Raw genomic sequence first — 72,089 nt, 5'->3', positions numbered from 1 at the left:
GAGCCACTTGTAAATTGCTGGACGCCACCCTGGACTTCTCCTCCGCTTACCACCCACAGTCTAATGGTCAAGTGGAGCGGATCAATCAGAACCTGACCAGTTACCTTCGGCACTTCGTTAATGCCCACCATTCTGACTGGGTGGATCTCCTGCCATGGGCCGAATTCTCGTACAACAATCACGAGAGCGAGTCTTCCTCCAAATCCCCGTTTTTTGTAGTCTACGGTCAGCATCCTCGGATCCCGTTTCCCGTCTCCACCTCGGTGGACAATCCGGCTGCGGAATCTCTTGTTAACAAATTTTCCTCCATATGGGAGAGTACCCGGTCCGCACTCCTTCTGTCATCCGAGCGTATGAAAAGACACGCTGACAAAAAACGTCTGGACCCTCCTCAATTCCGCCCTGGGGATAAAGTCTGGCTCTCGTCCAAATATGTCCGGCTCAAGATCCCTTCCTATAAGTTAGGGCCTCGGTTCATCGGCCCACTGGAGGTCATCAGTCAGATCAACCCGGTGGCCTATAAATTGAAACTCCCGGCCAACTTACGGATCCCTAACTCCTTCCATGTATCTCTCCTCAAACCTGTGGTGCTTAACTCTTTTTCCAAGTCTACAGGTACGCCTCCTGCTCCGGTTGCTGCTGAGGACGAGTTTGAGGTAGAGAACATTCTTGCCACCAAAAGGGTAAGAGGAAAGACCTTTTTCCTGGTAGATTGGAAGGGGTTTGGTCCTGAGGAGAGAACGTGGGAGCCCCGGGAGAACATCCATGCCCCTCTCATCCTGGCTAAATTTCTGTCTGGCCTAAAAAAAGGGGGGCCTAAAGGGGGGGGTACTGTAGTGCCGGCGTCCCTGCCCTCTGCTAGGCAGGGACGCTGCTCCTCTCACCGCTCTGCTCCGTGCCCAGCATCCTCCCCCCGCTCTGCTGTCAGCGCGCGCTCCGTCCCGGCGTCCTCCTCCTGCTCTGCTCTCAGCGCGCGCTCCTTCCCGGCCCCTGTGCTTAGGGCGCGCGCGCGCGCGCTCCCCTCCTCTTAAAGGGGCCGCGCGCGCCACCCTAAAGAGTCCCCGGCCAATGGCCGGAGGACTTCATCATATATAAGGCACCTCCTCCAAAATGGAGGTGCCCGAGCAATGTTGTTTGCACCTGTGTCTCACCTGTGCTTCAGCCCTCAGGTCCCGTTGCCAGTTACCTGCCAGTTACCTGCCAGTTACCTGCCTGATTCCTGCCAGTTACCTGCCTGATTCCTGCCTGAATACTTGTTACCTGTCTGCCAGTCTGAGGTCCGACGGTCTGCCTTACTACTCCTGTCAGTCTGTCTAAGGACCAGCCTGCCCGCTCACCTGGGAGCGCATATCAGCTACCTGCCTGCTTGCCTGAGGTCCGACGGTCTGCCTTACTACTCCGGTCAGTCTGTCTATGGACCAGCTTGCCCGCTCACCTGGGAGCGCTTCTCCGTTACCTGCCTGCTTGCCAGCCCGGAGGCTCCGTTGTCACGTGCTGTGACCACCAGCTATCTCAGAGACTCTTGCCCGCTCACCTGGGAGCGCATCTCCGTTACCTGCCTGCTTGCCAGCCCGGAGGTCCCGTTGTCACGTGCGGTGACCACCAGCTATTCCAGAGACTCTTGCCCGCTCACCTGGGAGCGCTTCTCCGTTACCTGCCTGCCTGCCAGCCCGGAGGCTCCGCCGTCACGTGCCGTGACCACCTGCTATCCCAGAGACTCTCGCTTGCTCACCTGGGAGCACCAATCTACCATCTGCCTGCTAGCCTACCCGGAGGCTCTGCCATCACAGGTCGTACCTACCCCTTACCCAGAGACTGCCCTGATCACTTGCCGTATCTCCCTGTCCGTTCACCCAGAGACTGCCCTGATCACTTGCCGTATCTCCCTGTCCGTTCATCCAGAGACTGCCACCCGCTCCCTTACAAGGGCCGCCCCCTTGTATAGTAGCTCAGAGGTTCCGCCTCCCGGACCCGTTACACCTACCAGTTCTCCAGCCTGAAGAGACTGCTGCCCACACAGAATCCACACAGGATGACAATGCTCCACAGAATACTTTTCTTCCCAACCTCAAGAGGCAGTCCAGATGTGCAAGGCGTAGAGGTAAACCGTCACGCCAGGTTCTGTCCTCCCAAAGACCTCCTGTTCCCCAGCCTGTAGAGGCAGCTCTCCGCACAGAATCCATGAGGGATGACTATGTTCGTCAGGCAGAGCAGAGGCCAGAACTCAGTCACAAAATCGGATTGCGGCCCCGCTGCGGTTGTTTGGGACCCCCTGACGGTCTTTGTCCAGTGAAGGTTGGAGAATCCCAAGACATTAGGCCTGTAGGAGAGGCTGCCCTTGGCGTTAGTGTTTCCTCTCCACAGATGACCATGACTGTCTCCGTGGCAAGTGAAGGCCTCGGATTAACTGGAAGTTTCGGGCTTAAAGCCTTGAAGAGTCGGTGTCTGATTCCCGTCCGACAACTCCAGAAGCCGGTTTGGGCATTGTCAGCAGAAGGACGAGCCCTACTCAGAAACAGTCAAAATATGTCTGTACAAATTAAGCTCCAGATTGGAGCATTACACATGAAGAAGTTCACATTCCAGGTGCTGTCTGGTTTACCCACAGGTCGTCCAGAGCCGAGAAATCTAGTGCCCACTCAGGTCTCGAGATCCTGTATGGTGTTTCCTGGGGGACTGCTGAGGTGCAAGAGGTGTCCAGTCCCAATATCTTCAGGACAGTCAGCAGTTTCTTCTTCTTCTTCACCAGATCTGCTAGTCGCTGACTTGCTGTGCGCTGAAGTCTCCGAAGGAAGGGAAGCGGAGGCATTGTCCCCACACAGTCTGGACGATTGTACCAATGATCTGGCTTTAGGCACCGCCCCGCCTCACAGACGTGTCGTCTCAGAAACCAGACTGAAGTCGGTCCCTAATCAAGGATCCTCCATCTCTAACAAATCTGGCAATAAGTCCATCAAGGCGGTGGCTACCTCCAAGCCTCTGCACCCCTCCAACCAAGCGGAGGACCTCCAGTTGCCTCCTGAATCCTCCGGGGTGCTATCTGATAACAAATGGAGAGAGACTTTTCTGCACCCTGTACCTGGTCCTTCGCCCACTTCATTCAGTAAGCTTGGCAAAGTGTACGACAAGGCGATGGTTACCCCCGAGTCTCTGCACCCCTCCAACCAGGCGGAGGACTTCCAGTTGTCTCCTGTATCCCCCGGGGTGCTACCTGATAACAAATGGAGAGAGACTATTCTGCACTCTGTACCTGGTACTTCGCCCACTTCATCCAGTAAGCTTGGCAAAGTGCATGTCAAGGCGGTGGTTTCCCCCGAGTCTTTGCACCCCTCCAACCCGGTGGATTTCCAGTTGTCCCGTGAATCCTTTGGGATGCTACCCGCTATTAATAAGTGGAGAGAGACTTTCCTGTGTCCTGTTCCTGGTACCTCGCCCACTTCATCTGTTGCTGAGGATGGCCCAATGGAAGGAAACATCCTAGTTACTAAGATGATGAGACCAGCTTTGTTCCCTCTAGTGAACAGAAGAGGAAATCTTCTTCAGGAGAAGGATCGGCCTCCAAATTCTCTGCAGAAAATCCTTGCTGGCTCGAGGAAGAGGGGGCGTAAAGGGGGGGTACTGTAATATTCCTGGTGGCGTGCTTGCATGGTGCACCATCTCTCACCATGCAAGACCGCAATCTTACCTGTCAGTCCATGCTGCACTCTTTGCTCCATTACCTGCTGTGTCCATGTCTCTTGTCTGATTGCTTAGGGCGTCGGCGCGGCTTTCTGCTTGTTTCTTATAGCTACTGTGTGCACAGTCCTAATGCATCCCCAGCCTATTGCTGTGAGTCACTGGATACTTAAACCTCCTCCACCCAGTAGGAGGTGCCTGAGCAACACTTTCACTCAGTTTGTCTTTTTCAACTGAGGTGCCAGGTCCTGTCCTGACTCTAGTCTGTCTGCCACCCTGGGGGCTGAGTACCCAGGGCCTTTTCCTGTACCTGTGACTTCTAGTCTGTTTCCGCCACCCTGGGGGCCGAGTACCCAGGGCCGCTACCTGTATCTCTGACTTCTAGTCTGTTTCCGCCACCCTGGGGGCTGAGTTGCCAGGCTCGTTCCTGTATCTTATTCCCGGTTCAGTTCCTGTCTGAACAGTGTCCTAGCCCGTTACTTATTTCTCTCTATGTCCGTACCTTCCCTTTGCTTGCAGTGTCTGAACTTGCACCTAACTCCAACTCGTTGTCTCTGTACTTCTGTTTGTGAGTTTTGTGTCCACTCGCTACTTCATTGTAAGTACCTTGTGTGTATCTGGTTCTGCTTGTCCCCTTTCCCTGCCTCCGTATCTACCTCCTGTGTTTTAACCATCTTCCTGTATTTTCCAGTCTGTTCCATGTGAACAGAGCCCTGTCCTGTCTGCCTTCACCTTCTGCTCTGCTTGTTCACCGCTCCGGCGGTCCTGCTCTGCTTCGCTTGTTCGCCGCACCTGCGGTTTTGCTCCGCTCTGCTTGTTCTACTACATCTGCGGGTTTTGCTCTGCTCTGCTTGTCTACTGCATCTGCGGGTTTTGCTCTGCTCAGCTTGTCTACCGCATCTGCGGGTTTTGCTCTTCTCAGCTTGTCTACTGCATCTGCGGGTTTTGCTCTGCTCAGCTTGTCTACCGCATCTGCGGGTTTTGCTCTGCTCAGCTTGTCTACCGCATCTGCGGGTTTTGCTCTGCTCAGCTTGTCTACCGCATCTGCGTGTTTTGCTCTGCTCAGCTTGTCTACCGCATCTGCGGGTTTTGCTCTGCTTAGCTTGTCTACCGCATCTGCGGGTTTTGCTCTGCTCAGCTTGTCTACCGCATCTGCAGGTTTTGCTCTGCTTAGCTTGTCTACCGCATCTGCAGGTTTTGCTCTGCTCTGCTCGTCTACCGCACCTGCAGCTTCGTTCCTGTGTCCCAGTCTGTACAGGTCCCTATCCTGCCTGCGTTTCTACCTGCCAGTACCCGCCTCTCTGCATGTCAGCCGTGCCTGCCTGTGCCCACCTGTCTCCACACCAGTCGTGCTTGCCAGTGCCCACCTGTCTGCATACCAGCTGTGCCTGTCAATATCCACCTGTCTGCATACCAGCCGTGTTTGCCAGTACCCACCTGTCTACATGCCAGTCTAACCTGCCTGTTCCTGCATTCCCCGGTGTGGGTCAACAGCTGTGACCGGGGTCTGACGTGGAGTAGCACCTGGTCCCTCTGCTCGGTTCCTCCTTGGTTTACGGAGTCGACTGAGCCGCCGTGCGACCTTGGTCGGATTAGGTTGATACTTAGTTACGCCCCTCCAGGCACTCCTCGCTTCATGGTACAGTGGGATCACTAATCACGCTCACGCCAGTCAGTCCGGGCGCGAGCGTAACAGTAACATCCTCACCTGTGACTTGCTTGCTTTTAATCAGTGTGTGAGCGTAAAAGCTGAGTGAGTTTCTGGGATCCAGACAGACTCTTGCATCGTTCATCCAGCCACTAGTGTTTCTGGATTGTGACTCATGGGGAAAGCAAAAGAATTGTCAACGGATCTACGGGAAAATGTAGTAGAACTGTATAAGGGTATGTGCACACGATGCAGAAATGCTCAGGATTTTTTCCTGAGCGTTTCTGCATCTCTCTGGCAGGAAAAAACGCATGCGGATTGTACATGCGGTTTCCTGCCAGGGACATGCGGAAATGAAGCGGTCTTCACTTTCATTTCCGCATGCGGGTTGACAAGCGCTTCCCAAGCGATTTTAGCATCACTTGGAAAGTGCTTGTCAACTTCACACTATATAAATCCATGCAACCGGCATGGATTTATATAGTGTGTGATGTCAAAAAATAAAAAATAAATCTATACGTTACCATCTGATGGCCCCCGGTGTCCTGCTTCATCGGTCCCGGCTGCCGGCAGTGAAGACTGTAGGACCTTCCGACGTCAGCGTCACGTGACCCGTCACATGACTCTGACGTCAGCGAAGGTCCTTCATTCAACCGCGAAGTGCCCGGGAAGCCGGCAGGATGCAGCGCGGGCCGTCAGAAGGTGAGAATATATATATTTTTTATTTTATTCTTTTTTTTTTAATGGTACCTGGGTCTGGATGAGAGTCCTCTCCTCCACACCCGGGTACCATCCGCACATTAGACCGCATGAAAAGCGCATCAACATATACAGTGATGCGGTTCCATGCGGTCTAATGCAAGTCAATGGCGGCAAAAGAGCAGCGTTTCCGCAAAATTAATTGACATGCTGCGGATTTTTGACCGCAGCGTTTACGCTGCGGAAAAATCCGCATCATGGGCACAGCACATGCGGATTTCCATTGGGGAACATTGCTGCCCTTCTACCATGCGTTTTTCATGCGTTTCCGCGGCGTTTACGCAACTGCAAAAACGCCGCGGAAACGCATGAAAAACGCATCGTGTGAACTCAGCCTAACACAGGAAAGGGATACAAAAAAATATCCAAGGAATTGATAATGACAGTCAGCAGCGTTCAAACTGTGATTGACAAATGGAAAATCAGGGGCTCTGAAAAAAACAAACCACGGTCAGGTAGACCAACAAGAATTTCAGCCACAACTGCCAGGAAAATTGTTCGGGATGCAAAGAAAAACCCACAAATAACATCAGCTGAAATTCAGGACTCTCTGAAAACTATCGGTGTGGCAGTTTCAAGATGCACAATGGTCGAGTCGCCAGAAGAAAGCCATTACTGCGCAAATGCCACAAAGTATCTTGCCTACAATATGCCAAACAGCACAAAGACAAGCCTCAAAACTTCTGGAACAAGGTAATTTGGAGTGATGAGACCAAAATTTAACTTTTTGGCCACAACCATAAAAGTTACATTTGGAGAGAGGTCAACAAGACCTTTGATGAAAGGAACACCATTCCTACAGTAAAACACGGAGGTGGATCACTGATGTTTTGGGGATATGTGAGCTACAAAGGCACAGGAAACTTGGTGAAAGTTGAAGGAAAGATGAATGCAGCACATTATCAGCAAATACTGGAGGCAAATTTGCACACATCAGCCCGGAAGCTGGGCATGCATAGGCGGATTATAATGAGGGCAATCTGGGCTACAGTCCAGGGCCTGAGGCTCCGGGGGGGGCCCTTGGCAAGATTGCCCTCACTATGTTTTGTGTGCCGCCATCCATGGCACAAGTGGTGTCGATGTAATCAAAAATCCGGGGCCTTCTTGGCCTGAGCCACGGATCTCATGTGACCATTGTACTTAACTGTGTCGACCAGAGGACAGCTGTGCTGGTCCCCAACCAACTGTTGAGGGGCCTGCTGTCTTAGCAGCCGGCCGACACTGTACTTATGTCCCCGACCGGCGGCATCATGTCATAGCAGCCGCTTGACGCACTATGCTGTGCGCGGTCGCGTCTGCCAGCCTCCATGTGACGGAGCGCGGGAGACTTGAAGAACTGGATCCAGGAGTGTGGACCGGAGCCAAGCCGCACAGCAGGTGAGAGCTATGTGTCTGGATGCTCCAATCAAGGGATGTAAAAGCAGGCACAATGTATTTGTATGTATCTGAGGTTGTATATATCTGCAGATGTATGCTTGTGTGTATATATGTGAATATATCTATGTATGTTGAATTGTGTGTATGTATTTGTAAATGTGTGTGTGTGTGTGTATATATATATATATATATATATATATATATATATATATATATATAAATGCACTGTATATGTGTGTGTAAAATATATATATGCAGATTATAATGAGTGCAATCTGGGCTACAGCCCGAGGCTCCAGGGAGGCCCATGGCCAGATTGCCCCTCATTATGTTTTGTACGCCGCCTGTGCAGCGCACATATTCCGGCAGGAAAGGGCGGGATCGGCCGGGGAAGGGGGCCCCGTGCCGCTTCCAAAGTGGCTGTACAGGGCCACATGCTTCTTCTTTGGCCGGGTCGGCACTGCACCTTTAAACTTGTTAGTGTGCTGTCCCGGCCGCATCACAGCTAGCAGACACGGTCCTATGCCCGGCCGTATCTGCTGAAGTGACGTCACGCAGTGTGCCCGGCCTGCACTGCTACTTACCACCGGAGAGGAGCTGGACAACGTGAGCCGAGCAGGAGGATGGTGAGTGACGTGTGCATGTGTGGCAGTGTGTCTATGTGTGCATACATGTTTGTGTATATCTATGTATGTGTGATATGTCTGTTTATGTGTATTTTTGTGTATGTCTTCAAATGTGTTTATGCTTGTATGTGTCTTTGTAGATGTCTGTATATGTTTGTGTATGTGCACATTTCTGCGACCCGTATGTGTGCAAGTCTGCAGGTGTATACATGACTGTGTGTGCGACTGCATGTGCATGACCGTGAGTGTGCGTGCCTGCTGGTGTCTGAGTGCGTGTGTGTGACTGCATGTGTGTGCACAAGAATGCGTGTGCATGCCTACTGGTGTCTGACTGCATGTGTGTGTGTATGTGCGTAACTGCATTTGTGTGTGACTGCATGTGTGTGTACAAGACTACGTGTGTGACTGTGTGTGCGTGCCTGCTGGTGTCTGACTGCATGTGTGTAATGTATCTAGGGAGCTAAGTGCGGCCTCATACTGTATCTAGGGAGCTAAGTGCGGCCTCATACTGTATCTAGTGAGCTAAGTGCAGCCTCATACTGTATCTAGGGAGCTTTGTGCGGCCTCATATTGTATCTAGTGAGCTAAGTGCAGCCTCATACTGTATCTAGGGAGCTTCGTGCGGCCTCATACTGTATCTAGGGAGCTAAGTGCGGCCTCATACTGTATCTAGGGAACTTCGTGCGGCCTCATACTGTATCTAGAGAGCTAAGTGCGGCCTCATATTGTATCTAGTGAGCTAAGTGCAGCCTCATACTGTATCTAGGGAGCTTCGTGCGGCCTCATATTGTATCTAGTGAGCTAAGTGCAGCCTCATACTGTATCTAGGGAGCTTCGTGCGGCCTCATACTGTATCTAGGGAGCTAAGTGCGGCCTCATACTGTATCTAGGGAACTTCGTGCGGCCTCATACTGTATCTAGAGAGCTAAGTGCGGCCTCATATTGTATCTAGTGAGCTAAGTGCAGCCTCATACTGTATCTAGGGAGCTTTGTGTGGCCTTATACTGTATCTAGGGAGCTACGTGCAGCCTCATACTGTATCTAGGGAGCTATATGGGGGCTCATACTGGATATATGAGGCTATATGGAGGCTCAGACTGGATATAGGGAGCTATGTGGGGGCTTATGCTGTATATAGGGGGATTATGTGGGGGCTCATAGAGTATATAGGGGGATGTCAGCATACTTAATTGTGCTCAATATTAAGTCATACAATTAATGTAAAAAAATCAGTACAATTAATATGTTAATATTAATATTGAGCAGAATTAATTTCAGCCTATTGGTTCGGCCTCCACTACAGTCACGGTCTCTCATGTAGCCCCTTGGGAAAATTAATCCCTCACTATTTTATATAGCGCTATGATATGAACAATTTGCGTGGAGTGTTATGCGCGCCACTGTCTCTGTCTTTTTCCATCTACAGATGTGCACCGGAGCACCTGTATGTTACTCACATGACCTATCACACGATCTATCAAAAAGGGATCATGTGACATGTCACGTGATCCATTGTGTAACGTAACTGGGGGGGGGCACGCCTTCTAAACTGCCCGGGGCCCTGGCTACTCTTAATCCACTCCTGTGCGCATGGGACGTACTTGGACATTCCAACATGACAACGATCCAAAACACAAGGCCAAGTCCACCTGTCATTGGCTACAGCAGAACAAAGTGAAGGTTCTGGAGTGGCCATCTCAGTCTCCTGACCTCAATATCATTGAGCCGCTCTGGGGAGATCTCAAACACGCAGTTCATGCTAGACAGCCCAGGAATTTACAGGAACTGGAGGCTTTTTGCCAAGAAGAATGGGCAGCTTTACCATCTGAGAAATTAAAGAACCTCATCCACAACTACCACAAAAGACTTCAAGCTGTCATTGATGTTAGAGGGGGCAATACAAGGTATTAAGAAATGGGGTATGTGAACTTTTGATCAGGGTCATTTGGATGTTTTTGGTTGTCATTAAGATTTAGAAAGAGAAAACACAGTAGTTTGACAATAAATGGCTTCACCCAACCAATAAGCATGAGTGGAGAAAAAGTTTTTTGTTATCATTCATATTCTCTGAAACAAGGCCAAGAAAGGAAAAATTCTGCCGGGGTATGTAAACTTTTGAGCACAACTGTACATGGCTCCCCATCACTGCACACATGAAAAAAATAAACAATTCTACTCACCTTCCTTCCTCCCCTCTGCTCCAGCGCTGCATCCTGTCTGCCAGCAGTTCATGTCAGCATCTGAGCAGCGCATGACATCACTGCCATGTGCCCTCAGATGCCAAGGTGAGCTGCGGGGATATTCACTCCTCTCCACGCCGGGACTATGGGCGTGGGGAGGAGTGAATAGTTCTCCTTAATAGCGCACACAGCAGCGGCCACGCTCCTGCTGCGGCTCCACGATCCTCTGTGCCTGCTGCTAAAGAGAATGTTTATTCACTCTTCTCCACGCCCATGGGAGTGGAGAAGAGTGAATATTCATTCTCTCTAATAGCGGGCACACAGGATGCCGAGCCGCAGCAGGAAGCTGGCGGCTGCGATTGACAGTGTGCGCTATTAAGGAAAATTAATATTCACTCCTCTCCACTCCCATGGGCGTGGAGAGGAGTGAATATTCATTCTCTTTAGCAGCGGGCACACATGGTAGCTGTAGCTGCCGGCTACTACCTGTGGCCACTGCTCCACCGCCGCAACCTTCCCCACCACCCTCCACAACCAAGAGAACAGCTGAGCCGTGATGGGACACGGGACTGAGCCCTCAAAGAGGGACAGTCCCCTGGAAACCGGGACGGTTGGGAGCTATGGATTTCCCACATAATTATTTGCCACATTGCCAACTGGTGTGAGCCCAGACTGGCTAATAAATGGGTTATTTTGGATTTAACATGGCAGTATCCATCCATAAACAGTGCACCCTGTCCTCATGTAGTGTATGTGGTGCTGCACCTCAGCCTGGTCTGCATATATAAACACCCTGCTAACAGTCCCTGTATTAGATTGCTCCCTGTATTACATTACATACATAAACAGATCTTTAGAAATAGTATTTATGATATGTAAATTAGGCATTTGACTAGTCGAGGAGGCGTTAGTGTCCCCAGAAGGGTCAGTCCACTTAGCATGTTATCCCGCCCCTGTGGGCATAACATAACTTACAAGTGCTGGGGTCATCGATGGCGCTATACTTACCTCGGCTTCAGAGAGGTGCACTGTGCTTGACCAGAAGGCTTCTTCACCTCTGATCATGCAGTGTGCCTCTCTGAAGCCGGCACGGTTACACCCGACTTCAGACGATCAATGATGCGAGGGGAAGAAGTTATATCTTATGCAGGGCCGCCATCACTGTCCTTACTGGCATATGGGGTCCGGTGAGCAGAGGGGGCCCGGTCGGGCCCGTTCTTCTACTCACTGGGCCTCAGTAGCAGGATTCTGCCGTTTCGGTGAACGTGAGTTCACCTTAAATCTATTGCCGTGCGGGAAGTTTCCCCCACACGGCAATAGTTAACAGCCGCCAGCCAGTCACAGGCTGGTAGCTGACGTCAGCGACCATGCTTCAGGTGAGGGAGAGCCCAGCGCGGCAAGGTAAGGAGAAACTTTTTTTTTCTTTTTAACTTTTTTTTTTTGTAAAGCCCAGTATGGGGGCAGAATGGAAAAATGGGGCAGAATGTAGAGATATGGTTGGCAAAATGGAGAAAAATGGAGAAATTGGGGGCAGGATGGAGACATGGGGGCAGAATGGAAACTTGGGGCAGAACGGACAGGTATGGGAGCAGAATGGAAACGTGGGGGAAGAATGGAGACAAATTGAGAAATTAAGGGCAGGATGGAGACATAATAGATACATTGGGGGCAGAATGGAGACATTGGGGGCAGGATGGAGACAAATTGAGACATAGGGGCAGGATGGCGACATAGGGGCAGGATGGAGACATGGGGGCAGAATGGAAGCATTGGGGGCAGGATGGAGACATATGGGGACAGAATGGAGACATGGGGCCAGGATGTGGGACATTATTACTGAAGGGGCTAATTATGGAGACAATGGGGGCAGGATGGACACAATGGGGGCAGGATGAGGAAATTGGGGGCAGGATGGAGACATGGGGCCAGGATGGAGACATGGGGCCAGGATGTGTGACATTATTACTGTAGGGGCTTATTATAGAGACAATGGGGGCAGGATGGAGAGATTGGGGGCAGGATGTAGAACATTATTACTGTAAGGGCTAATTAAAGGATATTATTACTGCTGTGATGTATTTTATTTTTGAGGAAACTGTTTTCAGTTGGGGGGGGTGTATGGGGGAGTCCTGTTACTGTGCAGGATGGCACTATGTCGCTTTTTTTTCTTTATGTGGCGTAGTGTAGAATTTGAGGATAAATTGGGGATTGTGCTCTGGAAGCAGTGCTGTCATGGGGTTACCGCAAGGGGGTGGAGCCAGAAGACCGCAGCGTCTGCGGGCTCCTACTCCAGCTCCGAGAAGAAGCACTTCTCCTTCATTTTAAGACGTTTTATTTCTTCTGGCAGAACAGGGATTTAACGGCCATGTTGGAAATCTTGGTGCTCACAGCTGAGCTCGGTTAGCCACTCGTTTTCCCTTTATAATCTGGACTCAGATATTAATCCTTGTCAGAGCTAGCTTTTGCAGCATGGCTAAAGGAGGGAGAGGAGTTATTATGAGAAGGAAAGTTGGAGGGTTTATCAGAGACTGTTGTTTGGTTTGTACGCATGATAATTCCTTATCCTTCTCCATTTTGGTTTATTCCCCTACCTTCATACCCTGGTGCTTCCCTCTGATATATGTGAGTGAATATTTTGTGTGCCTGGAGTTTTCTGTTTATCCCTGTCTGTATAGCCTTGTTTGTCGGGTGGGTGTTCTACGGTGCACAGTAGTGCCCCGGCATCCTCACCTTCAGAGGTATCCCGGGGAATAGGGCGAGCTAGGGCTCCCCCTAGTGTTAGGGACAGGGTAGGAGCCCCTGTTCCCTGGTCACCCCAACCATGTGGTGACAGGTGCTCTAGGGAACTGTTATTTTATGCAGAGACGAGTCATTGCTGGAAGAAGTGATGGCGGTCTGTGCTGGATGAACAAGGAAAGCGAAGATGAAGGACTTCAACTAGAGACGTCACCAGTGAGTCAGTGTGTTATCTGTACACTGACACTATACAGTGTATACTATGTACAGAGCTCCTGTGCATAACAGCACTTATGGTAATATTATTGTTTTTTTATATTATTGATCAGTATTGTAGTATTCGGTCACTATGTGGTGATAATATGTGGTCTGGTCATGGTATGATGGTATTTGTCCCTTGTATGTGGTATTATTTGGTTACTATGTGGTGGTAATATGTGGTCTGGTCACGGTGTGGCGGCATTTGTCCCTTGCATGTGGTATTATTCGGTCACTAAGTGGTGGTAATACGTATTTGTCCCTTGTATGTGGTATTACTTGGTCACTATGTGGTGGTAATATGTGGTCTGGAATGTGATATTAATGGTCATTTTAAAAAATGTATGGGACATATTCCCATAAATAAAAATATACTTAAAAAGAGCATTGGGTATCATAAAAAATGTTGAATAGGTTAGAGTAGAGTAGGGCCCGGCCAGAAAAGTCTACCTTGTCCTGGTGGCAAACTTAAAAAATCTTTTGGCCAAAACAAAATCTAATGGCTATGCATTTGATATGGTGTTCCAATGGAACTGTTAATGTGTGATTGGTGAGGACATGGTTCAGAAAGTTGAGTTTTTCCAAAAGTGGGCGGTGAGACTGTGGAAGGTTCAAGGGGTGGCATCTCAAGGGGGACCCAAAATTCCTGGTGACAGCCCTGATCTTATAAGTTCAGATGTGACAGTTTTGATGTGGAGCCTACTTGTTTGTGTTGGGAACTTGAATTAAAAAAAAAAAAATCGATGGGTAGGGGAACCAAAGGCCAGTGTTGCCCAGGGCACCTGTGAGGCCACCCTATTACTGCACATGTGAATTCACAGTAGAAACAAAATAAAAACAGTTGCAAAACTGATAGAAAATGTGCCCGTGACAATACGAATATATTAATAGACGGACTCCTTGGTTTCCTTTTTCCATCCTTCTTTCTCCTGTTTGTTTGGATCCAGTTTTTCTGCTTCAGGATGTGTGCCCACGATGCGGATTTCATGCGTTTCCGCGGCTGCATTTCCACTGTGGAAACGCATTAAAATCGCTTGTTAAGAGGTCTGGGATATATCCCAATGATAATCCGCATGTGCTGTGCACATGCTGCAGAAATTTCTGCTGCGGATTATCATTGTGGAAAAATTAGCAGCACAACCAGTTTAGGCGCAATTTTGAGGCGAAATCGTACCCATAGACTTGCATTGAACTGCAGCAAACCCGCATGTATACATGTGGATATTAAGCGATTCAATGCGCGGATGGTACCCGTGGTCTGGAGAAGAGGAGACTCTCATCCGACCCAGGTACCATCGTACCAGCAAGTTAAAAAAGAATTATAAAGTAAAAAATAAAAAAAAATATTCATACTCACCTCTCCGGCGGCCCCCGGTCTCCTCCCGGCGGCGTCCTCTCTCCTCGGCGTCCCGTGGTGTACTGCCAGGGCCTGCGGTGACGTCATTTACAGCGGGACGCCGAGGAGAGAGGACGCCAGCGGGAGCCGCCGAAGAAGTGAATATAAGGGTTTTTTTTATTCCTTTTTACTTTTTAATTATTTTTTTCACTTTAGATGCAGCATTTGATAGTAGAAATTCCCTCTAAGTTGGTTGCACACTATAAATCCATGCCGGTTGCATGGATTTATATAGTGTGACCAACTAGTCTAGCACTTTCCAAGTGATGCTAAAATCGCTTGGAAAAGCGCCTGGAAAAAACGCATGCATAATCAACGCTGAAAAAAAACACATGTAAAATCTGCAAGCGTTTTTTTCTGCCAAGGAGATGCATAAACGCTCAGAAAATATCTGCTTCAAATCTGCATTGTGGGCACATAGCCACATGATGGCGCACATCTGGCGCAGCACAGCAGGAGCACGTGTCAGTCTGGCCGCACACTGACTTCAAGGACTGAGCGGACACCACTGATTGGTCAGGGAGCAGTGCGCGCTCTCCTATCAGCAGTCACACACTGAAAACAACAAACCGACGGGGTATCCAATCAGAAGGAGCGGAGGAGGGGCGCGCTCTGGCGATCATTGCTCGTGTCCGCGCCCCTGTCTTGCAGGCTTCCCGGGCCGCTGTGTGAGGAGCGGGCGGACACCTGACAGCCGGTGCTCACATTACTCCGGAGAGCGGCGGGAGTTACTGCCGGCAGTGTGCGGCCCCCGGAGACAGCGCTTTCTCTCGGCTTCAGCCCCCTCGATTTTCCCTCAAAATGTCGGCGCAGGCCCAGATGCGCGCCATGCTCGACCAGCTGATGGGCACCTCTAGGGACGGTAAGTGCCGCTCTGCCTCAGACGTTACTCTCACGCTTTCTGTTGCTGGTAAGTCCTCCGTCTGTCCGTGCAGTAGAATGTGCCTGGCGGGTGTGATTGGCGGTGTACGGGCCGGTGTGCAGCCTCCAGCCGGGCGGACGGTGCTCCTGTCATCACTTGTCACCAGGAAGGCTGGAAACCAGTCATTCCGCCACCTACAGAGGGGACTGCGCCTGCCAGGGCCGGCTGTGGAGGAGGGGGGGGGACTGCGCCTGCCAGGGCCGGCTGTGGAGGAGGGGGGGGGGGGGGGGGACTGCTTCTGCCAGGGCCGGCTGTGGAGGAGGGGGGGGGGGGGGGGGACTGCTTCTGCCAGGGCCGGCTGTGGAGGAGGGGGGGGGGGGGGGGGACTGCTTCTGCCAGGGCCGGCTGTGGAGGAGGGGGGGGGGGGGGGGGACTGCTTCTGCCAGGGCCGGCTGTGGAGGAGGGGGGGGGGGGGGGGACTGCTTCTGCCAGGGCCGGCTGTGGAGGAGGGGGGGGGGGGGGGGGACTGCTTCTGCCAGGGCCGGCTGTGGAGGAGGGGGGGGGGGGGGGGGACTGCTTCTGCCAGGGCCGGCTGTGGAGGAGGGGGGGGGGGGGGGGACGGGGACTGCTTCTGCCAGGGCCGGCTGTGGAGGAGGGGGGGGGGGGGGGACGGGGACTGCTTCTGCCAGGGCCGGCTGTGGAGGAGGGGGGGGGGGGGGGACGGGGACTGCTTCTGCCAGGGCCGGCTGTGGAGGAGGGGGGGGGGGGACTGCTTCTGCCAGGGCCGGCTGTGGAGGAGGGGGGGGGGGGGACTGCTTCTGCCAGGGCCGGCTGTGGAGGAGGGGGGGGGGGGGGGGGGACTGCTTCTGCCAGGGCCGGCTGTGGAGGAGGGGGGGGGGGGGGGGGGACTGCTTCTGCCAGGGCCGGCTGTGGAGGAGGGGGGGGGGGGGGGGGGACTGCTTCTGCCAGGGCCGGCTGTGGAGGAGGGGGGGGGGGGGGGGGACTGCTTCTGCCAGGGCCGGCTGTGGAGGAGGGGGGGGGGGGGGGGGACTGCTTCTGCCAGGGCCGGCTGTGGAGGAGGGGGGGGGGGGGGGGGACTGCTTCTGCCAGGGCCGGCTGGGGGGGGGGGGGGGGGGACTGCTTCTGCCAGGGCCGGCTGTGGAGGAGGGGGGGGGGGGGGGGGGACTGCTTCTGCCAGGGCCGGCTGTGGAGGAGGGGGGGGGGGGGGGGGGACTGCTTCTGCCAGGGCCGGCTGTGGAGGAGGGGGGGGGGGGGGGGGGGACTGCTTCTGCCAGGGCCGGCTGTGGAGGAGGGGGGGGGGGGGGGGGGACTGCTTCTGCCAGGGCCGGCTGTGGAGGAGGGGGGGGGGGGGGGGGGACTGCTTCTGCCAGGGCCGGCTGTGGAGGAGGGGGGGGGGGGGGGGGACTGCTTCTGCCAGGGCCGGCTGTGGAGGAGGGGGGGGGGGGGGGGGGACTGCTTCTGCCAGGGCCGGCTGTGGAGGAGGGGGGGGGGGGGGGGGGGACTGCTTCTGCCAGGGCCGGCTGTGGAGGAGGGGGGGGGGGGGGGGGGGACTGCTTCTGCCAGGGCCGGCTGTGGAGGAGGGGGGGGGGGGGGGGGGGGACTGCTTCTGCCAGGGCCGGCTGTGGAGGAGGGGGGGGGGGGGGGGGGGGACTGCTTCTGCCAGGGCCGGCTGTGGAGGAGGGGGGGGGGGGGGGGGGACTGCTTCTGCCAGGGCCGGCTGTGGAGGAGGGGGGGGGGGGGGGGGGACTGCTTCTGCCAGGGCCGGCTGTGGAGGAGGGGGGGGGGGGACGGGGACTGCTTCTGCCAGGGCCGGCTGTGGAGGAGGGGGGGGGGGGGGGACTGCTTCTGCCAGGGCCGGCTGTGGAGGAGGGGGGGGGGGGGGGGGACTGCGCCTGCCAGGGCCGGCTGTGGAGGAGGGGGGGGGGGGGGGGGGACTGCGCCTGCCAGGGCCGGCTGTGGAGGAGGGGGGGGGGGGGGGGGGACTGCTTCTGCCAGGGCCGGCTGTGGAGGAGGGGGGGGGGGGGGGGGACTGCTTCTGCCAGGGCCGGCTGTGGAGGAGGGGGGGGGGGGGGGGGGACTGCTTCTGCCAGGGCCGGCTGTGGAGGAGGGGGGGGGGGGGGGGGACTGCTTCTGCCAGGGCCGGCTGTGGAGGAGGGGGACTGCTTCTGCCAGGGCCGGCTGTGGAGGAGGGGGGGGGGGGGGGGGGACTGCTTCTGCCAGGGCCGGCTGTGGAGGAGGGGGGGGGGGGGGGGGGACTGCTTCTGCCAGGGCCGGCTGTGGAGGAGGGGGGGGGGGGGGGGGACTGCTTCTGCCAGGGCCGGCTGTGGAGGAGGGGGGGGGGGGGGGGGGGACTGCTTCTGCCAGGGCCGGCTGTGGAGGAGGGGGGGGGGGGGACGGGACTGCTTCTGCCAGGGCCGGCTGTGGAGGAGGGGGGGGGGGGACGGGACTGCTTCTGCCAGGGCCGGCTGTGGAGGAGGGGGGGGGGGGGGACGGGACTGCTTCTGCCAGGGCCGGCTGTGGAGGAGGGGGGGGGGGGGACTGCTTCTGCCAGGGCCGGCTGTGGAGGGGGGGGGGGGGGGGACTGCTTCTGCCAGGGCCGGCTGTGGAGGAGGGGGGGGGGGGGGGGGGACTGCTTCTGCCAGGGCCGGCTGTGGAGGAGGGGGGGGGGGGGGGACTGCTTCTGCCAGGGCCGGCTGTGGAGGAGGGGGACTGCTTCTGCCAGGGCCGGCTGTGGAGGAGGGGGGGGGGGGGGGGGGACTGCTTCTGCCAGGGCCGGCTGTGGAGGAGGGGGGGGGGGGGGGGGGGACTGCTTCTGCCAGGGCCGGCTGTGGAGGAGGGGGGGGGGGGGACGGGACTGCTTCTGCCAGGGCCGGCTGTGGAGGAGGGGGGGGGGGGGACGGGACTGCTTCTGCCAGGGCCGGCTGTGGAGGAGGGGGGGGGGGGACGGGACTGCTTCTGCCAGGGCCGGCTGTGGAGGAGGGGGGGGGGGGACTGCTTCTGCCAGGGCCGGCTGTGGAGGGGGGGGGGGGGGGACTGCTTCTGCCAGGGCCGGCTGTGGAGGAGGGGGGGGGGGGACTGCTTCTGCCAGGGCCGGCTGTGGAGGAGGGGGGGGGGACTGCTTCTGCCAGGGCCGGCTGTGGAGGGGGGGCGGAACTACGCCTGACAGGGCCGGCTGTGGAGGGGGGGAGGAACTGCGCCTGACAGGGCCGGCTGTGGAGGGGGGGGCGGAACTGCGCCTGACAGGGCCGGCTGTGGAGAGGGCGGAACTCCGGCTGACAGAAAAATAAAAAAGTTATGGCTCTGTGAAGTAGGGGAGTAAAAATGAAAACTTAAAACCCAAGGTGGTGAAAGGGTTAAGTCACATTTTTGACCCAAAAATTATTTGAATGAGAATTTTTTTTAGAGCCATTGAAAGCAGATGTATGATAAAACCCAAAAATGTGTCTGGTTAGGAAGGGAGTGAAATGGCACGCTCCTGAACTTGTTAATGACTTGCAGCAAATCCTAAGGCTAGGTTATCACTATCACAGTAGTGGACCGCTCTTCTATTTCATTGATGATTCCCACACTGCTTTTCACAGTGATCATCATGGGCCGTTCTGTGCTTTTTGGTTGCATATTTACAGCGCTCTAGGATGACTGATTTAGTGAGCAGTATCCAGCTGTAGGTAGCCTGCATGCGTGTTTCTGATCATGGAGAAACATTATCTGCTAATTATTTTAGGCCGAGCGCAGAGTTTCAGCATCAGTGCCGCTTCATCAGTTGGTCCTGGTGATCTGTAGGAGACTGGTCTCGTAACTAGACCTAGTGTAGCCCTGACTAATACGGCTACGTTTCCCAGAAGTGGGACTTTTTTAATGAATAATAGCAGACGACAAAGACACTAACGTAAATAAAAATAAGGTAATTTATGGCAAATTTTTAGTGTACTCCTTTCACACTCCTGAAATCTACATCAAGCAAACGTCACATCTTAATAACTTGGCACAAATGCTGCCAGTACAACTTTTTAAGCATTGAAGTCAACTTACAAATGTTAGGTAAGCGTGGCAGAACAGTGTGTTAGTGGTCACACATTAAAGAAGTATTCTCTTCAAATTGCAACTTTTTTTCATGTTAAAATTGTTACATCATAAACTTTTGTTCCATTCTCTTTTTAAAACCGTGATAACCGGCAATCATCAATAATTCATACGTCACGACAAAAGGTTTACCTTGCCACCTTTTTGAACATTTTTAGATTTTGGCATGGCTCCAACAAAAAGGTTATTAAATGGCGTAAATCGTTCATACATTTTGTGCAGCCATTTACAGCACGATAGTGTTAAAAATATCTCATCTTTTTGGGTGAAACTGTTGAAACTGTGAATGTAAATGTCCCCTGCTTTTTCTGTCAGCATTACTAAATGCTGCAGTACAGTGCCCATGATATGATACTTGAGGGCCACTTGCTTTATGGCATAAATATTTGCAATGCTTGAGCTTCTGGATTAGGCCTGGTTGCTGGATTCTGTGGTCCTGCTTGGAAACTTGCTGTGATCCTGCCTTCCTTTGTCTTGTGATGGAACAGAATGTCTTGAACCTTTTGGAGGCTGTACACTGTCAACCAATGTATGACTTGTGGAAATAACCAGGTATGTGGTTTCATGCGTTATTCTGCCTGTCTCCTTTTCTGATTCTTATATTGTATTTACTAAAAAGTATTTAGCAATTTAATTCTATTAAAGGGGCTGTCCACTAGTGGGTAACCTTTTCTTTACCGCTAAAGTGGTTGTAATAAAAAATAAATAAATAAAAAAACAACAAAAACCATATACTTACCTCCCAGACTGCTGCTCTTTTATGACCACTTTAGCTGTTAAGAATTTTATTGTAAATGCCTATTTTTTAACACTTTGAATGGTTCGTCTATGAACTGTTCAATGCTTCTCACACTGAATATGTGTATTGGTTTTGGTAAAAAAAAAGCAAATATGGAGTCGATATCATCATTACTCCAAATATTTTGTATTTTAGTTATGGGAAATACCATTCAACGTATACCTGCGTATGTGAAACGACATGCCTGGAAATTGTATTGAAATTGGCTTGGGAGGGAGTAACAATAGATTGTGGGTTTGTTTCTTTGTTTTTTTTTCATAAAGTCTGAATCAACATGTGCTTTGATACTGTGTTAAAATGCTGGCAGAGTCAATGTATTTTATACAAACTGAACAATCTGGCCCCCTTGTTTTATTTATAAAGGTTCAATGTATCTATGCCTGCCTACTTCAATCTGCAAGGGAGTATCAGAAAGGCCCCGCATTCGCCGAGCCGTGAGTTATAACCAACTTTTCAGATGTGTTAATGAATGTGGAGAAAAACACAGTTGTGTAACCAAAAAGTTAACTCTAACTTTTTACAGCTGCTGGCCCCAACAGAGTGAAACAATCTATATAAACTGAATATAACAAAGGACACGTGTCTACTAATGTAGACAGACCTGAGCTAGCATGCTTACTAAAGAAAAAACTATATTGCATTTCAGTATACTAAAAATATTTTTTTAAAACCATTGTGTTAAACTTATAGTATCTTACGGTTGTATATGTTTAGATCAAGGAGAATGACTTAAATCAGTGTGTGTCCATAGCTTTTGACAATGTGTTTTGTACCCATGGTAATTTATACCATGATGTTAGCATAGGATTTATCTAGAGTAGCCTAGCATGTTCTTGGCTGTGAAAAACATATTTTCCACCAATGTCGTAAAATATGTGACCAGCTTATCTCTTTTAAGGCTTTCTCTACTTTAGAAGAACTTACACGAGCTGTGCGTAGATCGCTAGCTGTGGCCCTCAAAGTAGATTCACGTTCTCGTAGCGATAGAATAAACAGTATCTCACGAAAGTGAGTACACCCCTTACATTTTTGTAAATATTTTATTATATCTCTTCATGGAACAACACGGAAGATATGACACTTTGATACAATGTAAAATAGTTAATGCACAGGTTACCGTATTTTTCGGATTATAAGACGCACCCGGACCATAAGACGCACCTAGGTTTTAAAGGAGGAAAATAGGAGAAAAAAAATTTAAGCAAAAAATGTGGTCATGATGCCCTGTTATGGGGGAGGGGGTCTGCTGCTGACACTGGTATTGGGGTAATGTCCCCCAATTCTGTTAATATCCTCCATCCTGGTATGTATGGCCCCTCCTTCCTGGTATAAGTGGCTCCCATCCCATCCTGGTGTGCATGGCGCCCCTCTGAGCCGCCATCCTGGTGTGCATGGTGCCCCTCTGAGCCCCCATCACGTGGCCTACAAAAAAAATAAACACTCATACTCCCCTCCAGCGCTGTCCCGCTCTGCTGCCGACACTCTCACTGTGTGAGCCGTGCATGGCAGGGCGCGCATGGCGTCCCTGCCATGCTCCCTCACACAGTGTGAGACGCTGTGCTGGAATAGTCACTGCTCCCCACACTGGGACTCTGTTCTTGGGGAGCAGTGACCATTCAGTCTGTTCAATAGCCGGCACACTGTACCGCAGCGCGGCTCCTGCTGCCCGGTCTGTGGTCAGTGTGCCTGCTATTAAAGACCATGGATATTCACTACAACCCATGGGAGTGGGTTGTAGCGAATATTCATGAGCTTTAATAGCGGGCACACTGACCGCAGAGCGGCAGCAGGAGCCGCGCCGCGGCGACAGTGTGCCGACTATTAAGAGAAATGAATATTCATTGCTCTCCACGCTCATGGGCGTGGGGAGCAGGGAATATTAATTTTCTTTAGTAGCGGGCACAGCGTAGGCTGCAGCAGGCTGCTGCTGCCGCTCCCCCACACCCACCACCATGCGGCCATACAGTAATATAGTATTCGGACTATAAGACGCACCCCCCACTTTCCTCCAAAATTTTGGAGGAAAAAAGTGCGTCTTATAGTCCGAAAAATACGGTACATAGTAGTGCAAACTTGGTGTGCCCTCTGAATAACTTTACACACAGCCATTAATGTCTAAACTGCTGGCAACAAAAGTGAGTACACCGCTAAGTGAAAATGGTCAAATTGTGCCCTAACTGTCAATATTTTGTGTGGTCACCATTATTTTCAAGCACTGCCTTAACTCTCTTGGGCATGGAGTTCACTAGAGCTTCACAGGTGGCCGCTGGAATCCTCTTCCCTCCTCCGTGATGACTTCACGGATCTGGTGCATGATATAAACCTTGTGCTCCTCCACTTTCCGTTTGAGAATGCCCCACAAATGCTCAAGAGTTAGGTCTGGAGACATGCTTGGCCAGTCCAGCACCTTACCCTCAGTTTCTTTAGCAAGGCAGTTGTCGTCTTGGAGGTGTTTGGGGTCGTTATCGTGTTGGAATACTGCCCTACGGCCCAGCTTCTGATGGGAGGGGGATCATGCTCTGCTTCAGTATGTCACAGTATATGTTAGCATTCATGGTTCCTTCAATAAACTGTAGCCCCCCACAGCCGCAGCACTTATGCAGCCCCAAACCATGACCCTCCCACCACCAGTAATCTATGTCCTCAGTCTGCTTGTATTCAGCAAAGTTTTTCTGGGCTTTCTAGTGCATCATCTTTAGAGGCTTCTTCGAGGACGACAGCCATGCAGACCAATTTTATGCAGTATGCAGAGGCGTATGGTCTGAGCACTGACAGGCTGACCCATCCACCCCTGTAACCTCTGCAGCAATGCTGGCAGCACTCGTACATCTATTTTGAAAAGACGACCTCTGAATAAGACGCTGCGCACGTGCACTCAACTCCTTTGGTCAACCAGTTCTGAGTGGAACCTGTCTTGTTAAACCGCTATATGGTCTTGGCCACCATGCTGAAGCTCAGTTTCAGGGTGTTGGCAATCTTCTTATAGCTTAGGCCTTTATTTGTAGAGCAACAATTCTTTTTTTCAGATCCTCAGAGTTCTTTGCCATGAGGTGCCATGTGGAACTTCCAGTGACCAGTAGGAGAGTGTGAGCGAGAACCAAATTTACCACACCTGCTCCCAATTCACACCTTTTACCTTGTAACACTAATGAGTCCCATGACAACGGGGAGGGTAAATTGCTAACTGGGCACAATTTTACCATTTTTACTTAGGGGGGTGTACTTACTTTTGTTGCCAGCAGTTTATATATTAATGGCTGTGTTGAGTTATTTAGAGGGCACACCCAATTTACAGTTATACAAGCTGTACACGGACTGTTTAAGATTGTATCAGTGTCATATCTTCAATGTTGTCCTATGAAAAGATATAATAAAATATTTACAAAAACGTGACGGGTGTACTTTTGTGACATGCTGTATATATTTTATAGCTGTTTTTAGAGCATTATATCTACACAACTCCATTAAAAAAATAGTGTGGAAGAACATTTAACTGTGGGGCTTCTGTATCTTGTGTAGAAGGCTGGAGTCGTTGCTTAAGGGTGAAAGATGTTTGCTATTAACGTAGGCTGAGCTGTGGCCCTTAGCCAAGTTCATACACTAACAGCATCTCACTGTGAAAAGCAGCGCCAGGAGAGCTGAGCTAAAGCTTTTGCTGTATTTTAGAGTTACTGTACCTTCCTACATGTATGCCCTGCCTCTGCATTCGTCTCCTGGCAAGGGCTCCAGATGCAGGATTAGAGCCAATCTCTAAGTTTTCACCTGTCAGCTAGATAAGTAGTAACTAGTGTTGAGCGATACCTTCCGATATCGGGAAATATTGGATCGGACCGATACCCAAAAAATATCGGATATCGCCGATTCAGATACCGGAAACCAATGGGACAGAAATATCGGAATGAAAATAAACGCTTTCTTTCCTTGTAGGTTAGTTCTACATGAAGGAAAACAACTAAGAATAATGGCAATTCAGCATCGGTACCCGACAATTTAGAACAGAAAGAATTGAGCATCACACATAGATTAGATAGATAGAAACATGTCAGTCACATATATATGAAGTACAGTGATAGTGTTGGTTACTGTACTTGTCATTTAGTGTTAAAATAAAGGATTTATTAAAAAAAAATTGGCGTGGGGTTCCCCGTAATTTTAGTCTCTAGCGGAGGTTAAGCAGACGGCTGGGGCAGATGTTTGAAGCCTGGGAAGGGGGTAATACCCACGGAGCTTCCCAGGCTACTAATATCAGCCCCAAGCTGAATACCTAGCCTTTACTAGCTATTAAAATGGGAGATCCCCCCCCCAAAAAAAAATGACGTGGGGTCCCCCCTATTTTAATAGCTAGCAAAGGCTAGGCAGACAGCTGGGGGCTGATATTAATAGCCCAGGAAGGGTGCCATGAATATTGGCCCCCTCCCAGGCTAAAAACGCCAGCCGTCAGCCGCCACCATTCTGGCACTTAGCCTCGCTCTTCCCACTGCCCTTTAGCGGTGGCAGTGGGGTAATAGGGCTGGGGTTGAAGTCAGCTTATAATGCCAGCTGACATCAAGCCGAGGTTAGTAATGGAGAGGCGTCTATAAGACACCCCCATTACTAACCCCATAGTCAAAGTTAAAAAAAAACACAACACCCAGAATAAAGTCCTTTAATTGAAATAAACGCACAATTCTTTATTGTTCTAAATTAATGATTGGGTTGTGAGGACTTGTTTACAATACACAGCCTGTGTCCAAGAACAATTGCTGATAAGCTACATATTTTCCTTTTGGGGGTTGTTAAATAACAGGTTTAAAAAGACTGACCACGCTTCCGATACCCACAGAATGATCAGTATTAATGCATTCTGTGCCCATAAGTTATCATTGTTCTCGATCATTTTTAAACTAATTGAAAACCATTTAACCCAGCGCATAGCAGTTTTTTCCTTGTTTGTATGGTGAGGAGCAGCTTTTTTTCACTGTAAGGTTATTGAGAAATGAGTGACCGTAAGAGCACTCTCCTAAAAATCGTTCTGTGTAAATGCTCCTTAAAGGGAATCTATCACCAGTTTTTGCTATATAATCCGAAAGCAGCATGATGTAGAGACAGAGATCCTGATTACAGCGATATCACTTCTGGTCTGCTTGCTGTAGTTTTGATAAAATCACTGTTTTTCCTAATGCAGATCTATAATTCTCTGAATGCTGAGCTCTGTATAACCACGCTCCCACCACTGATTGGCATCTTTCTGCCTACCCACAGTCCACACAGAAATCAGTCAATTAGGAGTGAGGTTATGCAGAGCTCATAAATATGGCAGCAGGTTTACTAGTCCTCTGATGACAATTTCCTGCTGATGAAACGGTGGTGTCACTTGCTGAGGTTCTTTCTTCAGTCTATATGACATCGCTGGAATCGGGGTCTTGGGTTGCTTTTTGCTCCTGTCAAAATGTTATTTCCTGGCTAAAATAGAAACCTACAAACAGGTTTTAAAAAAGGCTATTTTCACACGTTGCTTTTTTGCAGATTTTTCTGTAGCTAAAACCTGATTTCTTGGCAGTAAATAAGCTGCAGACAAAAAGCAGGTTTTGTTAGCTTTTTTGCTGCTTTTCTTGCTACCTTTTTCAGGATTCAGAAGTTGAACAGTTTACCTGAGACATTGGCAGTGCATTTTGTAGGTTGGGCACTGTTTACTTTCACACATTGGTAGCAGGGCTGTGGAGTCGGAATCGGAGTCGGTATAAAATGGACCAACTCCAACTCCTAAAATATATACAGTATAATAAATTGGGTACAGTAGTTCAATGCAGTTTGTGGAGAATATTTATTTCGGAAGAATTTGGGAAAGTTATGAAATGTCCTATAAATGTCTGTCCTATTCCTGATCTAAGGATCTAGACTTTTAGCTGAGATGAATCTGGACTACAGTAAATTATCCCTTAAACATGAGCCATGTATGAGGGAGTCGGAGTTGGAGTTTGAGTCGGAGGTTTGGCTTACCGACTCCACAGCCCTGATTGGTAGGGCCTTTGAGTGGTCAGGTATTGTTCACACATTGGTGGGACATTCTTTACTTTCTTTGAGATGCTCAGGCTTTGCTTACTTTAACACATATCACTAAATTAAACTGTACTAATCCTAACAGCTATGCTCGAGTGAGGAGACCAAGACATTTTGGTTTAAACTTGAGAAAGTCACAAAAATAAATGGCTTTCACTTCCTGCTGTACATGCTTTTTTTTCCACTAAAAACGCAGCAAAAACTGATGGCAACCTTTTTTGCTGCTTTTTTGCACTTATTGTTTTCTATGGGTGAAAAAATGCTGCAAAAAACACTGAAAGAATTGACTTGCAGCAATTTTCCAATTGGGTCACGGAAAAAAAACCAAAGCGTGTGCATGAGATTTCTCAGATCTCATAACTTGTGCTGGTACTGTACAAAGCAGCTTTTAAACGGGTTGTCCACTAGTAAGACAACCCCTTCTTGATCCAAATGTTTGGCCCAGATAAAATAAAAAAGCTTATACTCGCCTCCTGTGTCGGCACTCGCGGTCCTGGGGCTCTCGTGCGATTGTTGTGACACGTGGTCCTGGCGCCCAATCAGCGCTGACGTCACTATCCCCACCTTCTGTTGAATTGAACATGAAGATGAAGTCTGGGCTGCAGTTGATCTGACTTCTCTTCATGTTCAATTTCTCCGAAAGCGGAAACAGCGACGCCAGCTCTGATTTGGAGCCCCCGGTCCTTAAGTGCTGACACCGCTAGAACGGCACTGGTACAGAAGCCAAGTATAGGCTTTCTTTGATCAGGGCCAAGCTATGAAAAGGAATTGTCCAAGTAGTGGACAATCTCTTTAATTTGCATAAAAAACACAGCAAAAACACAATGTGTAAACATAGCCTTAGACCAGTTTAGGCAATAAAAGGTTTCAAGGGAGCGCTTCTTTAAATGGGAATAGTATTTACATAAATGCAAACCATGCCATCTGAAAGTAAAACAGCAGTTAAAACAATCTAATTACCATAGTCATTGGCATCATTTTTTACAAGTTTATGTTAAATACTCACTGGGTGTTGTACTGTTGGTTCACCAATTGTCAGGCATAAGTGTCTGCACAAAAACACTTTTAACATTTCTAAATTGACACTAGGTTTATTTTCTGAACTCAAACTTTTTTTTTTTGGCTATTTAGTAATTTTCCTTCACCATAGCTTTTATTGGAGCTGCATATTTTAATGTAACACATTTACCTTCACAATTAGAGTGGTGGAAAAAATTGCCAGTGTCCTAATCAGTAAATAGTTCATTCCATTTGGATGTTGCCCTTTGCTTTTTTTAATTATCTGCATCAAAGGAAAAGCAAAAAGCAAAAACATAGGAAAATCTGTGTGGGTCTCCAGCTGGTCACTTCATGAAAAGTTCTGACAGTCCACAGAGCAAGAGAAGGGTAATGTTGGTAAAATGTTGCACACTAACAGTATTCCTGGGTCTTGACTAGTGTAAGTACTTCTCAGGTTTGTATTACTCCTGCATTTTCATGTAACTATTACCTGCTAGTCTTAAGTAGGGGTTTGTTTTAATATGTATTTTGCAAATATTAATTTGCTTATAGGCTAGAGTAGACTAGCTAAACCTTCTGTAACTGACAGTATGCTTTAGGAGTAGGAAAGTTTTTAGTTCAGGATGCAGTGTTTTCTAGTGCTTTGTAATTTGCTAAATCTGTCCCATAGTTCTAGAGCGGAATGATAGCTTTCTTCTTACTGGATTGTTTATATCCGTTCTATACAACTGATGACAAATGCTGAAGGCCCTCAGCCTTTAATTTCAAATGAAGTTTAAAGCGGTTCTCTGGTGAGAGGATAGGTGATAACTTATTGATCAGTGTTGGTCCGACCACTGGGACACGCTCTGATCAGCCAATATGAGGAACTTTTATTCTCGTTATATTAGGGCAGCAAGTTGGGTGTCCGACCACCATTTTATTCATTCCCCATGGGGCTGCCAGCAAAACTCTGCAGCTCCATAGAGAGAGAGAGCAGTGGTTAAGCATGCACACTGTCACTCCATTCTAACTGGGATAAAAGCTCCCCCTTTCTGCCGCTCGGTGCAGGTCCCCAGCACTTGTCCTCCCATCGATCAATAAAATCGTCTATCCTGTGGATAGTTGATAACTTGTTTTCATCAGACCACCCTTTAATGCTTATCCAGCATTTAATAAAACCATATACGTTGTGTTTCAGAACCTGAAAACGGATTGAAAGAACAAAATTATTACATCGTGATAATGTATTTTCTTCCGAATTGTTGAATTTAGGTTTGATTCCCTCCAAGAAACATTGTCATGTCATTTCAGACCTTTTAGCTCCTAGGTAGCATTGTCAGGTTAGGCTGATGGTTTTTGTCCACAACACAAATGTTTTAATGTCTAACACAAGAAATTATGGGTCGTCTTTTTCAGGTGATACAACAAGACAGCGGATCAAGTTTAGTGATGAAAGAGTATGCAAAAGCCACCTGCTCAATTGCTGTCCCCATGATATACTTTCTGGAACGGTATGTTAATTTTTCTCATTTTTATTATGTAAGTCTTTCTAAAAGTTCCTTTGCACTTCTTGACTTTTTCAAGTCACCAGCGAATATGTGATTTGAAAAGTCATGCAAAAAGTATGTAAGTTATTTTTACCAGATCCTCGCTTCCATCAGAGTAATCATCGAACGAGCATTTGAAGGAACCATCATTTTCGGTCTGTCTATATAGGCTGATAATCACCCGATGCACTAACAAAACAACGCAGGCTTGTCGCTGTGATGATTATATATGTATAAAAGTGATCTGTCACGGATGTGTCAGGTATAATACAGTTGATCTGGCTGTAGAAGGTCACTGTGCTTGGCATTGCCGACACTTGCTTAATCCTTCTTTAAGACCCAGCGGCGACCTCCCTCCTGCTGCTGATTGACACACCCTTGTATGGGAGTTAAAAACGCTCAGAAGTATCACCGGCGATTTCCTGGAACAAACTATGTACCTTAGTGCATGCTTGGAGCACTAGCTTTTTCCTGGCTACTTCTCTGGTGCCCTTGGAGGACAGTTGGTGTCACTCCTCTGGTGTCTGCTCAAGCTTTGTTTATCCCCTTTTATTGTCTACCTTGTTGTCTTTAGTTTGCAGTGGGGCCTGACCAGTGCTCACCCCTCCCCCTCTCTATTTAGGGCCAAGCTCTAGGGACATACAGGGTTTAGGGTCCTGCTCAGCGATAGGTGTGGAGCCTATATAGGGACGGTAGGGTAGGCAGGGTGTTATTAGATCTGCCTAGGGGTCTCTACTCCCCCTTTCCCTAGTGTTTGGGCTTCCTCCCCCTCTTCCCTTCGTGTTGTACTTGGTCTTTCCCACACCTTGTGTGACTCGATCATTACCAGCAGCACATCACCCAATGTAAGCATGAGTTGTGCTGAATCTCCTGAGGAAATCATTGTATCCCCCATCACTGCTTCACTGCAGTTGTTTTGCAGATTTTTATTTTTTTGCCTTCTACAAGAGCTTTCCATAAGATGACTGATCTCTAGCTACTGAAAGTCACTGCATGGCTAATTCTAAGTTCAAGCGCATAGTCCGTTTTATTCACTGCTTCAAGCCACACATTTCTCGACAAATCGGTTGGTAGCGAATAGTCAAGGAGGCAAAAATAAGATTGCATAGACCTACAAAAATAAACACATACTTTTTTCACTGATTGTTAAATGTATCAACTGTATTATTTTTTAATTATCACCAGGTTTACCGCAGCCTCATAGACTATAGACAACAATTTGTCTAGAGATGTTTATTTTACTTCTGTGATAATTTTCTTGTTATGCTCTGTCTGAGCAGCTGTGCTGATATGTGCAGCAAAGGGTAGGAAGTGAATTGTTATATTCAGCTGTTGTGGCTGAGGTCTTTAGGCAATAGCAGAACTGCGTTGTTTTTTTTTACCATTTCACCCCATTTTTTGGTACATTTTATGGTAAAATGAAAATTACCATTAGTGATGAGCGCAAGTGCTCTTTACTAGAGTTTGCCGAGGGTGCTGGAGTGACATTTGAGTCCCCGCAGCTGCATGTTTTGTGGCTGTTTAACAGCTGTGAAACATGCAGCCACGGGGACTCAAACATGTCACTTGAGCACCTGCGATACTTGGTGCATGCCCGAGCAAACTTGAGTAATGAGCACTTTGTCTAGGGTGCCCATTTCAAAATTAAATCTTGTCCTGCAAAAAACAGCTGTGTCGACGGAAAAATAAAGATATTTCTTAGAAAATTGGCGGTCGTGATTGGTGTTGACCATCCTCTATGCTTCTGTTAACAGCTTTCAGAGATTGGATTTACAGCAGCTACATGGACCAGTGAAGAGCTGACTATCTGACATCCATGTCAGAGCTTTCTCGGCATGTCCTGTAAGCTGTGCTGGCGTCATTGTGTAGGGAAGGCAAGGAGGTGAACTTTGTCCATCTGTCAATGTGAATAGTGGGTTCCATATTCTCTTGAAAGTAGTTGGTCACCTTTGGGAGCAATTATTTTTTTTCTTAAATACATGAAATTGAAGCTAAAAGTCATTCTTGTGCCACAAAATCATACTGTCTACACATCTGATAAAATAAAGATGATGTGGCCAGCCCCATTATCTCACTCTGCAGCCAGCAATAGACAGTGTAAGGGCTCACTCACACTGCCGTATATATTCTCTCCTGCGAGAGAATCTGGCCGATTATGCTAATGACACTCTGCTCAAACTCTGTCAGAGTTTGAGCCGAGTGTCCTCTGGCTGTGATCCAAGTCTCTCGTATGAAAGAATTGCAGCACAGGTGCCGAGAAAACGGAGAACTTAATTTCTCCATTTACTCCATTGTATGAGTGCGCTTGATCCAAATATCGGAGACACACGTAGAATGCTGCAATTGTTTTCTCATACTTAATCAGCATGAGAAAATAATCGTTGACTTGCACTACCCCATAGTATAATATTGGTCCAAGTGCTCTCCGATAAAACATCTGATAGCACTCAGCCGTGTTATACGCCAATATGAATGAACCCTAATACAGAGGCCATAGTAGGCAAATAGTGCAACATTTTTAATGATACCAAATTGTAAAAATGATCTGTAGTTCTAATTGCATGAAAATAAATGTCTCCAAAGGTGTTTAAGCATAGCTACCCTACCAGCCTGGAGTCTTAACAGATATCTCCCTGTTACTGTTCATTGGGAGAAAGCTGTCAATTCAACAGACTACTGCCTCACAGCGGAGTTGTTGCCGGCCACTCCCTGCAATAATTAAAAGGAATCAGTCACCAGGTTTTTGCTATATAATCTGCGGACAGCATGAGGTACGGGTTAAAACACAGATTTCAAAGCTGTATCACATGTCAGGCTGTGGGCTGTTTTCTTACAATGAAGGTTTTATCACCTGGTGATTATCATTGCCAGAACTACAGCAGGACATGCATGCTAGTCTGACTCCGCCCCTTCTGTGATAAGCAGCTCACTGTTAATATGACAATGTACATACAGAGCCTGGTGTGGGCGGGGGCAGCTTCCTCAGCTGCCATTGTTTTTGTATGAAAATATGCCGCAGAACTTAGCCTAAATGAGTGTGTCTCAAACTCGGATGCAGTAGCTGGTTGTAGGTGAGGTGAGGATAGGGAGGCGGTTATCATAGAAGGGATCATATACTGCACAGTCTTTCCTGGGGAGGGCGAGGAAAGTACAGTATAGCAACTGGGGGGCATGAGTTTTTGAAACCGGAAAACTCCTTTAACGCTTGCAACCACTGCTGCTTCACCTCAACTCAAACTGTGAAATCAGTCAGTAAGGATTTAGGGCACTTTTACATGGTGATATTCTGCATCAGTATTTGTTAACAGACGCCAGGAGTGGATCAAAAACACAGAAGAGGTGAAAGTGTTTCAGTTATTATTTTTCTCTGTGTTTGTACCTCTCTGATTGTTATCTTACAAACATGGATGTAAATTACTGCCCAAAATACTCACTGTGTGAATGAGGTGAAGCAGCTGCATGTAATACTGTAATTTAAGTCCTTATTCCGAGGATGAGTGCACACTTGCAGGTGCCGTGCTGTAATGCTTGTCTTCTCTGCTCCATCATACTCCCCAGAGCAGGAGCAACCCTGGGGCAAAACTGCTGGCGGCAGATGTCCAGACGTATCACTCAGTGACAGTGATGGACCCCGACTCCCAAACAAAATTAATCAAACAGAAGCATACAAAATAAATACACGAAGCATTGCAATTGGGAGTCAAACGTTCTCAACTTTATTTAAATTCACATAACACTGAAAATAGCACAACCCCCAACTCACAAAGAGTCACCCTCCAGCACTCAGGAGATGAAAACCCCCTCGCTGGCTACGGCCATGATTCACACAGCGTTTTTGCTGATCTGTTTTTTGCAGTAAAATGCAGTGTCTCTGGGCATCCCAGCAAAGTCAATGGGTTTCAAGGTATGACATTCAGACACATCTTTTTGTGAGGATCTGTGTTTGGGCTCAAAAACGGATCCTCACAAAGAATGAGCATGTCAGGTTGTTCGGCGTTTTTCTAATCTGCTTTTGCTATTGAAAACATTATCTATGAGCTCAAAAACCTTTTAGGTGATGCGGTTTTTTAAAAAGCTGATCTGCTTTTGCAGCTGAAAAACGTATCCTCAAAAAACGCAGCAAAAACGCTGTGTGTGAATGTAGCCTTAGATCAGGAATAGAACAGCCATTTATAGGACATTTCATAACTTTCCCAAATTCCTATGAAAAAATATTCCCCACAAACTGCATTGATCTACTGCACCCAATTTATTATATATTTTCAGAGTCTGTCCATTTTATACCGACTCCACCAAAATGAGCACTGACTCCGACTCCACATCCCTGGTCGGCACATTACCTGGTGTGGTCAAGGTCCTCAGGCGCATCAGTAATGGCACTGATCATGGCAGCGCGCCCTTCTTTTATGGAATCTTCTTTATGACACTTGTTTATGATTTCATAACAGTTGTCATGGTTACTACAGGGGCTATTCCTGATCCAGGGCTCAAGTATTAACCCTTTCATCATTGGTAAATTGCTTTCATTATAGAGGCAAATAACTGCACTTGTTACCAAGCGGGCTCCTTATCATTATGGCTTACTTTAAGGCACTATAAGAAATACAGATGACATTAAACGTGCAAGTTTTTCAGGAGTGTTTTGCACTTTTTATATCCAGAGATTGGGCTTATAACTAGCACTTTACAAAGGAAAAAATTAAGAGGAAATTACTTGTAAAATAATATTATAGGGAATTGCATTTGAAGCATTTTCCTAATGTACATTCTACATAGTTACATAGTTATATAGGTTGAAAAAAGACCTAGGACCATAAAGTTCAAACTATCTTCAAAGTTATACATTTTCTATAGCTAGATTATTTATAGCTCACAATGTTCTGTTTTGTTAAAGTATCCAGACCTTTTTTAAATTCTGCTATAGTGTCTCCATCACTACCTCTTGTGGTCGTCATTCTACAATTTGACTGCTCTAACTGTAAAGAACCCTTTCTTATTTAGCTGTCAGAATTAGTCATCAGAAGCACATAACCTTGAAATATGCAGTGATTATACACTACCCATTATAAAAGTGTCTAATGTGCTACTTACTACCATGTTTTAGCTAAGATACAAAACATAGTTGTAAGGAGAGATGAAAAAGATAATGGGGGATGACATGAATATATTGAGGAACTCTTTATAACATAAAATATAAGCAAAAAAGAAAGGGAAGAATGGCCGGCACATCTATTCTTAGCCGTATTGTAACCACTCTTTTAAAAATGGTTACAGCCGTTAAAGGGGTGTTTCACCCTAAAGGAAACTTTCAGCAAGCAGTATAGCTTACGGAATAACTGAGTGTGCCGTATCTACAATGTTAGGATTCAGCTCTGCTTGTTGGTTGGAGTGGTTGTCACTGCGTTATATTGTGGTCATGTTCTGGCTAGATTTTCATCTGCTTTATGCAACAGAATATTGAGAGAAGATTATGAGAATCTATTCCGCACGTTACTGCAACTGTGGAAATCCCCATACAGTTACAGGACAAGGAGGTGGAAAGGCGCTTTAACGGCTGCAGTCGGCCGGTGTAAGGCTGTGTGCCCACGATGCCTTTTTGGTTCGGATTTGCAGCTCGGAAACGCTCCAGAAACGCATTGCATACCTTATCCCATGACTTCCTATGACATTCTGCAAGTTCTGTGCACATGGTCAGGATTTTTTCTACGCGGATTTTACTCGCAGAAAAAATACGACATGACCAATTCTTGTGCGTTTCTGCATGCGTATTTGCCTATACAATGCATTGGAAAAACTCATGGCAAATACGCATCATAACACGTAAAAAACGCATGTAAAAACTGCATGCGTTTTTCTGCCACGGAGATGCAGAAATGCTCAGGAAAATTTCTGCATCGTGGGCACTAAGCCTAAATGCACCTTTCTCCTGTTCAAGATAATTGTTGAAGTCAGTATCTAGAAAAGATAGAAGCCCATAGTCTGCAAGGTTTACTTATGATATGGCATGCACATGTGCACACTAAGTATTTGCTGCAGACATTTCTGCACCAAGAACGTGTTTCTTGGCAGGAAAATCGCCTTGATATTGCTGTGTTTTAAGAGATTTTTCCTGTTCTTTAGAAAGGGTGAAAAACGCAGTAAAAATGCTGAAAGATTAGACGCTGCAGACATGAAACTGCTGCAAATCTGCAAGGAAAAAATAAGCTGCTTTTTCCATGAGATTTCAGAAATCTCATTCACGTTTCTGGTACTATCAAACAGCGTTTTTGGGATATGTCCTTCCCTCCAGTTGAAAGAAATTAACCTTTTCATGGAGTGATGTTTATATTTTACATTATGTCAATTTAGTTTTGTCTGTCGATGGTGAGGTGAAGTTTGCAGCAATTTTTATTTAACAAATGTGCCGAAAATATTTCGCATTCATCACGCACTGGGTGGGCCTGTGTGCTCCCAAATGCCAGGGCTGAGCTTCTGTTCCAGTCTGGCCCTGGCTGTGGTATTAGTTGTAGTATTTTGTTTTTTTCCTATGTAATTGTGTGCACCTATCCTTTTACTTGTCTGCTGTGTTTTATGCAGAATATGGATAGTAATCATGTATCCTCACCAATATATGGCGTTGGGCACTTTTATAACAGAAACTTTCTTTAAATAATGATCAAGTAACTCACAAGTTATAATTGCTTGTTTGTATTCTCTTCCCATAATGTATTTTCTCTCTGCAGAGAATGGATCTGGGAGAATGTCTTAAAGTACATGACCTGGCTTTGAGAGCAGATTATGAGATTGCATCTAAACAGCAAGTTTTTTTCTTTGAGCTTGATGTAAGTTTGTTTATTTAGCAAAAATTCTGAATGTGTTCATTTTGATATTATACAGCTGTTTGGATTCCAGTGATCCTAGCCAAATGTAGTAAGTGACTAGGTTACCTCTGGCACCAGTGCCTACACTGAATGCAATAACTAGATGTCACAAGTCACTTGTTTTTAAGTATTCTTTAAAGGGAATCTGTCATTAAATTCATGCTGTCCGAAGCACGGTGATTGCAGCCAGGTTTGTTTTCCTCTGATACACAATGGGGTTTTTAGAGAAAACATAGTTTGAAGAGCTAGCAGGGGCTATAGAGAGAGACCTAGTTAACACTCTCCCTATTGTCCCTGTGAAACGCTGCAACATTTACTGTAAGTAAAACATACCTGACAGAAAAAGAAACGACAAGTCAGATTACCAATGCACTAGCAGGATGCAGCAGACCCCAATAATAAAGGCGGGGATAGCACAGGTGCAAAATACTGATGGAGCAGTCACTCACAAACCTACCAATTCATGGAAGGGTGGCCGCCAAGTATTAAAAGAATTGAGACTTGCCGAAGGCGCCAGTCACACAGGTACGTGTAATGCACACTGTCTGGCTTACACTGATGACTCCCATACTATTAGATCAGGTGCACTGTCCAGCACTATTTATGTGCACCCCAATTCACCAAACAATAAATTACTTGCCTGCATCCTGCATAAAAATGGAAAAATTTGCAATGAAAAATGATGTATAAAATATTGGTCGATATTTTGTCCAAAATACGCAAGTTCTCAACCCACATCAAGGGTCCTCATACTTGTGAGTCCCTACACTGAATTCAAATACTGCTCACAGAAGGACAAAAAAAAAAAATCACAGAAAAAAAAACATCCTTACCAACACAAGGTCAGATTACCAATGCACTAGCAGAATGCAGCCGACCCCATGATAAAGGGCAGCACAGGTGCAAAATACTAATAGAGCAACCACTCACAAACCTAAGAATTCAATGTGTGCATTTTTAATACTAGGAAACCAAACCCTCCATGAATTGGTAGGTTTGTGAGTGGTTGTGTCATCAGTATTTTGCACCTGTCCTGCCCCACCTTTATCATGGGGATCTGCTGCATCCTGCCAGTACATTGAATCTGACTTTTTGTTGGTAAGACTGGTAATTTTTTTTTTTCTGTTTTTTTTTTTTTTTCCTTCTGTGAGCCATTTTAAAACCATATTTAACTTTAATCACAGTCAGACTGTAATTAATGCTACTCATGGTTTGGGCAGCATGAAATTATTATGCAGATTGGATTTTAGAGTCCTAAAGATATATTTTTTTTTTGTTTGCAAATAAACTTGTGGATGGCATTGTTTTTCAAGGCTCTATGAATTACTGATATCAATCCCAAACACCTGTGATAATTAGTTTGCCAAGTGAGCTCAAATAAAGGAAACCTACTTAAGAAGGACATTCCACATTATTAAGCAGACCACAGGTTTCAAGCAATATGGGAAAGAAAAAGGATCTTTCTGCTGCCAAAAAGCATCATATAGTGCAATGCCTTGGACAAGATATGAAACATTAGATATTACATGAAAACTTAAGCGTGATCATAGTACTGTGAAGAGGTTTGTGGCTGATACAGATCCGATATGTTCGTGCAGATAAAGGCATAATGAGGAATGGTTCTCCCAGACAAATTCATCGGATTAAGAAAGCGCTGCTAATATACCTTACAAAGCAGCAAACAAGTATTTGAAGCTGCTGGTGAAGTAAGCCCAGATATACATGAAGACTATTTTTTTTTAACAATCTTGTTTAATGATGAGTGACATGCAACCTTGGGTGGTCCGAAAGGATGAAGTAGTGGATGGTTTAATGTCCCAATAAGGCTGCAACATTAGCAAGGAAATGGCGGAGTCATGTTTTGGGCAGGAGTCATGGGGAGAGAACTGATAGGTCCCTTTAATCCCTGAATATTTGAAAATGACCTCAGCAATGTATATAGAGTTTCTGACTAACCACTTTATATAAAAAGAAGAACCGTGCCATCTGTAGCAAAATCATCTTAATGCATGAGATTGCACCATCTCATGTTGTGAAGAATATCTGAGTTATTGGACGTTAAGGGAATGAGGGAAAGAAACTCATGGCGTGGCCACCATCCTCACCTGAACTCTGTTGAGAGCCTTTGGAGTATCCTCAAGCAAAAGATCTATGAGGGAGACTATTCTGACATCCGGTAAAAAATTCAAGCAGAAACTATCAAAAAACTCACAAGTTCAACGGATGCAAGAATTGTGAAGGTGGTATCAAAAACGGGGTCGTATGTTAACATGTTACTTGGCCTGTTGAGATGTTTTTGATTGAAAAGGTTCTTGATTTTAGTAAATGTGACCTCTTAATACTGCAAATTCATCAAATGACAATTTTCAGTTCTTTATAACCTATAAAATGTGTGGAAACTCTGTTGTGCATAATAATTTGGAACAGTGCATTTTGAGTTTTGAAAAAAATAAATACTACTATCATTGGGAGGTTTGGCCAATAAAATGTGATTTATAAACTTAACTGTTGATGGTTTGTACATCATACTGACTCATTTGCATCGATCATTTAGGAAAATCAAAGAAAAATAGCATTTGCATAATTTGTAACTCGTTGTAGCATCCTTTTAGCTTCATTTATACAAAACAGAATTATTTCAGTGTATTGTACCAGCAATCAAGTGATATGGAGGGTCGTGTCTTCTAAGGGAGTAAAAAAAATAATGTAAAGATATCTTTATTCATGGATCTTCAACAGATTAGTCAGATACATATTACTCTACCATCTCTCCATAGTGGTAAATTGTCGTTATAAATGATAGCCTGTAAATTATTAGAGGACCAGAGAAAAGCACCAGAAGCAACATATTATTTATAATTCATACAATGTAATCCCCATCTTTTTAAAATATAACATTATTCATCCCATTAAAAAAAAATAACTTTTTTTTTGGCCACTTTGTCTGAACCCACAATTCAGAATATAATGCAGTCCACCTTTTAAAATAAATTAAAAATGGTGTGCTTCAGAATATAGTTACACATTTTATTTTAGTATAAGATTTTTTTTTTTTTTTTTTTTGCCACACAGTGAACGCTGTTATCCATGCAACAATGGCAGGTTTATTTTTATTTTTTAGTTTTATTTTCATTCCACCCCACAAATAATATTTTTTTTTCTGATTTTTCTATGAAATGTATTGTGTATATAAATAGTGGCGTTCAAAACTAGTACTCCTCCTGCAATAAATAAGACCTCAAAAATGTTATGGCTGTTGAAAACAGGGATGAAAAAAATGAAATAAATCCATTCTTACTGTGGCCATTTATTTTTCTTTCAATATACTAAAATAAAATTTTCATAGATCCTGAAATCATCATCTTTTATAGGCAATGGACCACTTGCAGTCATTCATTGCTGACTGTAACAGACGGACTGACATTGCAAAAAGAAGACTGGCTGATACTCAGGAAGAAATTAGTTCAGAAGTAGCTGCCAAAGTAAGACTTGTACATTTACATATCGTTACAATATTGTAAGACACATCATTATGAACTATTGTATGTGAATTGGACTAAAAAGTAACCGCTCAGTGTAACCCCTACACATCCTCCACTGGCAGCCACTCAATGGCCCCTCTTTTAAAGGAAGACTATCATCTTAACCCCTTAAAGACAGAGCTAATTATGTCCTTAATGACCAAGCCAATTTTTACAATTCTGACCACTGTCACTTTGAGGTAATTACTCTGGAACGCTTCAACGGATTCCACTGATTCTGACATTGTTTTTTCGTGACACATTGTACTTCATGATGGTGGTAAATTTCTTCGATATCACACTACTTGCATTTACTTGTGAAGAAAATGGAAATTTGGTGAAAATTTTGAAAATTTTGAAAATTTAGCAATTTTCAAACAATTCTTATGCCCTTAAATCAGAGAGAAATGTCACACAAAATAGATAATAAATAAGATTTCCCACATGTCTTTGTATCGGCACAATTTTTGAAACAAATTTTTTTTCTTTAGGAAGTTATAAGGGTTAAAAGTTGACCAGCGATTTCTCATTTTTCCAACAAAATTTACAAAACCATTTTTTTACGGACCACATCGTATTTGAAGTGACTTTGAGGGGTCTATATGATGGAAAATACCCAAAAGTGACACCATTCTGCACCCCTCAAAGTGCTCAAAACCACATTCAAGAAGTTTATTATTCCATCATTCGCTTCACAGGAACTGAAGCAACGTGGAAGGAAAAATTAACATTTTTAACTTTTTTTTCACAAAATGTTTTCTTTAGACCCAATCTTTTTATTTTCACAAGGGTAACAGGAGAAAATGGACCCCAAACTTTGTTGTGCAATTTCTCCTGAGTATGCTGATACACCATATGTGGGGTAAAACTACTGTTTGGGCACATGGCAGGGTTCGTAAGGGAAGGAGCACCGTTTGACTTTTTGAATGCAAAAAATGGCTGGAATAGAGAGCGGACGCCATGTTGCATTTGGAGTGCCCCTGATGTGCCTAAACAGTGGAAACCCCCCACAAGTGACCCCATTTTGGAAACTAGACTCCTCAGGGAAGGAGATGTATGGTGAGCACCTTGAACTGCCTGCTGCTTCACAGAAATTTAAATGTAGAGCCTTGAAATTTCAGACACAGGATGAGCAAAAACCAGCAATTCCGTTGTTTTTTTTGTTTTTTTGCACCGTGCAGTAAAAATAAGACTTATTTATCCGTCGGGTTGGTACTATTACAGCGATACCAGATTTATATTTATTTTTATGATTTGCTATTTTTACACACTAAAAACAGTATTTTACAGAAAAGAATTTGATTTTACACTGCTCAAAAAAATAAAGGGAACTCTTAAACAACAGAATATAACTCCAAGTAAACCAAACTTCTGTGAAATCAAACTGTCCACTTAGGAAGCAACACTGATTGACAATCAATTTCACATGCTGTTGTGCAAATGGAATAGACAATAGATGGAAATTGTTGGCAATTATCAAGACACACTCGATAAAGGAGTGGTTCTGCAGGTGGGGACCACAGACCACATCTCGGTACCAATGCTTTCTGGCTGATGTTTTGGTCACTTTTGAATGTTGGTTGTGCTTTCACACTCGTGGTAGCATGAGACGGACTCTACAACCCACAGAAGTTGCTCAGGTATTGCTGCTCATCCACAATGGCACATCAATGCGAGCTGTGGCAAGAAGGTTTGCTGTGTCTGTCAACGTAGTGTCCAGAGGCTGGAGGCGCTACCAGGAGACAGGCCAGTACACCAGGAGAATTGGAGAGGGCCGTAGGAGGGCAACAACCCAGCAGCGGGACTGCTACCTCTGCCTTTGTGTAAGGAGGAACAGGAGGAGCACTGCCAGAGCCCTGCAAAATGACCTCCAGCAGGCCATAAATGTGCATGTGTCTGCACAAACGGTTAGAAACTGACTCCATGAGGGTGGTATGAGGGCCCGAGGTCCACAGATGAGGGTTTTGCTCACAGCCCAACACCGTGGAGGACGCTTGGGATTTGCCACAGAACACCAGAATTGGCAAAGTCGCCACTGACGCCCTGTGCTCTTCACAGATGAAAGCAGGTTCACACTGAGCACATGTGACAGACATGATAGTCTGGAGACTCCGTGGAGAGCGATCTGCTGCCTGCAGCATCCTTCAGCATGACTGGTTTGGCAGTGGGTCAGTAATGGTGTGGGGTGGCATTTCTTTGGAGGGCCGCACAGCCCTCCATGTGCTCGCCAGAGGTAGCCTGACTGCCATTTGGTACCGAGATGAGATCCTCAGACCCCTTATGTTACCATATGCTGGTGTGGTTGGCCCTGGGTTCGTCCTAATGCAGGACAATGCCAGACCTCATGTGGCTGGAGTGTGTCAGCAGTTCCTGCAAGATGAAGGCATTGAATCTATGGACTGGCCCGCCCGTTCCCCAGACCTGAATCAGATTGAGCACATCTGGGACATCATGTCTCGCTCCATCCACCAACGTCACGTTGCACCACAGACTGTCCAGGAGTTGGCGGATGCTTTAGTCCAAGTCTGGGAGGAGATCCCACAGGAGATCATCTGCAACCTCATCAGGAGCATGCCCAGGCATTGTAGGGAGGTCATACAGGCACGTGGAGGCCACACACAATACTGAGCCTCATTGTGACTTGTTTTAAGGACATTACATCAAAGTTGGATCAGCCTGTAGTGTGAAAAAAGTATTCAATGAGAATATTTCATTCATTCAGATCTAGGATGTGTTATTTGAGTGTTCCCTTTATTTTTTGAGCAGTGTATTTTTTTCACATACGACTTCTTGATCGCTTTTTATTCACTTTTTTTTGTGAGTATGAGGAAAAAGCGTCATTTTTGGTGTTTATTATTTATTTTTTTCAGATTTTCGTCAAACGAAATAAATACCATGACTGTTTGTTTTTATAGAGCAATACCAATTGTGTACTTTTTTTTTCTGTTTTATCACAAACGCTGCATTTTGAACGGCGAGACGGATTTTAGTGATTTGTGTGCACTTCTTCGTGCTCACGCCTCTTAATGAATCAGGAAGTTTGGCAGGAGGCATTCACCTCGCCACAAATCTTACTTTTGTAGTTGACTAGAATAAGATTTCTGCCTTAAGGAATGCCACAACTTGTCATGAATTAGACAAGCTGTGGCGTCACATCCTCATCCCACCCCAACTCCTCACAGTTTGATAACTCAGGCCAAACTGGCCTGAAACTGCAACACAAAGACTTAATTCAAACAATAAATAATTTCTGATGATAGGTTCCATTTAAAGTGAAACTAACTAAAAACATATTTGTAAATGGCGTTTTAATGCTTATTAAATGCATACATTTCTTGTAGTATTTAGTCTGGAAATTTTAGAGCTATCAGGAGCCTACTGCGCCTGTACCGCCCCTCTTAGACGGCCCTGGGCAGTGATTCTGTACAGAATCTCGTGCAGGGGAAGAGAAAAGGATGAGCTGATAGTCAAAGACTGAAGGCCATCGACTGGAAAATTAGGAGATTAACCTGAGAATTTAAAGTGGAGTGACTGCGATTTAAACTGCTGAGGATTACTATACATTTTCCAAGATAAATACTACAAGAAAGGTATGCAAGGGCCTTTACAAACATGCTTGTAGTGAGGGGTCCCTTTAAGCATTGGCTGATGAACTTTATTACTTTATTCTTTAACAAATCCTATAATTCAGAACCAAGGAAAAAAATACCATTCAGAGTCGGTAGGAAGTAGTGAATCTAAAAAAAAAAAAAAATTTTGTTCACATCAGCTTACTTGATTGGGATCCTGTTACAACAAAAAAGCTACTTTGTGTTCTGACATTACGTAGTTTTGATACAAATGTTTAGGACCAATTGACATGGTAAATAAGGTTAGAGATATTGGCAATGTTGCATGATAGTGATATGTTTTATTTGTTCAGGCAGAGAAAGTGCATGAGCTAAATGAAGAGATTGGAAAACTCCTAGCAAAAGCTGAGCAGTTGGGGGCAGAAGGAAATGTTGAAGAGTCGCAGAAGATTATGAATGAAGTTGAAAAGACCAGGATTCAGAAAAGAGAAGCTGAGGTTTGCTATACTTCTATAAAAGTCATCAGTTATAAAGGTTTGCCATAATTAATATAGATATTGGCTGTGTTGTAAAGATTGCATCTGCCTCACAGCGACCTAGTCAGCTACTGGGCTTCATTGAAGAGCGACCGTTTCATTATATATTGCAATAATGTAGTTTTGCAGTGTATAATACGGGAAATTAAATGTTCTTAGGTTCAAATCCTGTAGTGGAACTAAAAAATAAAGTAAAAAATAATAATTCAAATTGTTTTAAAATAAGAAAATAGAACCTTTTTTCCCCAATTTAAAAATAAACACATTTATTATGTCCAGAAATCTGACCTATCAAGATATATACCTCATTTTTTGGACCATAAGACGCACCTAGGTTTTAGAGGGATAAAATAGAAAATAAAATTAAGCAAAAAAATGTGGTCATGATGTCCTGTTAAGGGGGAGTGGGTCTGCTGCTGACACTGTTATAGGGGTAATGTCCCCCAATTCTGTTAATATCCACCATCCTGGTATACATGCCCCCCTTCCTATTATACGTGGCCCTCATCCCTCATTCTGGTATGCGTGGCACCCCTCATCCCTCATCCTGGTATGCATGGCACGTCAAACCCCCCCCCCCCCCATCCTGGTATGCATGGCACGTCAAACCCCCCCCCCCCAAAAAATCCTGGTATGCATGGCCCCCCTCATTCCCATCCTGGTATTCATGGCACCCCTGATCCCCAATCCTGGTATGCATGGATGCGCTTTGGACGCATATTTTTTGCTGCGTCCAAAAACGTTGCATTCTATTGAACGCAGGTAAATCCACAATGTGTTCATTGAACCATGCATATTGACCACATTCAATACATTGTAGTGGTCAAATTTCTGTTGCAGACACTAGCGACTCCGCAAGAGAATTTGACATGCTGCGGTCCTGAAAGACACGCCGCATGTCCGTGTCCACGGGTGATTCGCAGCCTCTGATGCATGTATAGTGGACATGGGATTTCTAGAGATCCCATCCACTATGCTGTAACATCTGGATACTGCGGGTTTGACGCTGTATAAACACACAGCGTCAAACCTGCGGCGGCTCCTGACCGTGGCCACGTGCCCAAACTCGCCCACAGCATGTCAATTTCTGTAGCGGACACGCTAGTCTCCGCTGCAGATTTTGTCTGATTGAAGTGTATTCACATGTACCGACAACAAAAGTGCGACATTAGAACACAGCATTTTGGACGCAGCAAAAATATGCTGTGTCCAAAGTGCTGCTGAGTGCTGTTCGTGGGGACGTAGCAGCTAACGAAACAGCTGTGAGTGAGCTGGTAATAATGGCCAGGGACCATGTTTACCCTTCCTAGACTAAAAATAGCCACTCTCATCTGCCCCAGAAATTACATGAATGGAAATACTAATGACATTGGGTGAATGGGATTAGCTGACACCTAGCTCTTTTGTTTGGTGATGAAAAGGTGTCAATGTTTTCCAGTGCATTTTATGAAAAAATCAATGGTGTCGTTCAAAAGTACAACTCCTCCCTCAAAAAATAAATCCTCACATGGCCATATTGATTAAAAAATAAAAAAGTTGTGGCTCTGGGAAGAAGGGGAGCAAAAATTGGAAAATGGCCCGGGGTTAAAAGGGCATTCCCATCCTATATAGTGAAGGGAATATTCCTGCCCAGTGCTGCCTCCTCCTACTTGACGGACGGAGGCAGCACTGGGCAGGAATAGACCTGGAGTTAGAGGCTTCAGATCTACTTTTTCAGCCCATTTGCTTATCAATTCAAACACGGGTTTCTCAGTAATGGAGGAACAGACTGGCCATGTAAAGGTATTGCTTAACTAGTTCTTCAAAGAGCTACATGCACAAATAGTTTGGGGGGTGAAATTCTGATGACAGATTACCTGCATGTAGATTTCATGTAATGATGAGGCCACATTTTTGACATCTGACCAGTGTCACTTTGTGGTAATAACTCTGTAACGCTTCAACGGATCCCAGTGATTTTAAGATTTTCTTTTTTTGTGGTACATTTAGGTTGATATATTTTGTGTTTCTTTGTAAAAATATCAGAAATTTGACAAATTTAAAAAAAATTGCTATTTTCAAACTTTGAATGATTATCCCTTTAATCCAGATAGTCACACCACACACAAACATTAATAAATCACATTTCCCTCATATCTGCTTTACATCAGCAACATTTTTAAAATGTTCTTCCATTATTATTTTTTTTTTTTTTTAGTATTTTAGAAGGTTTAAAAATGTAGCAGTATTTTTTCAAGGAAATTTACAAAATGTATTCTTTTAGGGACTTATTCAGTTTTGAAGTGACTTTGGGTGTCCTATATATTGGAACACCCACCCCCCTTCCCCCCAGATGTGATACTATTTTAAAAACTGCACCAGTCAAAATATTCAAAGTTGCTGTCAGGTAGTTTATTAACCCTTCAGGTGCATTTCAGAAATGAATGCAAAGTGGCAGGAGAGGAACAAAAAAATGTATTTTTACCACCTAAATGTTGCTAACTTCTGAACAGGTCACTATATCTGAAAGACTCTAAGGCCGTTATTTGACCGTGAATTGTCATGGCAAACGTTGGGATCCCACAATCATAATCTCAGGGAACCGATGGGGTTAAAGAGGGAGCCCCCACACTTTCACCATTTAGATGCTATTCTTACTTCGTTTTACTGACCTGAGATGGTATATTTGATCGTTAAGGGGTTAAATACAATAGATCAATAATTGAAATACTAAATTCCAGTTAGCTCTACTACAGTAAAGTTTGTAGATGCAACCTGAAATAACAATCTATTTCAATTTTATTTGACTACACTTAAAATTATTTTTTTTATATTAAATGGTGAAGAATACCCTAAAGTGTATAATTTTACAAACAGGAAATCTACCGCAATTCTATGCCAGCCTCAAGCTTCCAGCAGCAAAAGCTGAGAGTATGTGAAGTATGTTCTGCTTATCTGGGACTCCATGATAATGACAGAAGATTGGCTGACCACTTTGGTGGCAAGTTGCACTTGGGCTTCATTGAAATACGTGAAAAATTAGATGAGCTAAAGGTATTCTTTTTTCTAAGTACACACTTACCTAAGGCAATATTCACAATCAGGATTTGCATACTCCACTGTGCACTTTCATGATATTCCATGGCTGAAACTTGGATTTCTGCTATGGATTTGCATGCATGTTGGATACTAATTTTTCTCGATAAAAGTTCAGTGGTGCTAATGTGTGACTATTGAAAATGCATTGCGTTATGTAATCTTTATTTCTCTGTCGCTTCGTTGGGGGACACAGGAAACCATGGGTGTATGATTGCTCCTACTAGGAAGCTGACACTAGGCAAAAAAGTTAACTCCTCCTCAGCAGTATATACCCACCAACTGGCACAAAGTTAAAGAAGTTGTCCACTCAGACAACTCCTTGTCATACCCCATGCATGGCCCCGATAAAATAAAAAAGCCAATACTCTTCTCCCTTGCCAGCGCCGTTCCAGCAGTGTCGGCACTTGCGGTCCTGGGACTCCCGTGCGTTTTTTGTGACATGTGAGCCCGGTGCCCAATCAGCGCTGGCGTCACTGTCTCCGCCTTCGGACAAATTGAACATTAAGAGGAAGTCTGAGATCAGCTGCACCCCGGACTTCCTCTTCATGTTCAATTCAACTGAAAGTGGGGACTGATGCCGGCGCTGATTGGGCGTCTGGCTCACATGTCACAACAACTGCACAGGAGCACTGGGACCACAAGTGTCAACACTGCTGGAACGGCACCGGCACGGGAGGTGAGTATAGGTTTTTTTTATTTAATCTGGCCCAAACATTTAGATCAAGGGGGTTGCCCAAGTAGTGGACAACCCCTTTAATCAGTTTTAGCTTGGTGCCCATAGAAAGCAGACAAGGGTCTTATCCCAGTCCCATTTCTACCTTACATTTTATGTTTGTTTTTTTTTTGTTTTTGTTTTTTTAATTATTATTTCCTTTTACTATTTGTGAGGGCAACAGAGATGAGTTGGGTTTCTGATTTCCCACCTAGAGACCGAGAGCACAGTGTGGAGATGTCACTACTGTACATGACAGTACCCCACCATGCTATCCTCGCAGGAGCCCCCACTGTATGCATCGCGAGCGAGCCCCTCTCCCCCCTGAGTGGGCCGCAGCTCTCTCCCAATCAATTGCCGACCTAACCAAGGTGTCCCAGACCTTGGTCTCTGTCACAGAACTACTGCCCAATCCTGCTTCCATCATGATGGATCCTGTCCGCTTCCCTGGGCATCCCGGATCCTCCGGTTTCTCAAACCCACCATGGTGGTTGATGCAGAAATTCCAAACACTATAGTTGATCGCCAAGTTTTCCATCACCTTCAACATCCTCCAGGATAGCATCCCTCACCCACTCGCTCTCCTCCGACGCTCAGGAGTCAGACTCCCATTCCAAGTCAGATTCCAATCTGGACTCTGAACAAATCTCAAAACTATGGGACATGGTGGATAGTCTGATTCTGGCTGTTAATCAGACCCTTAACGTAAAGGATGTGGAGAACTTACCCTCTGAGCAGACCTTATTCTTCAGGAAGACAAAGCGCCTCCCCCGGGCTTTCACCAACCACAAATAATTTGACTGAATCTTTACCAATGAATGGGAGCACCCAAAAAAGTGTTTTTAAGAGAAGAAAAATTCATGGAGGTCTTGTGTCCATTTGCGCCCGACTTGCTACAGAAATTGGTAGTATCTCCCTCTTTGGATCCCCTGTCTCCCAGCTCTCCACTAACACCATTATTTTCCCCCTTTCTGATGGAACCTCGCTGAAGGATCCCTCTGACAGGTACACCGAGGCTCTCGCAAAGTTTGCATTCAATGCCGCGGTTCGGACCTTTGCGTTTTTATTTGCCACAACCTGGGTGTCCAAGTTGGTTTTGGCCTGGGCAAAACTACTCCGCCAAGGTATTCTGTTGGGCTCTCCCGCTACTGAATTAGTGGATCTAGTGGACCAGATTTGAACTCGCAAGGAAGTACCTCCTTTCGGCTTCTCTTGACACAGCTGCATGTTCAGCCCTCACGGCTGGCAACATCATCACTATCTGCAGGGTTTTATGACATGGAACGCGGACTCTGCATCCAAGAAGTCTCTCACCAGTCTCCCTTTTCAGGGGTCCCGGCTTTTCGATGAACAGCTAGACAAAATAATTTCGTATTCCACGGGGTGAAAAAGTACTTCTCTTATGCAACAGAAGAACAAACGCCTGCCTCCCAAGAGACGTACGATCCAGTTTCACTCCTTTGGGAAATTTTGAGTCCGGAACAGCAACCGCCAGGAAAAAAAACAAGACCCTCTTTCAGGCCAGCCCCCTTTTGACATCCACGAACCCACCAGTGCCAGTCCTCCAGGCCCAAGTCCAACAGCTTCTCTTTAGCATGATGGGGCCCCCCATCTGGGAAGCCTCTCATGGTGGGCGACCGTCGTCTTCTGTTACGGCACAAATGGCGCTCAGTAGTCGACGACACTTGGGTGTCCTACAGCTACAAAATAGAATTTTCCACCCTCACACAATTTCTTTTTTTTTGAGTCCCACCCTCCAAAAAAAAAAACACCCTCTCTTTTTCGGCTTCTTCAAGGCTAACTATTTACTCTACAAGGCAGACATCATCATTCCTGTACATCCATAGGAACACTTTTCGGGTTTTTATTCAAACCTTTTGCGGTCCCGAAGAATGATGACTCAGTTTGCCCCATCCTGCACCTAAAATTATTAACCAGATACGTCTGTCTCCTTCACTTCAGGATGGAGTCCCTTCGGTCGGAAATAGCGTCCATGAAGCCCAGGAGTTCTTATGCTCAGTGGACATTCAGGGTGCCTATCTGCAAATACCTGTTTTCCCAGGTTCCTCAGCTTCGTAGTCCACGATGCTCACTTTCAGTTCACAGCGCTGCCTTTTGCCCCACCTACAGCACCCAGGGTTTTTACGAAGATCATGGCGACTGTCATGGCCATTCTTCGAAGCAGAGGCATACTTTTCATCCCTTATTTGGACGACATTCTGATCAAGGCTCCATACCCCTCAGCATGTCACGAGAGTCTGCAGATCGCTCTGGACACCCTTTCTTGCTCGGCTTGATCATCAACAGCTGAAAGCCGTTTCTGATCCCGGCCTAACGCATAGTTTTCCTGGGAATGCTGTTAGACACCTCACAGGCAGGTGTTTTTCTGCCTGAAGAAAAGTACTCTGCCCTATTATGAATGATTCTTTCTTTGAGGTCCCTCCCCATGCTCTCTGGCTCTGCATGAGCGTACTGGGCAAGATGGTATCCTCAATGGATTCCGTTCTCTCAGTTCCACACGCGCACTTTTACAGCTCTTTCTTCTATCAAGATGGGACAAGTCCACTTGCTCCCTGGACCGACTTGTCACACTTCCTTCTGGAATTGTGGAGACGCTCTCCCCTCACCCGTTGCGGAAGATAGTTTCTGCCAATGTGTTGGAAGGTTGTAACAACGGATGCCAGTCTGCAAGGTCTTGAAAAACTGCTGCCCAGCCGAACAGTCCAGGGCCAATGGAACGCTCGGGAATCGTCCCTTCCCATCAACATTCTGGAACTCCTTGCTCTTCAATGGCAGAATTTTATCGCCGGCCGATAAGACTCAAATCCAACAATGACACGGCGGTGGCATATGTCAAACACCAAGAAGGAACTCTTAAGTCGAGCAGTGATGTCAAAAGTGGCTCAGATCCTGTCATGGACCGAACGGAATGTCCTGGCAATTGCAGCAGTAGACAACTGGGCCGCTGACTTTCCCAGCCGAGAGGGCCTCGCCACAGGCGACTGGCCCTGAACTTGTAAGTTTTCAACAAGATCTGCATCAGGTGGGGAGCTCTTAATGTTGATCTGATGGCTTCCAGACTGAACCACAAGGTTCCTCTGTTTGTATCCAGATCTCGCAATCCCCTAGAGGTCGCCACCAACGTGCTGGCGAACTCCTGGTTCCAGTTCTCCCTCCCGTACCTGTTTCCTCCTCTGCTGCTGATACCAAGGTGGCCAAGAACATCAACGTGGATGGAGTGCCCGTCATACACGTGGCCCAGAAGATCTTGGTACGCAGAAGTAATTAATCTCCTAGCCGACACTCAGATTTTCTAGATCTCTTGCAAGACCCTCTCTTTAACCAGAATTCTGTCACTCAATTTAATGACATGGCTGTTGAGACCGCGGTATGGAAGTCTGCTGGTTTCTCTGATCCGGTTTTTCAGGCCATGATCAGGGCGAGGAAGCCACCTTCATCTCGCATTTACAACAGTACATGGAAGACCTTCTTTCACTGGTGCAAAGCCAACCAAGCCGCCCTCGTGGTTTTTGCTCTCCCATTTCTGTTGGCATTTTTAGTCAGGCCTTCAATTTGACCTGTCCCTCAGTTCCCTTAAGGGTCATGTTTCGGCGCTTTCCATTCTGTTTCAGAGGAATCTGGCGTCTTCCGCAGATCAGGACCTTCCTTCAGGGGGTTGCATACTCTGTTTCCCCTTACCGACACCTGGTGGAGCCTTGGGACCTCAACTTAGTTCTGGACGTCCTTCAGGAGTCACCATTCGAACCGCTACGAGAAATTTCTCTCTCCTTCCTCTATTTGTCTTCCTGGTAGTCCTCACTTCAATCAGACAAAATGTTCGAACTCACGGCTCTTTCTTGCCGTTCCCCTTACCTGGTGTTCCTCCAGGACAAGGTGGTCCTGCGTCCGATCCCATTCTATCTTCCTAAGGTAGATTACTCGTTTCAACTCAATGAAGACAACGTACTTCCTTTGTTTTGTCAGTTTCCCTCTCATCCTATTGAGTTGTCACTAAACAAACTGGGCCTGGTCAAAGCTCTACGTCTTTACCCCTCCAGGACGGCACCCTTTAGACGGGCGGACTTTCTGTTTATAATTCCCGAGGGTCCTCACAGAGGCCTCCCTGCTTCCAGATCCACCATTTCCTGCTGGATCCATTCTTACATTCTAGAAGCCTATTGGATAGGGGACAGTGCATGTCCGCTCAGGGTCACGGCTCGCTCCTCTTACGCAGTGGCGACCTCCTAGGCCTTCCACTGCCAGTCATCAGCTTTGCGAAGCTTTGTACATGGTCTTCCATTCATTCCTTTGCAAAAATTGACAGGGTTCACACCTTTACATCGTCGAATGTGAACCTCCGTAGAAAGGTTCTGCAGGCCGCAGTGGCACGAGCTCAGACTTGAGGGTACTATCTTTTTGCTCCACACTTGGGACTACTTTTGGACGTCCCATGGTTTGCTAGGTCCCCAAGGAAGCGATTATAGAAATGAAGATTTTGGGTACGCATCATAATTTTTTTTCTGAGCCTTCACTGGGGGACACCATTGCATAAAGTTTTCAGCTATGTTTACCTTTCTGTTGCTTCTGCTGCTGCTTTCTCAATAACTGATTTAACTTCTTGCCAGTTGGTGGGTGTATACTGCTGGGGAGGAGCTAACTTTTTCTACATAGTGTCAGCCTCCTTGTGGCAGCAGCATACACCCATGGTTTCCTGTGTCCCCAATGAAAGCTCCGAAAAAGATGTTACGGTGAATACCCAAAATCTTCATATTTTTTTTTCCTCCTCTTGCATGCATTGCCAAACTTGCTGTAGATTCTGATGGAACTTTGTGCAAAATGTGGACTGAAGGTGTCACGTGCACCTTCCTTAATAATGGGACAGTGCATACCATTTTTGTCAAATTATTTCACTTCTTTTTATTTTTCTTAAAGTGCAGTGATTATACTACGTTTTGAGCATTCCATTTATTTGAAAAATAATTTCCTAACTAGGAAGGCATTTTGTTAATGTATTTTCAATTCTTTAAAATAGAGGATTGTGGCAGAAATGCAGGAGAAGCGAAATCAAGATCGATTGAAACGCAGAGAAGAGAGGGATAAAGAAGAGCGCGACAAATTAAAAAGAAGGTAATGACTAAACAAGTAATTCTTAACAATGCTAGTAACACAAACAAATGTATCTTAAAAGGGATATTCCAAAAATATAAAGGTATCCCCTATCAATTGGATAACTCGCTCATCACTTGAGGTTTGACCACTGGGATTCTGAGAACACCCTTTAACCCCTTTACCCCTGAAGGTGGTTTGCACGTTAATGACCAGGCCAATTTTTACATTTCTGGCCACTGTCGCTTTATCAGGTGATAACTCTGGAATGCTTCAACGGATCCGACTGATGGCGATTGTTTTTCGTGACATATTGTACTTCATGATGGTGGTAAAATTTATTCGATATGATTATCTTTAATTTGTGAAAAAATCAGAAATTTGGCAAAAATGTCTCAATTTTTAAAATTTTAATTTTTATGCTCTTAACCCCTTCATGACTGGAACGTTTTGCGTTTTTGTTTTTAGCTCCCCTTCTTCCCAGAGCCATAACTTTTTTTGGTCAGTATGGCCGTGTGAGGGCTTATTTTTTGCGGGACAAGTTGTACTTTTTAACGACATCACTGGTTTTACCATATTGTGTACTGGAAAACGGGGAAAAAAATTCCAAGTGCGATGAAATTGCAAAAAAAAAGTGCAATTCCACAGTTTTTTTTTTTTTTATTTTATTTTTTTTACCACGTTCACTGAATGCTAAAACTGACCTGCCATTATTATTCTCCAGGTCATTATGAGTTCGTAGACGCCAAACATGTATAGGTTCTTTTTTATTTAAGTAGTGGAAAAAAAGTCCAAAGTTTGCTTAAAAAGCTGCACTTTACGAGACCCGTAGCTCCTCCATTTTTCAGGATCTGGGGCTGGGTGAGGGCGTATTTTTTGTGCGCAGAGCGGACATTTTTCTTGATGTTTTGATCGCTCGTTATTGCATTTTATTGCAATGTTGTGGCGACCAAATAAACGTAATTCTGGCTTTTAGAATTTTTTTCTCATTACGCCGTTTACCGATCAAATTAATTCTTTTTATATTGATCGGGCGATTCTGAACGCGGCGATACCAAATGTGTATGTATGGGTTTGTTTTTTTTATTTTGAATGGGGAAAAAGGGGGTTGATTTAAAACTTTTTTTTTTAATATTTTTAAAAACCTATATTTTTTTTTTACACTTTTTGCATGCTTCAATAGTCTCAATGGGAGACTAGAAGCATCACTTGTCTGATCTCCTGTGCTACACACAGGCGATGATCAGATCGCCTGTGTGTAGCAGATTTGCTCACTTGCTACGAGCGCCAACCGCTGGGCGGCGCTCATAGCAATCTGGCAGTGACAACCACAGGGGTCTCCTGCAGACCCCAGGTTGCCATGCCCACCTATCGGTGACCCGCGATCATGTGACGGGGTTGCCTTTGGGCCGGGCCAATGACGCGCATCCAGTTTGTGTGAGTTAAATTCCGCTGCCAGAGATTGACCGCGGCATTTAACTAGTTAACAAGCGCGGGTGGATCGGGATTTCACCCACCGCTGTTGCGGGCAAATGTCAGCTGTATAGATCAGCTGACATGTACCTGGAAAGATGAGGGCTCAGCGCCAGAGCCTGCACCAAACTGGTATCAGACTTGGGGCGTACTATTACGCTCCATGTCAGAAATGGGTTAAATCAGAGAGATATGTCACACACAATAGTTAATAAAGAACATTTCCCACATGTCTACCTTACATCGGCACAATTTTTGAAATAAAAAAATTTTGGTTAGGAAGTTATAAGGGTTAAAAGTTGACCAGTGATTTTCTCATTTTCCAACAAAAATTTACAAAACCATTTTTTTTTTAGGAACCACATCACATTTGAAGTGACTTTCAGGGGCCTTTATGACGGAAAATACCTTGAAAATGACACCATTCTAAAATCTGCACCCCTCAAAGTGCTCGAAACCACATTCGAGAAGTTTATTAACCCTTCAGGTGCTTCACAGGAATTTTTGGAATGTGGAAGAAAACAATGAACATATTACTTTAGACCCACTTTTTTTTTTTTTATTTTCGCAAGGGTAACAGGAAAAATTGGACCCAAAAATTTGTTGTGCAATTTCTCCTGAGCACGTCAATACCCCATACGTGGAGGAAAACCACTGTTTAAACACACGGCAGGGTACGGAATGAGCGCCATTTGACTTTTTGAATGTAAAATTTACTTGAATAATTAGCGGACGCCATTTTGCGTTTGGAGAGCCCCTGATGTGCCTAAACAGTAGAAACCCCCCACAAGTGATGCCATTTTGGAAACTACACCCCTCAAGGATTTTATCAAGGGGTATAGTGAACATTTTGAACCCAGAGGTACAACAGAATTTGATAACATTAGGTCATCATATTAAATAAGTTGTCATTAGTCTTGAGCGCAAGTGCTTGTTACTTGAGTTTGCATCGGGTACTCTGGTATGCACCATGTATCACGGGTGCTCGAGTTACATATTCGAGGCCCCGCCCCGCATGTTTCACGGTTATTAGACACCCATAAAAAAAAACATGCGGGGATCGCTCCTGCATGGCAGGCAATCCCCGCGGGGTTTTTTTAGCTGTATAAGAGCTGCGTAAGATATGGAGCGGAGACTCGAGCATGGCACTCAAGCACCCGCGATACTCAGTGCATACCTGAGCACCCTATGCAAACTCAAGTAGCGAGCACTTGCGCTCAACGCTAGTCGCCATATTGTCATTTTTTTTTTTCTTTACTTTTGAAAAAAATCCCAACCCTAACACAATCTTAACCCTAGAGTTTATTTTTTACGCCATTCCTCATGCGGTATAAGTGATTAGACGACTTTATTCTTCGGGTCGGCGCGATTACAGTGATACCAGACTCATAATGGATTTTTATGTTTGGCAGCTGTCACACACTAAAAGACTTTTCAGCAGCAGAATGGAAGGAAGGGAGACACAGACATTACTAGTGGGTAGGCGGAGCCCACACAGGATAGAACACCTCAGATTACAAAAAAGTGTTGACCGGCCCCTCCAGCTTGGGCTCCTCCTACTCCAGCTCTCCAGTCTAAAATTTGAGGTCGCAGAGGATAGTCGCTGCTGGAGCAGCTCCTCAGAATTTTTTTTTATTTTTATCGGACAGAGACTTGGACCCCTCGTGGTCTAGAGGTCTCAGGGGTCTCAGCGCTGCTGGACCCCCACCCCTCCCCTGGCGGATCTGCATACCCTTTATGGTGGTCCCTGCAGAACCCTGCCGGCCCCGGGGGATGAGGGACGCTTCCCGGAGGAGACGCAAACCGCGCCATTGGGGTCCCTGCGCGTTCCGTCCTGGGGGGAAGCTAAGGGCCACAGCGCCACAAATCCCTGGGGGTCCCTGTGGCGCTCAGCTGGGTGAGTACTCAGCATTTGTAAATGTGTTTGAGTGCTTCAGCGGCTGCTGCAGCGGCCGCTGTTACATGTACCGTTGGTGACTGTGTGTTTTTCGTCCGCAGGTGGATCCCTGCAGGACATGTGAAGCGGGGCAGGAGCGGAGAGCGGAGGAGTCGCGCGCCTTTTTGAATGCCGGCGGGGGGCGTGGCTTCGCGCCTTCCCTGTCTTTTCGCGGGCAGGTAGCGCTCTGAGCGCGCGCTTTCTCCTGTCCCTCCCCTTCCGGCTTCTCTCTTCACTGCGCGGCGGCCATTTCTGACTGCCTCCTCCGGCTCCTCACTCTCCTCTCCTCCCGTCAGAACCGAAGGAACGCTGCACCGCAGCAAGCTGGGTGAGTCGTTTCTGCCTGTCAGGGCAGAAGCTTAACCTCCTCACCCCCACAGCGCAGGGCACCTTTCTGCGGCACAATTAGGTGGCAGACTGCGCTGCCCTGCAGCTGCTACCTCATATAGAGGTTTTTTTGTCTGGGACTCGCACACCTATTTCATTTAGCAGAGGTTGTGGGGAGTCTGCTGCATTAACCCCCTGGTAGGCGGTTAACCCTTAATTGGGGGACAGCTGGGGTAGCTCTCCCTGTAAGAGCCTTAACCCTTCAGCGTTCGTTTCTTTCCTTTTAGAAGCCACACTGTCCTAGTTACTGACAGGCTTAAGCCTGCTATATACTGTGTGAGGGCATGTCAGATCAGGGTCCAGGAGGCGCGGTCCGTCTCCCAGGTCCGCTACAGGATCAGTCTCGCGTATCTGACTCGCAGGAGTCCTCGACGGCGTCAAGTGCAGCGCAGGTCGGGGGACTCAGTGATGTTAAAATGGAGGCTCTCACTCGTTCTATTGATAGCCTGTCTGACCTTCTAGGTCATTGGGGGTCAGCTAGATCCCAACTGTCTTCTCATGGCAGGAAGCGCCACAGGCCGGTACTGTCCTCCCCGCGCAGCGACTCTGAGATCTCTGATATGGAGGGTTCCCCTTCAAGCTCTGCTGGGGAGATGTCCGATTCGGATAAAGAGGATCGGCAGGGGCGCTCTGCCTCTCTTTTGGGCCGTGTGGATGCTTTTATTGGAGCTATGAGGGAGGCGTTACAGTTACCGGAGGAGGTAGCTAGACGCCCTGGTAAGTCGGCCCGGCTTTTTCAGGAGTCGCATAGGTCGCGGTCAATGTTACCATCTCTGGATGAACTTGATGGGGCGGTGGAGAAGGAACGCCTGTGTCCAGATAAGCTTTTTCAGGGGACACGGTTTTTTGAGGCACTGTATCCGTGTTCTACGGAGTCGATTGCTAATTGGATTCTTTCTCCTGAAGTGGATGTCCCTTTATCCCAGCTTAGCAAATCTTCATTACTTCCTGTTAAAGGGAAGGCGAGTCTGCAGGATCCGCTGGACAGAAAAACGGAGATGGCGGCTAAATCCATCTACGAGGCCGCGGGTCATGGATTCAGAGCGGCTTTAGGAGCCATGTGTGCTGGTGAAGCTTCCCTGAGGTGGTTGGACCGCCTACGGACGGCGTGGCAAGATGGATTCCCGCTATCCGAGGTAGAAGGGCTTTTCAAGTTGTTGGAAGAGGCAGCGCGATATGGCAGAGATGCAGTTCTGGATACTACGTCACTGCTGTCCAGGGCGCAATCCTCGGCTGTCAGTCAGAAGAGCACTGTGGCTTAAGCAGTGGACCGGAGACACGTTTTCCAAGCAAGGTTTGCTGTGTTTAGCTTACAAGGGTGGTCAGCTGTTTGGGTCTGACCTCACGGAACTGATTGCGAAGGCCAAGGCAAAAGAAACGGCTTTACCGCAGCGTAGAGCTGTGGCTTCTGCGTCTGGCAAGTCTAGTGCCGGTAGTAGTCGGCGGCCCTTTCGGCCCAGGGGACGGTTCGGTCAGCCCTCTTGGGGATCGGGTCGTCCCTCGTTTTCGGGAAAAAAGATCTCTCAGAAATCCCGCACTCCCTGGAAACAGAACTTCCGTCAAGACAAACGGGAAGCTGACAAAAAGCCCGCTAAGGCGGACTGACGCCAGGGTTTCACTCGAGGGTCCTCGAGTCGGGGGTCGCCTGCTCCAGTTCGAGTCGACTTGGGCGTCCCACGTTTCAGACGCCTGGGTGATGCGGGTTGTGTCGGCAGGCTATTTCATAGAGTTTCTTTCTCGACCCCCGGACAGATTTTGTCAATCTCGCATTCCGTCAGAGCCCGAGCTAGCTACCGCTCTACGGCGGGAGGTCGATTCCCTTCTGCAGAATGGTGTGGTGGTGCCGGTTCCGCCGGAGGATTGGGGAAGGGGGTTTTACTCCAACCTCTTTGTGGTCCCCAAAAAGGAGGACAAATTTCGCCCCATTCTGGATCTCAAAAAATTGAATCTGCATGTCCGGACCCGGAAATTCCGCATGGAGTCGCTTTGCTCAGTTGTGGCGGCTCTGTCGCAGAACAATTTTTTAGTGTCAATCGACATTCGCAACGCTTATTTGCATATTCCCATCGGAAGGGCTCACCAGCGCTTCCTACGTTTTGCCATAGGTCAGGACCATTACCAGTTTGTGGCCCTGCCATTCGGGTTGGCATCAGCGCCCAGAGTTTTTACAAAAATTCTGGCGCCTCTCATGGCGATCCTTCGAAGGCAGGGGGTGACAATTCTTCCCTACCTAGACGACCTTTTGATTGTGGCGTCCACAGAGGAGGAGGCGGTGAGGGCTCGCAATCTATCCCTTCAGCTCCTGGAGGACTTCGGATGGCTAGTCAATTGGAAGAAGTCATCTCTGGAACCGTCGCAGTCAATCCTGTTTTTGGGGATGCACTTCGACACGGTACGGGCAGTGGTGTCCTTGCCTCCGGACAAGCAAGCAAGTCTTCGTCAACATGTACAGGTTATGAAGTCTTCGACAGCAATGTCCCTTCGAAGGTGTATGCGCCTTCTGGGTTTGATGGTGGCGTCAATGGAAGCGGTCCCGTTTGCTCAATTTCATTCCAGGGGTCTCCAAATGCTCATTCTAACCCGTTGGGATCGATCGCAGGCTTCGCTGGATCGCAGTGTCATCATCTCCCACAGGGTGCGAGAGTCTCTAGGATGGTGGTTACATCCAGAAGCGTTATCCCAGGGGAAGTCCTTCCTCCTTCCGCGGTGGTCGGTCATAACCACCGATGCCAGTCTGACGGGCTGGGGGGGGAGTCTGGAACGATATCTGGGTTCAGGGAGTATGGTAGTCAGAAGAGTCTGTCCTGCTGATCAACCTCCTGGAGTTGAGTGCGATTTTCCTTTGCCTCCAACACTGGACGGTCCCTTTAAGCGGTCTGCCAGTCCGAGTGCAGACAGACAACGCGACGGCAGCCGCGTATATCAACCATCAAGGTGGGACGAGGAGCTCCAGGCTCATGATGGAGGTCTCTCGGATCATGGTATGGGCCGAAGCCAGGGTTCCAGCCATCTCCGCGATTCACATCCCAGGAGTCCAGAATATCACGGCGGACTTCCTCAGTCGCGAGAAGGTGGATCCCGGAGAATGGAGTCTTCATCCGGAAGTTTTTGCACTACTGTGCTCCCGTTGGGGAACTCCCCAAGTGGATTTGATGGCATCCAGGTTCAACGCCAGGTTACTGACGTTCATGTCCAGGTACAAGGACCCGGAGGCTGTGGCGGTGGATGCTCTAGTGGCTCCGTGGGACCAATTCGAGCTGATCTATGTGTTTCCGCCGATATCCTTACTTCCTCTGGTGTTACGTCGGATCAAACTGGAGAGAGTCTCGGCTATGTTGGTGGCCCCAGATTGGCCAAGGAGGACGTGGTTCTCAACGCTGGTGTCGCTTCTGGCAGTGCCTCCGCTTCCACTTCCACTTCGCCCGGACCTGTTAACCCAGGGGCCCATTCGTCATCCGGACCTGAAGTCTCTGCGTTTGACGGCGTGGCTCTTGAGACCGAAATCTTGACCCGTCAAGGATTTTCAGCCGAAGTCATTGCCACTCTGCGAGCGGCCAGAGGTCCTGCTACCACTAGGATTTATCACAAGACTTGGGAAGCCTTCTTCTCGTGGTGTTCCGGTTCTTCAAGGAACCCGAGGATTTTTTCCATTCCCAATTTGTTGGCCTTTTTGCAGTATGGGCTGGACAAGGGTTTGGCAGTTAGCACCCTGAAGGGTCAGGTTTCCGCTCTATCCTTGCTGTTTCGGAAGGCTATCGCCTCGCGTAGGGACGTACGTTCCTTTTTTCGCGGGGTAATCCGTCAATTTCCGCCGCGGAAGGCACTTGTGACTCCTTGGCGGCTCAATCTTGTCTTGGAGGCTCTTCAACATGGGCCTTTTGAGCCTATGGACTCTGTTAGCCTTTCATTGCTTTCCTGGAAAGTTGCCTTCCTGGTGGCGGTCACCTCTTTGAGAAGGGTTTCTGAGTTGGCGGCTCTTTCTTGCTCGCCTCCTTTTCTGGAGTTTCACCCGGATCGTGTAGTGCTTCGCACACGGGGCGACTTTCTACCTAAGGTGGTGTTACAATTTCATGTTAACCAGGATATTGTGTTGCCCTCGCTCTGTCCAGATCCGAGGAATGCGAAGGAACGGGCCTTGCACACTTTGGATTTGGTGCGGGCGTTAAAGTTCTATTTGTCTATTACTCAAGGTTTTCGGAAGTCGGACTCACTTTTTGTGATTCCAGCAGGTCGTCGTCGTGGTCAACGAGCTTCCAACACTATAGCTAGATGGATTCGGTCGGCCATTTTAGAAGCTTACCGATTTAAGGGCGAGCCTTGCCCAATTAAGATTCTAGCTCACTCCACGAGAGCTGTGGGTTCATCGTGGGCTTTTCATCAAGGGGCCTCGGCAGCTCAACTCTGCCGGGCGGCTACCTGGCGCTCCGTCCACACTTTTACAAAGTTTTATAAGGTGGACGTCGGTGCTTCCGCTGATGCGGCCTTAGGACGTAGGGTCCTGCAGGCGGCTGTAGTTTAGGTTATCTCTTTAACTTGTGTTAAGCGCTGGTTGCGCATTTATCTAAGTTGTTGGGAATCTGCCTTTGTTGTTTTTTCCCATCCTTAATTTCTGGACTGCTTTGGGACGTCCCACTAGTAATGTCTGTGTCTCCCTTCCTTCCATTCTGCTGCTGAAAGACGGATTTTGGTAAGAACTTACCTGTAAAATCCTTTTCAGCGAAGGAAGGAAGGGAGACACAGCTCCCTCCCATGGCAGAAGTGTGTTGTTTTTTCAGATGCGGCGTGACCCTTCTCTGATGGCGGTTATCTGGGCTGGGGTCGGCGCGCTAAGGCTCTGTTCCAGCATAGCCAGCTCATCGCAGTGGTCAGGTCCAGTGAGTAGTACCTGGGACTGTGTGGTTTTTTCTGTTATATGCATAACCTGTCTTCTTGCTTTTTTCTGAGTCTTTCAGAAGGGGTTGTGTTGCTCCGCTGGTGTTAATTGCTCTTCCTTAGCTTGTGTACGGACTGGGGAGCTGGAGTAAGAGGAGCCCAAGCTGGAGGGGCCGGTCAACACTTTTTTGTAATCTGAGGTGTTCTATCCTGTGTGGGCTCCGCCTACCCACTAGTAATGTCTGTGTCTCCCTTCCTTTCTTCGCTGAAAAGGATTTTACAGGTAAGTTCTTACCAAAATCCGTCTTTTTTTTTTCTGTAATGGCAAGTCATTCACCATATCTCCACCTCGGGGTGTGGCTGAGCAATGTTAAATGCCCAGTCACTGATTTATTTTTTATTTTTTAGCTTTGTTGTGATTTTGGAGAGGCAAGTCTCCAGGTGGTGGAACTATAGCTCAGGAGGAGCTGAAGTGGGCTGCAACTTGTGTGGGGGAGTGTGTGGGCATATGGACTGTTATCATTTGTGTTTTGTTTTGCCGTTATGCCAGCAAGGCTGAGTTTATTTTGCTGAATCTGCAGTGCTTTATGCCATTTATAATAAACCTGCAGACGAAACCATTCCGGAGTCTACTTCCGAAAGCAGCCAAGTGAGTCGTCTTGCCACAAGGGGTGTGTTGAGCATTTTGAGCCCATAGATGCTTCACAGAACTTTTTAAAATGTATGTAAAAGCGAAAATTTATGTTTTTTTCTGCTAAAACGTTGTTTTAGCTTTAAATTTGTAATTTTCACAATAATAGGAAAAAAGTTTACCCTGTAGTTTAAGTAGTTTCTCCTAAATGTGATGATACCCCATATGTGGTCAAAAACTGCTGTTTAGGCACATGGCAGTGCTCGGAAAGGAAAGAGTGCAATTTCATTTTTGGAGTGTAACGCTGTCTGGAATAGATATTGAATGCCATATATGTTTGTCTCTAAAAAGCTGTGGCATAAATGTAAAGGCGGGTCCCCGGCGGCTTCTTTCCGCCTGCTGACAGTGACTGATAACCCTCTGCTGGTACGCACGTAGGCGTTTCAGAGACAAACCTACATGGCTGTGATCAAATAGCCAGTGGCTGATACATGCTGACCACTGTTTGGGCAGCATGTATCAGCTGACAGATTCCCTTTTAATTTTTGGAATGCAAATTTGGACACCATATTGTATTTGCAGAGCCCCTGAGGTGCCAAAAAACGCAGAAACGCTCACAAGTGACCCCATTTGGTAAACTAAATCCCAGAAGGCATTCATATGTTGGTGTGGTGAGCATTTTCCTACTAAAATGTTATTTTACCCTCAAAGTTTTAATTAGAGTAGGAGAAAATGGACAGGACAATTTATTATGGGTTTGTACACTATTGTTTGAGCACACGGATGGAAAGGAGCGCTACTTGGCTTTTAGAACGCAGATTATGTTTGAATGGATTTTGGGATCCATTAGCCGAGCCCCAGAGGTGCCAGATCAGCCGAAACTCCCCCAGGTGATCCCCTATTGGAAACCTCCCTGCTTAAGGATTTCATCTAGGGGTGTAGTGAGTATTTTGAACCCACAGGTGCCTCACAGAATATTATAACATTGGGATTTGGAAATAGAACATTTTAGTGGTAAAAAATAAAATTTAAAAAAAATAACAAACTTTCATCTTCTGAAATGGCCACCTAGCATTATTCAATCTCCAAGCTTTATCCGTCCACCCCAGTGGCTGCGTATGCGCAGCTCCTGTCGTCATGAAAAAAAAAGTTCCTACGGCGTATGCAATGTATATGAGAATCTCCCTGCACTCACAGAATGCGGAGAAGAGTGTGCAGTGATGACAAACACTTCCCACACTCACAGGTCTGACCGCGCTCGCAGGTGGAGCAGACTGATCTCACCCAGCTGACAGTTGTTTGAGTGCAGGGAGTGCCTGACTACAATCATTGCACACACTTCCCAGCATCCTGCGTGCATGGGACTAAGGAGGCTCACTTGGTTTTTATACATGAGGGTTTAAATGACAATTGTACCTAAACATTTGTGGAGATCAGGGGTCTCAAACTCTGTACTTAAAATTTCTTTTCTGCTCTTTGTAGAAACAGGAAGTCTCTTTTCAACTCCTGACTCAGCTGCTCCCTCCTCCCTCTGCCAAGGAATTTTGCAGTGACTTATGAGTCATACAGGGAAAATTTACCTCCTGTTTCTACATAGACTAGCTGAATCCTTCTAAGCTCTATTGTTAATCATGTTCAGGCATTGTGGCAGCTTAGGTATCCATGGTTACGACCACTCATATAGTTAATTGCTAGTGGTGGTAACCATGGATACCTAAGCTGTTGCAATGCCTGCACGTGGGGTAAATGACTTAGGTTATTAGAAGAACTATAATACATTTCTAATTGGAGGTATTTGCTAAAATTATTACTATTATTACACCTACTACATATTGGGATAGGATTTTTGAGATGGGAATATCTCTTTAAGTTCTTAGCCCCTTATGAAAAATTTAGCAAAGGCCAGGATAACCCCTTTAAGAAGCTGTCAAATCAATGTCCAAAAGGATAAAAATAAAAATTCTATTACTTTTAGATCATATTCCCTGAACTAACTGCGCTGTGTTGTCTATTAGATTGTTTCCGACCTCACTCAATACACTTGCATCGAGCGAGGCTGCACCCATCTAGTCGGAATGTGGCGAGAAGCATGCATACCGCATACCTGCGGTCACATGACCACCGTTCCGCACAGCACGCAGTGTACACGATGTGAGCAGTCACAAGTAGTTTAAGACCAGATAACCCCTTTTTAAGTATCTTATTGTTTTTACGTATTTGTGTGTATAATATAAATAATACAGGTGCATCTCACTAAATTAGAATATCATCAAAAAGTTAATTTATTTCTGTTCTTCAATACAGAAAGTGAAACTCATATTATATAGCGTCATTACAAACCGAGTGATCTATTTCAAGTGTTTATTTCTGTTAATGTTGATGATTATGTCTTACAGCCAATGAAAACACAAAAGTCATTATCTCAGTAAATTAGAATACTTATATATTTTAAAATCTGAAATGTTGGTCTCCTGAAATGTATGTTCAGTAATTGCACTCAATACTTGGTCGGGGCTCCTTTTGAATCAATTACTGCATCAATGCGGCGTGGCATGGAGGCGATCAGCCTGTGGCACTGCTGAGGTGTTATGGAAGCCCAGGTTGCTTTGATAGCAGCCTTCAACTCGTCTGCATTGTTGGGTCTGGTGTGTCTCATCTTCCTCTTGACAATACTCCATAGATTCTCTATGGGGTTAAGGTCAGGTGAGTTTACTGGCTAATCAAGCACAGGGATACTGTTGTATATAATGCAGGTATTGTAGTTTTGGCCGTGTGGACAGGTGCAAAGTTCTGCTGGAGAATGAAACTTCCATCTCCAAAAAGCTTGTCGGCAAAGGGAAGCATGAGGTGCTCTAAAATTTCCTGGTAGACGGCTGCGCCGACTTTGGTCTTGATAAAACACAGTGGACTTACACCAGCAGATGACATGGCTCCCCAAACCATCACTGATTGTGGAAACTTCACACTAGACCTCAAGTAGCTTGGATTGTGGCCTCTCCACTCTTCCTCCAGACTGTGGGACCTTGATTTCCAAATGAAAATTGGAACCCTGGGATCTTGTGGAGTGTGTCAATGACTGCCTTCTGGACATCTGTCAAGTCAGCAGTCTTCCCCCATGATTGTGGAGCCTAATGAAACAGACTAAGGGACCTTTTTAAACGCTTACAAAGTCTTTGCAGGTGGTTTATGCTAATTATTCTAGTTTACTGAGATAATGACTTTTGTGTTTTCATTGGCTGTAAGCCATAATCATCAACATTAACAGAAATAAACACTTGAAATAGATCACTCTGTTTGTAATGACTCCATATGAGTTTCACTTTTGTATATTTTTTTTTTTTTTAAGAACTGAAATTAACTTTTTGATCTAATTTAGCGAGATGCACCTGTATATACACATACACTTAACATGCCCTTTTCACTTCAATTTACTGCTTTATACTGACGTTGATGTGCTGATTTTCTTGGTTATCTTATCTTGTTGTGGTCATGTTGTTAAATATTGCATTTTATTTCTGTGTAGATCTAGATCCAGAGAGAAACGTAGACAACGTTCTTCTTCCCGAGATCGCAAAAGAAAAACCCGTTCGAGATCCCGAGATAAACGTCACCACCATAGATCTCGTTCTGACAGTCGTAGTCATCACCGGAGTCTGGATGTGCGCAGAGATCGAATTTCCAAATCAAAGTATGTCAAGTTACAAGTTAATAACATTTCTCCCTTTCACTTAAGTTAAATCATGTGTCTACTTTCAATAGTAATAGAAAATCAAGTAATCCACTAAGTACTATTTTTCTAAAACGGGGGTGTGGGACTTTTTTTGCAGCCAAGGGCCATTTGGATATTTATACCATCCTTCGGGGCCACACAAATTGTGCACTAAGTCCGCCCACAAAGTATGTCCTGGCACTGGTGCACATTGCACGTGTCTCCGCATTCAGTAGTGACTGCTGCTTTCGTGTGCTCACAGAGCAAGAAGAAATTAAAAGGCCGGTGGCCATCAAAACACAGCTGCCGGCCCAAGCACTGTGATCAACAGGAATCTGCCTGAGGGCCGGAGAAAAGGTCATCACGGGCCATAAATGGTCCACGGGCCTGAGGTTCCCACCCTGGTTCTAGAACAACGTGTGCTACATTGTAATATGCTGATTTATTTTCAACTACTTCTATAGCATGTTTGCATAGTTTTTTAAGGGTGTTAGTCACCTCTTTGCCTTATGGGTTAGGAGTTAAGATGTGCTGCTGATATTGCTTGATAACTGCCTGTCATCTACCTCCAAGATCAACAATTAATAGTGATCATGGCATGCAAGCGCCTCTCAATCACCCCAGCAATGCGATTTCCCACTGCTGGTGTAGTGTCATAGCAGAAGAAGGGCCAAATAAAGGTCAAGTGTCTGCCATGTTTTTACTTGTATGATGCTCTGCTAGTAGTGACTAATTCAACTACATTAGCACCAGGAGTGAACTGTAAAATACAGCTAGCTGCCCCCTTCTACAACAGCCTGGATCTGAGAACTCAAATAATGCCCATTTAACCCCTTAGGTGTAGTGGGCAGTAGTGACCAAGACATCTATTCAGTTGGAGCTATTATATAGCTGGCTTCTGCCTCTATCAGCAGTGATCAGCCCGCCTGACGATCACTTGATAATCTGTTAAATGCTGCTGTCAATTAGACAGCAGCATTTAAGCACCACAATATGACCCAGGAGCTCATTGCCGCCCCCATCCCTTGCGGCGCTATCACGGGGAGCTGGTGGGTTGCTATGACTGCCGATCATCTCTTCTGTCACATCCAGCTTATGGCTTAACGTTCTAAGAAACTCATTTTTAATATATTTACTATATCGACATAGAGAGATATCGGTCTATATCTAAATATAACAATTCAAATTGCCTCCCTAATTAGCTGGTTAACCCCTTTCTGACGTATGACCTAATAGTACGTCTTGGTGACCTGGGCCGATTGGACCAATGACGTACTATTAGGTCATATGGCAATCGCGCCGCACACAAGCGGTGCGGGGTGATTGTTACCGGGTGTCAGCTGATAGTCACAGTGGACACCCGGTACTATGTGCAGGGAATGGTCCCGCACCGCTCCCGCCACATTAACCCCCTCAATGCTGCGATTGAAGTCGAGTGCAGCATTGCGGTGGCAAGGGGAGGTGATCGCAATACTCACCTCCTCTTCCGGCCTCCAGCGCTGTCTGCCGCGGCTTCCTGGATGTTGCCATGACGACCCGATGTCGTCATGACAACATCCGGGTCACCAGACAGCAGGAATATTCTTTAGTCATGCGCAGTGCATGACCAAAGAATCTTCTCCCTGTGCAGCACTGACAGCCTGCATGGCACAGGGATGGTGCTGCATTTCTGTGCTATACAGGCGATCAGAATAAAAAAAGTGGAAGTCCCAGAGTGGGACACAGAATAAAAGTCCAAAAAGTGTTAAAAAAAGAAAGAAAAAAAAAATTTGTAAAAATATTTAATAAAAAAAATAATCCACAAAAATAAAAATATAATGTACCCATCAATAAATATTATTATGAAAAAAAACAAAAACAGTAAAAGTACACATATTTGGTATCGCTGCGTCTGGAACGACCTGACCTATAAAACTGCCCCACTAGTTAGCCCCTTCAGTGAACACGGTAAAAAAAAAAAAACGATGCTTTATCATCATACCGCCAAACAAAAAATGAAATAACACGCGATCAAAAAGACGAATATAAATAAAAATGGTACTGCTGAAAACGTCTTGTCCCGCAAAAAAACAAGCTGCCATACAGCTCCATCAGCCGAAAAATAAAAAGTTATAGCTCTCAGAATAAAGCGATGCAAAAAAATAATTTTTTCTATAAAATAGCTTTTATCGTGTAAAAGCGCCAAAACATAGAAAAACTATATAAATGTGGTACCGCTGTAAACGTACTGACCCGAAGAATAAAGCTGCCTTATCAATTTTACCACACGCAGAACAGCATAAAAAAAAACAACTCTGGAATTGCTGGTTTTTGTTTATTCTTCCTCCCAAAAGTCGGAATAGAAAGCGATCAAAAAATGTCACATGCCTGAAAATGGCACCAATAAAAGCTTCAACTCATCCCACACAAAACAAGCTGTCAAATGACTGTCTGCCAAAATATGGAAAAATTATAGCTCTCAAAATATGGTGATGCAAAAAAATACGTCTTTTAGTGTGTGACAGCTGTCAATCATAAAAACCCGATATGAATCTGGTATCGCTGTAATCGCACCGACCAGAAGAATAAAGTCGTCTAATCACTTATACCGCACGAGGAACGGCGTAAAAAATAAACTCTAGGGATGGGGTTGGGATTTTTTTCAAAAGTTAAAAAAAAAATGACGATATGGCGGCTAGTGTTGAGCGCAAGTGCTCGCTACTTGAGTTTGCATCGGGTGCTCGGGTATGCACTGAGTATCGCGGGTGTTTGAGTGACATGCTCAAGTCTCTGCCCCATATGCTTCGTGGCCAAAAAACCTCGTGGGGATTGCCTGCCATGCACGAGCGATCCCCGCATGTTTTTTTTTGGGTGTCTAATAACCATGAAACATGGAGTAACACCAATTTTTTTATTTTTCCATATTTCATAACAAAAATGAAAGTGAGTAAAATAATACAAAAAAACCTTTACATGTTTTATGTCTTTGTACTCACAATGACGGGAAGAATCATGTCTCCAGGTCATTTTTTTCCTTAAAAAAATTGCTTAATTCCATTTTTTTTTTTTTTCCTTCCATTTTACCGCTTTCAATTTTTTTTGCCACTTTCCCTCTCAAGAGGAGGGGTGCATATGTAGACATGCAGTGTCTATTCATATTATTTGATTATTATTAGAAGTGGATAGGTAGACAAGGCGATGAGAATGACCACAGCAGCACCAGACTGTGCCCAGATGGACTTTTTCTTTTGGGGAGTTATCAAAGATTGCTCATATTCAAGAAAACCATGAATAGTTTTTAGCACGATTAACAAGTCAGCTGTAATTTATACTGGGTTCCTACTTCTGTACCCCATGTATATGATAAAATGCATGGTGTCAATGAAAACTACATCTTGTCCCGTGAAAAACAAGTCCTCATAAGTCTGTCGGTGCAATAATAAAAAGGTTATGGCTATTTGAAAAAGGATCGGAATAAAACAAACACAAAAATGAAAATTGACTGCGTCCTTAAGGAGTTAATATACATGGAACAAATATAAAATTGTTGGCAAGTATGCATATTTTATGTAAGTAATAATCGAAGTGATCAAATTCTTTGCAGCTCCTCCAGAGATAAGGAGAGAACTTCAAGAGACCAAGAACGACGGCACAAAAAGCGCAGTTATGACACTGTTAACGGGAAATCGGAGGAGCGTAGCTCTGAAGAACGAGAAGCTGGAGAGATCTGAGAGAAACTATGGCTTGGTTTACTGCTGTTTTTGATAGGGACAATAATAAGTCAGCTACTTCTGCCAGGAATAGATGAGAGCTCAAATCTATTCTTTGTATGTGTTGGTTCACAGCAAAAGAAAGTTATTGGTAATTCTATTATAGACAGCTCAAATTATGGTTTAAAATTACATTTTAGTTTCTTTGTCCAAGTTATTGTTGTTTTGTCTTTCTTCCCTCCTTTTTTTTTTTTTTTCATTTTGTTTTTTTTTAATTCATTTTTATAACATAAAGCGGTACAAGCAGAAAAAAATAACCCCTTTAAACCTCAACACAACTTAGTTTAGTATAGACAAGACAAAAACAATTTGTGCAACACAATACAAAGAAAGGAAACATGCAACAGATAATAAACAGAACCTATTCCGAGCACCTTGGGCTCTCATCTGTACGGTCTGTCAGAAATGCTCTATTACTTCCATCCCCCATCTTAGATCTCTGTTCTATAGATCACAATTCCAGTAAAACCAATTAATAAATGTTTCTTCTTTTCTAAAGGAGCTCCAAGCAGTAACTTTACAAATTTCTTGAAGTCGCGCTGGATTTGTAAATACAGAGTGTCCACAGTTTCTCAAATTTGATTGTGTTTCTTTCCAGATTCAACAACACATTTATTTATTCCATAATCATTGGTGTCTGATCTGTTGTGTTATGACAGAAGAATAAGAGCCATATTTACCAATACTGATGCACTGCAGGATGCAGCAAGCCCCATGATATAGGGTGGAGGCAGCAAAGGTGCAGAATGCACAACCACTCACACACCTACCATACATGGGGTGGGGGGCAATTGCTAAATACATTATAAGGCTTGTAAAGGGCACCAGTCACACAGATACGTGTAATACACCATGTTGGCTTATGCCTATTGGTCATGCCTATACTATCAGATCAGGCGGTGGTAGGCTTGTGAGTGGTTGTGCATCTGTATTTTGCACCTCTGCTGCCTCCGCCTATAATAATGGGGGTCTGCTGCATCCTGCTGTGCATTAGTATTGTGACTAGGTATTGGAAATTATGGGCAGCTTTTTGTGTTTTTTTTTTCGAATCTGTCCTTTTGCTGGGATTTATTTAATCTGTCTCCTTTTTTGCCCTATAGAGCATATTGGGCACTGCTATTTTACCATGGTCATCAGTACTTAAATCTTTTCCATACCCTAATATACAGAAAAATGGAGAAGGGTTTAAAGGGGTTTTCCCATAAACAAAAGTTCATTTTAATCAATGGCTGTGTCTGACTGTATAGGAACATGGTCTGATCACACCACACCTTCCCGGGCAGGGGAGGAAACAAAAGACAATACAGACATTAAAGCAGGGGATCACAGAGGATTCTTTCTTTGAAGTAAAACATTGTTTAAAATCAGGCAGTGAAATGTTTTACCTCAAAGAAAGAATCAGCTGTGAGTATCAGTATACTATATATAATATCCTGAAACCCTCTCCAGAAAGCTTCCAGGTGAGGTAGGACCACAGCATGTGTATAAATTTGCTGGTTGCAATTTGCGTTTAGGGCACAAAGGGTCCAGGCGTGTCCCTGTGTCATATGAGAATTGAGGTATTCTGTATACTCTTTGTATCAAGTCATGGGGGCATAGCCTGTGCGTCTCGCTATGAGATAATTGTGGTATTCTTTCAAGATCTCCTCCCAATGATCTTTTATTATAGGGCCAGTATCTCCCTCCAATTTTGCCTTAGAGGGTACTGGAAAGTTTACGAATACTAGATTCTCCAGAGAGTTATACAGTATTGAAATCGGTACATCTGGGCTACTTTTAAATTGCTATCCTGTGTATTATCATATTCATGAGTACTGTGCTGTTTGAATGCATCCCCTCTGCCTGGTAGGCATGTCATAGCTGGAGCTATCTATAGAGTTTAGTATGGGGGTCGTGAACTCCCCCTGCCTTTGAGAGAATTCCTTGACCACTTCTACCTAAAGTCTATGGAACCCCTTTGCTTCCAGACACTTCTAAGAGGAACAAATTAAACCTTGACAAATCCCCCTGCCCATATGGTATTCATCCATGGATACTGAGGGAATTAAGTTCAGTATTTGACAGACCGCTGAATCTCATATTCTTAAACTCTCTTGATGTGTTATCTATATCTAAGAAGGTGGATCCAGGTAACTACCGTCTGGTAAGTCTGACATCGGTAGTGTGCAAAGTTTTTGAGGGCATCATAAGAGATGACCTGCAGAGAATAATGTAATAATTGACAACCAGCACAGATTCATTAAGAATAAGCCATGTCTAACCAACATGTTGAGGTTCTGTGAGGAGGTAAGTGCAAATCTGGATGTTGGTAATGATGCTGATGTGATTTAACTGGATTTTGCAAAGGCATTTGATACTGTACGACATAGCAGCCTTATACTGAAGTTACAGAAGCAATGACTAGGGGAAACTATATGCAGATGGATAAGGAATTGGTTAAATGACAGAAAACGGAGTCGTCCTAAATGGTACGTTCTCTAAATGGCTTATAATCAGCAGTGGGGTGCCGCAGGGATCTGTGCTAGGACCGATTCTTTTTAATCTTTATTACCTTGTGGATGGGATTGAGAGCAGGGCTGTGGAGTCAGTAAGCCAAACCTCCGACTCCTCAATTTCAATGACTCCGACTCCTCTACTCCGACTCCCTCATACATGGCTCATGTTTAAGTGATAAATTTACTGTAGCACAGATTCATCTCAGCTAAAAGTCCTGAGCCTTAGATCAGGAATAGGACAGACATTTATAGGACATTTCATAACTTTCCCAAATTCTTATGAAAAAAATATTCCCCACAAACAGCATTGAACTACTGTACCCAATTTATTATATATTTTAGAAGTTGGAGTCGGTCCATTTTATACCGATTCCACCAAAATGGACCACGACTCAGACTCCACAGCCCTGATTGAGAGTAAAGTGTCAGTCTTTGCTGATGACACCAAACTATGTAGGATATTAAAAT

At 46.0% G+C, this 72,089-nt stretch overlaps 1 protein-coding gene across 3 annotated transcripts; it reads left to right on the top strand.

Moving 5' to 3' along the window:
* The first annotated feature begins 15,218 nt into the window (after nt 1-15,218).
* Nucleotides 15,219-69,703, top strand: LUC7L2 (LUC7 like 2, pre-mRNA splicing factor). 3 transcript variants are annotated; one of them, XM_073644132.1, is made up of 11 exons: nt 15,219-15,517; nt 20,784-20,854; nt 28,857-28,951; nt 35,710-35,808; nt 39,219-39,329; nt 43,291-43,434; nt 46,330-46,506; nt 52,296-52,390; nt 54,199-54,329; nt 65,192-65,356; nt 68,961-69,703. In XM_073644132.1, the coding sequence occupies exons 2-11, from the start codon at nt 20,797-20,799 to the stop codon at nt 69,119-69,121; spliced, it is 1,236 nt and encodes a 411-aa protein (XP_073500233.1). In that variant the 5' UTR covers nt 15,219-15,517; nt 20,784-20,796; the 3' UTR covers nt 69,122-69,703. The 3 variants fall into 3 exon arrangements, with proteins under 3 accessions (XP_073500233.1, XP_073500232.1, XP_073500234.1); XM_073644131.1 differs by lacking the exon at nt 20,784-20,854; XM_073644133.1 differs by lacking the exons at nt 20,784-20,854; nt 54,199-54,329 and having other exon boundaries at nt 15,220-15,517.
* The last annotated feature ends 2,386 nt before the right edge of the window (nt 69,704-72,089 follow it).

This window comes from Phyllobates terribilis, unplaced genomic scaffold (genome assembly GCF_046119375.1).
Source record: "Phyllobates terribilis strain yellow unplaced genomic scaffold, ASM4611937v1 Scaffold_8__6_contigs__length_399053987, whole genome shotgun sequence".
Classification (NCBI taxonomy): domain Eukaryota; kingdom Metazoa; phylum Chordata; class Amphibia; order Anura; family Dendrobatidae; genus Phyllobates; species Phyllobates terribilis.
Note: the sequence above shows the minus strand (reverse complement) of the source record. Positions and strands in the feature narration are given on the sequence as shown.

Bases quoted from the DNA above. Each gene is read 5' to 3' on its own strand.
- LUC7L2 (XM_073644131.1), top strand. From the start codon at position 15,457: ATGTCGGCGCAGGCCCAGATGCGCGCCATGCTCGACCAGCTGATGGGC. The intron at 28,952-35,709 runs GTATGTTAATTT...TTCTCTCTGCAG, and splicing joins ATGATATACTTTCTGGAACG to AGAATGGATCTGGGAGAATG. The intron at 52,391-54,198 runs GTAATGACTAAA...TTTTTTTTTTAG, and splicing joins CGCGACAAATTAAAAAGAAG to GAACCACATCACATTTGAAG.